Genomic DNA, 72,089 nt, shown 5'->3' with positions numbered 1-72,089 from the left:
ATGGTATTCTAGTTCTACCCTTTCTTACCAGGCCAATTATTCCAAGTCCAGGTATTTTCATGCACAGGAACTTATCAATTGTTTCAATGACTTGTTCTTGGAGAGAGTCCATAGGCATTGAGGAATGTTGGTAATAGCTCTTTAGCTTTGCTTGTTTCTCCCATGTTGACCTCATCGATAATCTCCTTCCTTGGAAGGAAATTGGTGCTGGACTTTTTTTTGCTTCAGTTTCAATGACGCAGCAAATTTATCGTGTGAATGACTGAACCATTCCGATCAGGGAGCATCCCTCATTAGTGCTAAGCTAGCTGATTTCAAAGGGGGCTGCTGCAGGAGACTATCATTGGCCTCAGCACCACTGGATTAGGGGGAGGAAAATTAGCCCAAGTTGTCATTCCTCACTAAACAGTGACCCCCTCCCCACCTCCACTGCTGGAAGTTCATAAGTGTGAGTCGAGTGGCCAGGCTTGGTTGTCCACCTTCCATGTAAAATATTGCTGAATAGACCGGCATATTGCCGAAGGGTGCTGATTGGTTGGTAAGTCGACTCTGATTTGCCAAGACATTGCCACAGAATGTTAGCAAAGGGTTAGCACTCTTTTCTTCTGTAGTATAAATTATTGTGATCATTAGAAATTTGGCATCCCTGAATTTTTCCTGGTGAGTTCAAGATGAAAAGCTTTGGCAACACGTCTCTCTTTGCAGCAATAATCAAGTTCTGTACTACCAAGTGACTGGACGATGAAATGGTTCTCCCACACTCCGTGTAATGGCAGCCATCACTGATGGATCCCATGTCCCAACACCTGCAGGTGTTGACCTTTTTTTTATGCCATCTGTTGTTTTCTTGTGAAGAGAAATCACCATCACAGTACAGAAGGCAGAACTGGTATCTTACCTGAGGTACTGAATAAATGGTAAATGTCTTTGCTTAAGTGGGAACAATATATTTGGGTGAGATTCTTGTTCTAATTACAACACCTCTCACCAAAACACAGGTATAACAACGATAGAAGATTTTTAAAATTTTTGCCACGTTGAAGTTATCTCATGGGGACCAACAGGTGAGAGATTCTGAGTGAGAAAGGCACATTTTGTGTAGCTTATCAATGGATTTCTCTCTAGTTTAATAAAAAGTGTACTTAGCACAATGCGAAGCCAGGAGGAACAGAAATTCCTCCTTTAGGCTCCACAATTAGAACCGTAAGTCACTGACAGCCACCGCTCACTTCCTCCACACCCCCAACCCTGCCAGCTCCCCAATTTCCTCCTCCCCACACTTACTGTTCCTCTAGTGCTGGTGGCCCACTGACCAACCTTCATCTTCTGTGTGACAGTGACACGTATCACCACCACACCAGCCGCCTCTTGATGACACAAGAGGACTCATTTTCTGTGGTCCTCTTGCTCATCGGATTTAGCGTAGCATTGGCTGCAAGGTTCATGCCTGAGGCCACTTGTAGGCTGCGTCCCAACCAGGAGTCCTTGCAAACTGTTAGAATAACCTCCCTAATGTGAAAAAAGGACAAGAATTTATATAATGCCTTTCACAAACTCAGGACACTCCAAAGCGCTCTACCTCCATTTTTTATTTTTGTAAATTTTGTATATATATTATATATTTTTGTATATGGCATGAAATATAATATACATTAATGATATATAAGAATTCCATAGTGGTAATATGACCAGGCATGGTAATGTGGGCATCACTGGCTAGGCCAACATTTATTGCCCATCCCCCGAGGGCATTTGAAAGTCAACCACATTGCTGTGGGTCTGGAGTCACATGTAGGCCAGTTGTTTCCTTCCCTAAAGGACATTAGTGAACCAGCTGGGTCTTTGCAACAATTATTTATCATCAAACTGTTAATTCCAGATTTAAAAACAAAAAACTGCGGATGCTGGAAATCCAAAACAAAAACAGAATTACCTGGAAAAACTCAGCAAGTCTGGCAGCATCGGCGGAGAAGAAAAGAGTTGACGTTTAGAGTCCTCATGACCCTTCAACAGAACGGATTCCAGATTTTTATTGAATTCAAATTCCATCATCTTCTGTGGCAGGGTTCAAACCCACATCCCCAGAGCATTACTTGAGGTCTCAGGATTATCAGTCCATTGGCAATGCCACCACACCACCACTGAGGACTGGACTATGTTCCAGAGACATGAATTCAAATCCATCATGGCAGCTGGGGGAATTTAAATTTACTTTATTAATAAATCTCGATTAAAACTCTAATCTCATTACTAATTATCATGAAGCTACCGGATTGTCATTAAAAAAAAATCTGATTATTGAATGTCCTTCAGGGGAGGGAATCTGCCATCCTTAGCTGGCCCAACCTACATATGACTCTAGATCCAATATGGTTGACTCTTACACCACCTGCAGCGGCTCAAGAAGGCGGCACACTGCCACCTTCTCAAAGGCAATTAGGGATGGGCAACAGGTGCTGTGTCTTGCCAGTGATGTTCACATCCCAAGAATTAATACGAAAAGACTTATGAAGTGTGGTCACTGTTGTAATGTAGGGAATTAATATTATGTGGTAGCCGTCTTCAAGGCTTTTAATGTATTTGTGACCTATAGGCATTTACAGATCATCAGACATGCATGACAATCAGGATTATATGATTCTTCGGTAGAATCACTTCTCCTTTAAGATTAACCAAGGAAATTTACCTTTAATGCATCTTAGTGGTCAATAGAGCTTGAAATGGTAATGTAAACAAAGAGTGCACACTCATCCCTGACCTTGTAATCTCACTCAGTGCATTCACCTTCAGCGTTTTGAGAATCACATTACCAGCTCATTATGTTACAGCAAGGCAATCTGAAGGATGTGCCTTCACTGAGAACCATATCACTTCAGTTGATCAATGGTGCTAGTAATTGCAATCAACATCACTGTGCAGATACAAAAGTCGAGGGTTTACACAGTAACACACACCTTGCTGCCTTAACCCTTTGGGAACCAGAGTGATATTTGTGAATGAAGGCCTGGAAAGCAGCAGGATTCCAGATTTCTTCATTGTACTCTCACTTTTTTTATTTATTATTTCATGGGATGTGTGCATTGCTGGCAGGGTTAGCATTCGTTACCCCTAATTGCCCTTGAACTGAGTGGCTGGCTAGGCCAATTCAGAGGGCAGTTAAGAGTTAACCACATCTGGAGTTACATGTAGCCCTGACCAGGTAAGGATGGCAGATTTCCTTCCCTAGGGGGATTAGTGAATCAGATGGGTTTTTATGTCAATCAGTAGTTTCATGGTCACCATTACGGAGACCAGCTTTCACTGAACTGAATTAAAATTCCACCAGCTGCTATGATGGGATTTGAACCTGGGTCCCCAGTGCATTAACCTGGGACTCTGGGTTACTAATCCAGTGCCATTACCACAACACAACCATTTCCCTGTTATGCCACTATCTCTGACATATGGTTCCACAGGCACTGGCTGCTGGTCTGGTATCTCACCCAAGTGCCTATTCTGTTTGTATGACCTGAGACAGGTGAGTGTCAACAGACTACAGCAGAGGGCATGACAGGCGAGACCAATCCTGCCTTCGCATTAACATCTATCAACACACAGGGCCCAAAAGCATTTAAATGGGGAACCTCCCAGCACAAGTGCTAGGATGCATCCCCCACAGCCACTGCCACCGATTCCAACCAAGTTTGATGGGCTAAGGGTCATAGATATAAAAAGTGGTCCATTGGCGTCAGTCATGAAACCACTGTGTTGCTGATCCTCCAAAAGATGCAAGCTAACAGCCAGGGAAAGGGTGTGGCCCCCATAACCTCTGGAAACAAAATCTCCTCTTACCCCATGGCACACTCCATTTTTTTATAAAAGGAATGAGTCCCCGGCATCTATGGAGGTGTAGGCTCCCTGAATCCAGAGAAATGTATTTACCCAGGGAGTGTTTAGAATGTGGAATTCCCCACCACATGGAATAGTTGGGCCGAAAAGCATCACTAAATTTAAGGAGAAGCTAGATAAATACATGACGGAGAAAGAAATGGAAGTTTATGCTGGTAAGGTTAGGTGAAGGGTGGGTGGGAAGAGGCTTATCAAGAACATAAATACCAGCCTGGATAATGGGGGCCAAATGGCCTGTTTCTGTGCGGTACTTTCCCTGTATGGACTGAGCCTCCCTCCACCCTTACACATGAATTAAGACCAGTATTCCTCTTCTCCCTTAGCATGCCAAACTCCGATGTCATTCCAGGTATCTTGTAAGACACGAATTTGGGAATTCCCAGCATCGGAAGACTGTATCCTTGGCTTCACCCATTCTAATGTGAGTACCCACCCTAAGGGCAGGAGGAAGTTCAATCCTGCCCAATGCCAGGTCCTGATTGAGCTTGCAGCTGCAGCAACGTATTTGACATTATGGTAGAACCCCACAAGATCAGTTGCACAATTTCAGCCCCAAAAGGCATTTCTGCATGTGGCACTGGACAGCGATCGGGAGCTGAAACCCTGACTGACTTTATTTCCCCTCCAAAGTCTCAGGAAGTCTGTGTCCAAATGTAGCTCGATAATTGCCACTGGTTCCATTTTGAGACCCTCATATTTTTTTCCTAATTTATAAAAGTGACTGCACTTCAAAAGTATGTCATTGGCTATAATAATTTTTTGTGGCATCCTGAAGTCACCAAAAGGCGCTAGAGAAATGCAAGTTCTTTCTTTCTGTTTCAAGATTATCATTAATTAAGTTATATTATTTGGGTTTGGCTACTCCTCTGGGCAGAATGGAAAAAATCTAGTCAAGTGTCTTAAGTGAGAATAAAATCCACTTCAGTCTTAAACATTAAAGCCAATAGTAATATTTTAACAGTGTGAAATAAAGGAAGCCCAGCTTAGAATCTCCTCACCTTGTATCCGTGTGGTCTCCAAATGGTACGTGTGCACAGAATGTCCCTGCCGTGACAGTCACAACAGACTAGATTGTCCTCACAGTGTGAGATGAATTGAGATTTCCCAGTGTCCTGTAGAGGTTAGAATACCCTGTGCAAAGCAACATGAGATACCGGTCTCCTCATGAAGGGAAGCTCAAATAAGGGAGACCTCAATGGTGACTGGCCTCAGAATTCAAGTTTACTTTCTGAAATATCTGATTATTGCATCTAGGCCTGGTGCCCACTCAATGAAGTCTGCATGTGTTCTTCTGAAGGTCTCATGAACGCTTCATCTTTCATGGTGCACTGGCCACCAATACAACACTCCAGAACCCCACTGAATGTCAATATTCTTCACCTCAGCTCTCCCCATATAAGGTGCAGATCATAGCCCCACGAGGCAACAAAGAAACTCCTAGAAATGGTCAAGGTCGAACCATGTTTAAAATATCAAAATGAAAGTTAGAGTAAGAAACCTTTTTTTTTTAATTCGTTCATGGGATGTGGGCCAACAGTTGTTGCCAATTCCTAGTTGCTCTTGAGGGCAGTTTAGTGTCAGCCACATTGCTGTGGGTCTGGAGCCGCATGTAGGTCAGACCACGTAAGGTTGGCAGATTTCCTTCCCCATACCACAGTGAACCAGATAGGTTTTTATGACAATTAATGATTGTTTCATTGTCATCATTACTGAGATTTATAGATTTTTTAAAATTTCACTTAAACCCCACTAGCTGCTATGGTGGGATTTGAACCCATGCCCACACAGAATTAGCCTGGGTCTCCAAGTTATGAGTCCAGGGACATTACTCTATACTATCATTTCTCCTGGATGCAAACCTGAATGGAAAAATAGACAACTTACTGTTAACAATTGGATTTAGGATTCTTCAAAATGAAGCAAAATTGTGGAAAAGGTAACTAGATGGACCCAACCTGAACAGTTACTTATGTTACTATGTTACTGTGCAATATACTGTGTTATATTCTGTGTTATTATAATAAAAGCTGCCCCAGTTCTTTGGGGGATTCCTCTATTCTCTCACCAATGTTCTGGTAGAAAATTGGCAGAACCCATGTGGAATTTTGGGGTTTTCTTATTTGCCTCTAAAATTTCTTATATTTAACCTCTTATTTTTCTCCTGTGCTTAACCAGCTAACTTCCGCTTCCCAGGCGTATAAGATTATGAGGGGCATAGGTAGGGTGGATTTGAAGGCACTTTTTCCATTAGTGGAGAGGTCAGTAACCAGGGGGCATAGATTTAAGGTAAGAGGCAGAAAGCTAAGAGGGGGATTGGGGAGAAATTTTTTCACCCACAGGGTGGTGGGAATCTGGAACTCACTGCCTGAAAGGGTGTTTGAGTCAGAAACTCTCGTAATATTTAATAGGTATTTAGATATTCACTTGTGTTGCCATAGCCTCCAGGGCTAGGGGACAAGTGCTGGTAAATGGGATTAGTGTAGTCAGATCTTTGTTGAAAGGCACAGACATGATGGGCCGAATGGCCTCCTTCAGTGCTGTAAATGTCTATGAGTCTCTGAGTCTATAAATACTGATAATCCAACCCTAATACTGATCAATCCTTTCCCTTTCAAGCATTCATAGGGCAAGCTGTACATTTTCATGCTTTGACTTCAAGATTTCCAGTTTAGTGAGCTTTTTTGTTTTCTTTCGAAACCTTACAGCTGTTTCTTGCTCAATTTTTTTTTAGTACTGTGTGTTAATTAGAATAGAAGATTATTTAATGTTGAGCCCTGAGCCAAACAATGCAGCAGAGGCTTAACCTCCCAGAGGGAAGGTACAGTCAGTGGCTGGGGTAATTTATAACAAAATGTGTGAACAGATTGCAATGGAAAGTTGGTGAGGGCACATTCTGTTCCAACAACCCTCTGCATTCCTCAAACCTCTGCACAGTGGGTCATTTCCTCACCAAAGCTGTAGGTGGAAGGAGTCATTTTCGAGAATAAACACTAAAAAAAATAAAAATGTTACTATCTTTAGAGCTACAACAAAGTTCATCATCACTTCAGGAAAGATCCCTCTAACAATGAAGCTTTGGGCAAAAAAAAATGTTCTGGGCATGTTTGGTTTCCTGAAACATTAATAGAAGCTGATAACCTTGCAGTTAATATGAAAGAACTAGAATGAACTTGCATTTAAACAGCGCCTTTCACAGCCTCAGTATGTCCCAAAGTGCATTGCAGCCAATGAAGTACTTCTGAAAGTGCAGAAAGTTTCCACAAACAGCAAGGGGGCAAATTGCTCCCTGCTCTTCTTCGAATTAGTGCAGTATTTTATATCCAACTGACAGGCCAGGCCAGGCTCCATTTAACTGTAGCAAATGCTAATGAGATTTCCAGGAAACTTCGGTGCAAGTTGCCATTAGCATCATTGAAGAGGTGACTGGCACTATTATGGGTTTAAATTGCAAATTGTGCCGATCCTGTTCTCAGTGATCTTTATGAAGCCAAAGCTATTTTTTTGTCCAGAAACGTTTTGGGATTCTTACAATGTAGCGTTGACACCTAATTATGAGAGAGAAAGAGAGAGAGAGAGAGAGAGAGAAAGAGAGAGACAGCTTTGACGTTGCACAGAAAAGGGGATTAAAACAGAACAGAGCACAACAAAATCATTATGTGCCTGAGGGGAAGGGAATTAAATCTCCCTGGTCTAAACACCTCAAAACAAAGCTACTGCACTGAGTTGAAACCAGCATCTATATTTTATGCTTGCTCAAGAAGCATATTTGAACTTTTATCATTTGTGGGGAGCAAAGTAGCAAGAGGCTGGAGGGCCGGGAATGTGACACTTGGTGCCATTCGAACTCATGCCCGTCTGGTATAGAAACTTGTGTTACCAGTCGCTGTGTTTACCCATTGCACAGAGTTGAGTAAAATGGGAGGTAAAGTTTCTAATGCACTGGAGGAGTGAAGACCTGTCATGCACTCGGCTAATTACAAAATGTGGGGGTCTCTGCCACACCAGGGTACATTCACTGAAGCCATGTCCAGTGGGGCTGCAAGCAAAGTCCTGACCTGAACTCATTGACACCGAGGTGCTGGATCCCCAGAGGAGCCATCTAAACTTGGCCTATGAAGTCTTATTTAGTCCACTTTTGTGTTCCATGATGTATTAGTTTTAGTTATTAAATTCTTATCACCAGCGAATCAAGCCTCTGAAATCAAACCATGACAACATCCCAATGCCCTGCCCTATGCTAATCCACCTAGTGTCTGGTTTAGGTTCTTGGCATGTCCTTAGTATAGATTATCAGGATAATGTCACAGTACTGCCAGTGCTGAACTCCAGTAGAAATAAGGATGGGTTGAAGAAATCTGAGCTTCATAAATATTGTCCAATCTTCAGCCAACACACATATGGTGGGAAGTACCTCCATCTCAAAATCCACAACAGGATTGTCCTGATACACCCATCGTTTCAGCCTATTCCTGCCCCAGTGAACTTATTTCTTCCTACCTTGGCGCTAATTTTTCTCCCCTTGTCCAGGCTCTTCCCACCTACATTCATGATGCTTCTGATGCCCTACATGCTTTCAATAAATTCCAATTTCCTGGCTCTAACTGCCTTCCCTTCACTATATGGAGTCCAATCCCTCTGCACCTCCACACACACACACACCGCCCCCCACCCCACCCCACGGCCCCCCCAACCAGGATGGGCTGAGGAGCCTTCGCTTCCTCCTTGAAGAGGCCCGAACAATCCCCATCCACCACTACTCTCCTCCACCTGGCTGAACTTGTTCTCTCACTGAACAATTTCTCCTTTAACTTGTCTCCCTTCCTCCAAATAAAAGATGTGGCTGTGAGTATCAAATGGGTCCCATTTATGCCTGTCTTTTTGCAGGGTATGTGGAACATTCTTTGTTCCAGTCCTACTCAGGCCCTCTCCCACAACTCTTCTTCTGGTATCATTTCCTGCTAACTTCCGGAACTGGAAAAAGTCATCTATTTTGGTTCCAATTCCCACTCTTCTCTCAACTTCACATGGTCCATCCCTGACACTTTGCTTCCCTTCCCTGACTTCTCTGTCTCCATTTCTGAGGACAGACTGTCTATTAGTGTTCATTACAAGCCCACCGACTCACACAGCTACCTTGACTACACCTCCTCACAAGCTGCTTCCTGTCCATTATCCCAGTTTCTCCGTCACATCTGTTCTGATGATGCTACCTTCCACAACAGTGCTTCCAAAATGTTTTACTTTTTCCTTAACTAATAATTCCCCCACTGTGGTTGACAGGGCCCTCAACCTTGTCTAACCCATTTCCCACACTTCTGTGCTTCTTTCCCCTCCCTTCCAGAACCATGGTGGGGTTCCCCTTGCCCTCACTTTCCACCCCACTAGCCTCTGTATTCAAGAGATTATCCTCCACCATTTCTGCCAACTCCAGCATGATGCCATCACCAAACACATCTTCCCTTCCTCCTCCCTGTCAGCATTTCAAAGGGACTATTCCCTCTGCGACACCCTGAACCATTCCTGTATCACCCCTAAACCTCATCCCCTTTCTGTGCAATTGCAGAAGTTGTAACACCTGCCCCTTTACCTCCTCTCTCCTCACTGTCCAAGGCCCCAAATACTCCACCCAGGTGAAGGAGTGATTTATCTGCACTTTCAATTTAGTCTACTGTATTCACCTCGCAATGCCATCTCTTTTAGATTGAGGAGGCCAGTCAAGGACTGGGTGACCACTCTGCAGAACACCTCAACCTTCGAGCCCCTTCAATTCACCATCCTGCTCCCATTGCTGTCCTCGGCCTGCTGCAATGTTCCAGTGAAGTCCAACGCAAACTGGCAGAACAGCACCCCATCTTCTGATTGGGCACTTTAAAGCCTTCTGGATTCAACATTGTCCTCAGCAACTTCAGACCATGAACTCTGTCCTCCGTTTTCATTTCCACCACCCCCTCCCCCCTCCAAGTGCCAGCTCTGTATCCTAAATTCTCTTGTTTTTTGTTATCAGAATGAGCTATCCTTTATTCTGCTATTAACATCTCCCTGACCAGTGCTTTGTTTCTTTACTATTACCATCGCCACCCCCTTTGCCTTTTGTCCCATGACATCTTTGGTATTTAATCTCCTGCCCACTAACCTAACCCTGATCTACTATTGTGTTCCACCTGACCCCCTCCCCCACTTTTTCAACAGCATAAGATCCATCACAACCCCTGTCTTGCTTCGGTTCTGAACAGGAGCCATATTGCTCTCGAAATTTTAACCATTTCTCTCTCCACAGATGCTGCCAGGTCTGCTGAGTTTTTCCAGCACTTTCTGTTTTTATTACACATCTGGTGAGATTTGTATTGCCGACTTAAAACATTACCCCTTATGAGATGAGGTAGTGTGAAGTTGGTGACCCACAAAGAGGAATGAATCATGTTGGCAGTCAGCATATTCTCCATTTATCTAACATCTTGAAACAACAGATCATTTGAGATCATGCACTATTCACAACCGATTATTAAGGGAAATGTTTCATGTATAAACAGGTCGTCCTGAACTCAGTGTTATAGATTTACGATGGTTCATGTTCAATGTTGCTTCTTCACAGAGTCAAAGCTTTTTAGTGCAGAGCCTTTTTTTTACATGGTGTAGCTTTTAATGCAAGGATATCGTAGCCCAGTGCTGACGCAACTGATGTACTCAGCACCATGACAGGGGCTCATCAAGAATTCTGGTTCTATCCCAGGTGGAATGTTTCTTCCTATTAATCCAAGCTGGCTGTGTTGTTGTGAGGACTCAGTTCAGAGATCAATTCCTATTTCAGCAGTTTTCACATACCATGCCGTGCCCTTACCTTTCAGCCAAAGGTTTTTCTGAAGGAGACTGATGCGCTGCTGATGCGCTTTTTTGTTACCTTTTAGCGTCTTTTAATACCGTTTATCTTTTTACCTTTTGATGGTCTGAGACTGTCATGGGGTTGGGGGTAAAAGAAGATTAGATTTGATTTACTTTCATTTTGAATTCTCTATTATTTATTTTCCTGCTTCCCAGGAATGTGCTATGCCCAATAGATCCTTCTTGAGGTACGGCACCCCAAAACTCCAATGGAGTCTGGTCAAGGTTCTGGACAACTGAAGCATCATTTTCTCACGTGTGAATTCCAATTCCCTTGAGGTAAAAATCCATGAGACTTCTTGATCACTTTTGTTGCTATGAACTAGTGATTTGTGTACTAAATCCCTTTACTCCACTATGGCTCCTAGCCTATAGTATTGAGATGCCTTTCTCCAACACAAGGAGGATAATCTCACATTTCTCCACCTTGAACTCCATCTGCCACAGATGTGCTCATTCACTTAGTCGATATTCCCATTGTAACTTTCTGCTTCTCTCCACACAACTTACTGTGCCTCCTAACCTAGTGCCATCTGAAAACCTTGGAAGTACAATTCTCTTTCCTTCATCCAAGTCATTGATGTACAAACTAAAAAGCTGAGACCCTGGTCCTTGGAAAACACCACTTGTCACATTCTGCCAATCAGGAAACAAATCCTTTATCCCTACTCCCTGTCTCCTATTTCCCAACCAAGTACCAATCCATGCCAAAAGTTATCTCCAATTCTTTGGACTCTCATTTTTGCTAATCATCCCTTGTGCAGGATTCTTTCAGATGCTTTCTGTAGCAAATATCCACCATGCTAGTGTCCTTCTCAAAAAATTCAGCTACATTAGTCAGGCATTACCTACCCTTCATAATTCAATGCTGACTTTGTTTGATCCACCAATAATTATCCAAGTGCCCAGCCAGTCTGTCTTCACTGATAGATTCCAGTAACTTCCCCACAAATGATATTAAATTTATTAGCTTACTGTCCGACTATCGAGGGGGAGAAATTGCTGCAATAATTCAAAGCAGTAGAGCTACTCCATTCAACAAACTGAAATTGGAGATGAAAAAAGTTGACGTTTCGAGTCCTCATGACCCTTCTGTTGAAGGGTCATGAGGACTCGAAACGTCAACTCTTTTCTTCTCCGCCAATGCTGCCAGACCTGCTGAGTTTTTCCAGGTAATTCTGTTTTTGTTTTGGATTTCCAGCATCTGCAGTTTTTTGTTTTTATGAAATTGGAGATCCTAGTTCAAGAGGTGGAGCAGAGTGGGGACTTCATTTTTGGAGTTGTGAGACATCCTTTGAAGAGCAGCATTAAGCTTGCCAGGGTGGGAGTACAGAAAGATTGAATGCTATCTCACTCGTCCATTGGTACAGGCAGGATGGGAACCAGAAATTTACTGAATTCCACAAGGTTTCCAAGGTAAGTGAACAATCCTGTGGCAAAATCTTGCCAGGTTGACTTGAGAAGAACATTTACTGCTCTTTAATGTAACCTTGGTACAGAGTGGCAAAGGGAGAATGCAATGTCTGTCTGTCTGAATGCACAGATTCTCCTGTGTCACTGCATAATGTAGTCATTTAAATGTGCTGACCTTGTTACCTATTTTGAATGCCAATCTACAAAAATCAAGCGCACTGCTAGTACAAGATACCTACATCCTGCATTATAAGGGACTCATATAGCTGGCTGGTAGACAGCGTATTTGGCTGGTACACATCTTCTTCCACATTCTTCATTCCAATATATGTCTAGTTGTTTACTGGATGAAAAGGCCACACATGATAGATGGCAAAGTGTGGAGATTAGACAGCAGGGAGCTAATCCTAAAAAGGAGAGGCCATTCCAGAGTCTGAGTGGGGAGGCAATAGAGACCGTGAAAAGGTCAGGGAGCAACCCACCCTCCCAAGTTTACAGTTAGCATTGTTGCTTTTTCTTCATTAGCTCCCTACCCATTCATTCTTTCACTGCCTCACATGGGGCTATATCTCAACAACAAAGCACAACTCATTAGAATGTCCTGCCATTTAACTCTGTTGCTCAGAGGGGAACAATTGGTTCTGCAGGTATTTCTTCAATCTCCTGGTCACCTGTTGAGTCTGGGCCTTTTCTTCAACCTGTTGTGTCCCAATTGCTGTAGGCCAAAGCTTTGTAAAATACAGCACACAGCAAAAAACTGGGTTGGGCTCATTGGATCATACTGAAGCACATTCCCCATTCAATCAATATGCAGACTTAGTGCACCAAAACCTTGGCAACTGCTTGTGCAATAAACATAGCCACAAAGGGAATGGATGTTGATACGTAAGCTTTTGTGTCTGTGGTCACAAATCAGCTGCAAATTCAAGGAGCAGTACTCCATTTCTGTTATGAATTGAGTGCTATCATTGGAACCCTACATTTTGGGGAATTCAAGCCAGATGGTGCAAGTGCAGAGCACTTTTAAGTTGTTGGCTCGCTTCCCAGAGAAATCAATGAAATTCCTGGCGTCGGTAAAACTATACACCTGCTGCCTACCTAAAGCAGCTACGCACTGGTGGTTGGGAGATTTAACAGATATCTCGGCTCGTTGCTGGAAAAGAAACAGTGGCAAACAAATAAAAAACGAGGTTTGACTTGCCCTCGAAGGCAACTGTCAGAACCATTCCCAGCTCCAAAGTGGTTTTCAAGGTTTGGCTCCAGGGGACTACGGAATACCATTAGGGTTCCCTCATAAATCAGAGTCTACACATGCAGATCTCCACAGACACATTAACATATGATTGACTGTGTACGTGGCTGGCTGTAGAGGGGTGGCCCAGTCTTGCATGCCTCAGATGTAAATGAATTGTGCTTGGATGCTTGCCCTGACCTCCCCCATCCTCCTGCAGAACCAACCAATGGAGAGATAGTCCCAGGCGACACACTGTGTGGTGGTCAGTTAGCTCAGATGGCTATAGTGTGAAGCAGGAAGACGCCACACCTGTTCTCTTTCTCCACTTGAAGGTTTTTGGGATGTTTCTGTCAGTGCGGGCTGTTTGTGAGTACTAACCAGTGATTCCAGCTGGAAAATGGCGTGTCCAGGGGTGTTCAGTGAGAAGATTGGGTTTGTTTGTGATTTCCCCACAATAGAATAAACTGCTCAGTTCAATCGCTGTCCAACTTTGAGAAAGGACAGGTAAAAAATGGGCAAAGCAAAAAATTATCTGATTATATGCCCTGTGTTGTGACTGACAGCCTAGTTTTCTGTCGCAGGACCGAAGTCCCATCCATGCTGCAGCGATGCAATCATTTCCTGTTGTCTCAGCAGTCATAGAGGAACCCAGTGAATTGGGATAGGGGTCTGTTTCCTTGCCTTACCCACACTTGCAGAGTGGTACCCCTCAAGCGAAAATTCTCTCTCTCTAATGGAGAGTGATACCTATGGTCATTTGTGGACTAATTACCTACTTAAATATGTAAAGGGAGGGCTTAGCATCTGTTTTAGGTGCCTTTACAGCAATTCAGCAGTGATCAGTGTCACCCAGGCCCCACTCAGAATTCTTAAGTATGACTGCACAGGCCCAGACCAATGTCCACTCCAATACTTCTCAGCCTCTGAGCTCAGAACAATGGCCCCAATACATCAGCGCAAAGTTCTTACACTAAATGTTAGGCCTGGTAGAAACTGAGTTGAGGCTGCCCAACCTCAATTGATTGGCACCCTTACAAACAGCGGAGGGAGAATTCCACATATTAATTTGTTCAGGATTTGGGGGCCAGGTCCCAGAAATGGAAAACCAATATCGAACTCACTGGAGCACTCAACTACCCAGATTTTAGTGGTTTATTCTAAGCCCAAGTTGAACCCTGAGTAAACCCATTGGCAGTGAGTGTGTGCGAGCCAAACACCTCACTGAAAATATGTTGCAAGAATTCTGTTACAAAGGACAGTGTTGCAATTGTTCGATATTTACTGTGGGTTGATTTACGAGCAGGATTGTTGAGACTAGTAATAGATGCTTAATTCCACTCAATGGGGAATTACTCACCTTATACTGATAAATTAAATAAATGTGCAAGAGGAACTGCAGGAACTGTGAGCTTCAGTGGGAAATAATTTTGAAGTCTAAACGGATGCCAATTTAGTTTACAATGACAGGCCCCACATTAGCAGCAATATTGGGGGTGACCGATTAAGTATTTGTATCTCTAGTAGCAATGAACATCTCAATTCAATTGAAATCTCCCCAAGCTATCAGAGGAGCTCTATCACTAAGTGACAAACATTATTGTCTGCTTTCACCCTTCTGTTTGAGAGCAATCTTCAAGACGATGCTTACTTACACATCACTGCCTCCAACTGCCCAAACTACTGGCCTACTCCAGAGACTTGAGCAAATGTCAAGCCAAAACCCCAGTGCAATAATGAGAGATCAAGGATGCCCTCTTTCAAATGAGGTGCTAAACTGTAGACCGCCTGCCCTCTCACGTTGATGTTAAAGTTCCCTTGGCACTATTTCAATAAAGAGCATGGGAAATCTCCTCGGTGTCCTGGGCAACACTTACCCTCAGTTAACATCACAAAAACAGATTATCTGATCGGTTATCACATTGCATTTGCAGGAGTTTGCTGTGTGCAATTGGCTGCCGCATTTCCACATTACAACAGTGACTTCAAAAATGCTTCATTGATGGTAAAGTGCATTTGGACATCCTGACGTTGTAAAAGGCGCTAGAGAACTGCAAGTTCTTTCTTTTATCTGCATTAATAGTTTCTAAAGAATTGCAGGTGAAGCAAGATGAAGACCCTGAGCGGGTCTGTCAAACCCACTTGAGACCTTTTGAAGATCTTTCATTCAGCCAAACTGCCTGCCAGTTGTGTGTCAGGAAGGGGTCTCTGACTCCGCAGCCTCCATCCAGGATATTGCTTGAGAAAGACCAGAGAATATAATCAGGCTGGCAGCCTCTATGGCAGTCTAAGGGTGGGGGTAGAATATTTTAAATACACTTCATATTCACAACCTGGAGAGTGGAACTGGTCGTCCTATGGGAGATTTTACAGGCAGCTCGCCACGGAGAGACTCCCACCAGTTTTCTGGCAAAGTTACATTAGGAACTGGCATAATTTAAATGGAAAATCTAGGCCTAGGTTTCCAAAATTGTACATGGTATTCTGAAGATGATCTCAACACTGACCTGTGCAAGGTTAGCATAACCCAATAATGAATAATATAAATATCAAACCAAAACTTGAACAAAAACAGAACCTAGTGTAAATTTAAAAAAAACAACATTGCATTTATATAGCACCTTGAATATTGTAAAATTTCCCAAGGAACTTCACTGGAGATTAGATGGGATTAGAATAGTTAGGTACTTGTTTGACCAGTGCAGACTCGATGGGCTGAAGGGTCTTTTTCTGTGCTGCGGGCCTCTATGACTCTATGAGGCGCATTAACAAAGTTTGACACCAAGCCGCGTAAGGAGATATTAGGACAAGTAATGTGGTAGGCTTTAAGAAATGTCTTACATGGGGAGAGGGTGATGGAAAGCCAGAGAAGTTTAGAGAAGGAATTCCAGAGCTGAGGGCCTAGGCAGCTAAAGGCAGAGTTGGTGGAGTGATGAAAGTCGTGGATGCGCAAGAGGTCAGAGCTAGAGGAGCGCAGAGATCTCGGTAGGTTGCAGAGTTATAAACAAATCCCTTTTATTTTCTGATACCTGAATCCTATCCACATGCTGACGGGTGTATGGAACATATTCAATTAACGAACTGATCCCACTCACTCGATCCAAGCTATTTCCAGCTTTTTAATATGTCCCATTTCACACATCACTCAATTGGTATGTCAGTGCCAATGTCTCAGAGGTGTGACTGCGCAATCGGACCCATCATTAGAAAGTAGGAGTATTTTGTACAGGCAGTAGTGTCCCTAACCTTACCTTCACTTTCAGAACTCCATGTGAAATGACTACATCAGCAGTATTTATTCAGTTGGGTACTTGACTGTGTTTGGCCAAGGAGCTGGCTGATATCACAAAAATATAATGAATAATAGCTGATGAATTGAAAGAAGGTAATTAGAAACACAGATAATTTTACTTTGAACTACGCGACCTCCCTCACAAAGACATCAGCACAAGTCCCAGCAGTTGATCTGAAGGTTGCTCTGTATCCTACCTGAAAGCAGATTAGCATTTACAAGCTTCACTTCAGTCAGTAGATTTTAAGTGAGGTACAAGTGCTTTTACTAGGTTTTGGAAAATGCATATTTTTTGACTAAAACATTGCAAGTTAACCATATTATTGCTTATTTTCATCACATAAACCAGAACTTCACCAATGCATAAATCTGTCTTCACTGTACACCACATTTAGACCAGGATTTTCCATATTTACACTTTCCTCTCTGCAACTGTAAAATGAATTGGTGAGTTGTGGGGTTTGTAGGGTATAAACGATGGACTGAGAAGAACACAACTGGAAACCTCCAGTCTTAATATCTGTTTTTTCTCCCCCCGCCCCAGTATCCCCTCCTCCTTTCCTTCAGACAATTACTCTTAATGAGATTGAGTTAAACAGACCACCTTCCAGTACTTGATCATTTCAAATGGAGAGGAATTTCTTCCCTCAAAAGGTCAGGAAATTCTCCAGCCCAGAGAACTGTGGAGGCTCAGTCATTGAATATATTCAAGACTGAGATTCTTGAAATATTGGGGAGTCAGGGGAACAAGCAGGAGACAAAGATCCGATCAGCCATGATCATATTGAATGACAGAGTAGGTTTCAGTATGTCCTACTCCTGCTCCTATTTATTATGCTCTTATGTTCTTAGTTGTGCCTGTTCGTTACCTGTGACCTTAGGCAGTTGGTGTTGGAAAACCATTCACACAGGGTGCAGTAGGGGTGGGGGTAAGGGTGGGGGTGGGAGAGTGAGAGGGAGGCTGAATGTATCACAGTCTATCTAGCTTGATCATGTGCAGACCTGATGTTTGTGGATATGACCTTCCCATCAAGCACCACCCAACAGTGAACAGGAACAGAAACCTGGGCTGAAATTTGTTCCTCCAAACTTCAAAGCACTTGGACCAACTGTATCACCTAGTATCACCCAGCACAGGGGAAATTAACCTGGCCCACGATGGCTCAGCAGCACAATGGGTGTTGTGCCTAATCACTGGCCCTTCAGGGGAGGTCAAACTGATTCTCATTTTACCACCTGTCTTCATGTTGGCCTCCGTTAATTCCTCATCCTGAATTTAGGAGAATACAGTAGAAATGAACTTGCATTTATAAAGGGGAGTGGGGTCATTTTAACATTTAGAGATAGTGTAAAACAGGTGCTGGTGGAAGAAGCAAAGTGGAACTTGGCCACATCGTCCACATTACAGTTTTCCTGCCTGACTTATTTCAGAAAACATCACATCAGTCAAGCTGAAAGAAAGTCTTGCATTTATGTGGTATCTTTCACAATTTCTGGATGCCCCAAGGAGCTTTACAGTTAAGAAATACTTTTGAAATGTAGTCAACCTTGTAATATTCTTCAAACCTTCTTCCAAGTAGTACCATAGGATCTTCCGCATCTACCTGAGAGGGCAAATTGGGTGTCAGTCTAACGTCACACCCAAAAGATGGCGCCCCTGGCAGTACTGCACTCCCTCACTACTGTGGTGCAGTAGTGTTTAAGCCTGGACTATATGCTCAAGTCTCTGAATTGGGATCTGAACACATAACCGTCTGACTCTGAGATGTGAGTGCTACTACTGTGTCATAGGGCCCCTGGCCGAGCATGTTTTTGAAGGTGGGAGGGCATGTAAAATATGTCGGGTGACTAGCCCGCTGCCTTCCTGCCCGCCCCCCTGACCTGGTCCCACAATGCAGGGATGCGAGGAAGGCACCAACTAGCCTGACTAGCCTTAGGCCTAATGAGGCCTTTTACATGGCCAATTATTGTCCACTTAAGGGCCTCAATTCATCTCCTCTGCCATAATACACTGGGCAGTTGAAGGCAAGCGAGAGTGGGAAGGCCAATTTTTTCATCCAAGTTGGTGAAAAGGCAGGAAGGAAGGGGGGGGTGGTATATCCTTTGGACAGTGCCCTTTGTGCTTCGGAGGCATTCTCCCCCTAAGATTGTAACTTCCCTGTCTGGCCTCCTAAAGCTGCAACCTACCCACTCCATACAGTGCCTGATCCCTCCCCAGCCAAAAAGCTCTGGAATTACCTGGGTCTGGTCACCGTCAATCTTCTTTTTGGGTCTGCTTGCAGTTTCAGCAATACCTGCTACTGATTTCTGGCCGGCAGCTCTCAATGGTGGGACTGTGAAGGAAGCAGGTATAAATACTGAGTTATAAGTGAATCCAGCTATAAATAAGGAGTTATAAGATTAAAAATGAAGTAGGGTTTAAAAATTAAATGCAGAGTTCATCTGCTGGACAAAGATTTAAAAGTTCATAAACGTGCCTGGGCATAATTGTGTGCTCAAGGACACCAACATCCTGTGGCATAGAATATAATATATCCTCTAACACAAGGCAGCCCTGGAAAAACAGGAACTGACCTCTACACCACTTAAGCAAGGCACTGATAAATCATAAGATACTACAATCTAACAATGGATAACCTAAAAGATGACCCTAAATAACTTGTCAATTACTGCACCTCTTAGTATCCTGTTTGCAAAAAGGATGCTAACTAAACTGAAGGATGTTGACAAAAACAAAGGATGTTGTCCAGCACAAGCACTGAAGATGCTTCCTGTTGGTTCAGTTCTTTTATAGTATAAATATTGGAACTACACAGTAGGATTTTTAGCTTTGTTGGATTCACCCAGCATCTCTCAAAGTAAAGGAATAGCTGCTGTGGTATTGTGATGATAGGTCTCCCCTTAATTAGAATGGAGGGATCTTGCTTGCACCACACCACGGCCCCCATCCCACCCCACCCACCAAGTAAAATCCAGCCCATGGTATAACATTATGCTAAATGACAAGTGACATTTAACACAATTACATAATTTAACACAGTAATAGGCATTACAAAACAAAACTCGAGTTGGGAAAGATTACCATACCAGAATTATTCCAATATTATTTTCTGATTGCACTTCATTCAAATTTTTATATGGATCTCTTGGGTGTAAGAAATTAAATATTCACATTATAAATATGTAAGGGCGGTATGATTATTATTCTTAACACCAATGAATGTAAGGAGTAGAAGCTGTAGTTTCAGAAAAATCTCAACACCTTTCGCAGCTTCCAAATACTCCTGTTAATGTAAGCGACTCTTATTGTGCTATACTTTCAAACAATGTCGTGAGTTCCATTGCTTCTCCATGTTTGAAAGTTGGCAGATTCAGATGTCCATGTTTCCTCTTGTAGCTTTGCAGCCCTGACATCCAAAACTCTGCTGCCCATATCCTAACATGCGCTGAGTCTTGTTCACTCATTACCCCTCTTCTCAATGAGTTATGTTGGCTCCTGGTCCAGCAACACCTTGCTTTTAAAATTCAAGGGGCGGGTCTGGTAGCAGGACTGATATTTGGGGAGGTTTGGTGGTGAGGGGAGGAGGCAAGTGCTGTAGGATTATCACTGGCAAAATGACGAGGCACGTTAGATCAAATTCTTTTCGCACAGTGATGTTGTAAAACAGGTATCGGTGAGTCACCAGCCCTTTTTACATTGCTCCACATTATTGTTTTCATACAGCACAGCATTAGTCATCAACCTACATTCTGTTATCCAGCTCATCCTAAAGAAATGCACAACCCTTCAAACAAAGGATGCTTTCAGTGAACTGATTACATTGCAGGATCTCCTGAGCAGCCTGCTAACAGACACATCACCAGAGATGCAGCGAAGCCAGTACACCAACTCTGATTTAGAAGAACGAGCCTTCTGCAAATGAGATTCCAGCGAACTCCTCCACCAACCTACACTGGCACATTTTGCACTCTTGAGTCACAAGCGTGGCATCCTATTGTTAGATGTGCGCTTATCCTGCAGGTTTTTCCTTTGCTGTGGTACACGTCACGTCAGTTACATTTTGTGTCAGTTCTATTTCATGTCAATTATCCCACGTTTAGCAGCTTGAGCAATAAACACATTTTTAACACAATCGAACTTAATGTTGTGTGATATTGTGAAACAGGTGACATTGAGTTGACAGCCTGTTTTACATCTTTCCCAAAGACCTCCACAAAAAAGAAAATAGAAAAACTTGCATTTATATTGCGCATTTCACAATCATCCAATGTCCCAAAGCTCGATACAGTCAATATTTTTGAAGTATTGCAATGTAGGAAACATGGTGGTCAATTTGCACACAGCAAACTCCCACAAACAGCAATGTGATAATGACCAGATAACCTCATCTTTTGTGATGGTTGATTGAGGGGTAAAAATTGGCCAGGATATCAGGGATAATTCCTCTTCTTTGATGTAGAGCTATGGGATCTTTTACATCCGGCTGAGAGAACAGGGTAATGTCCCATCCAAAAAGATCATACCTCTAACAGTGCAGCACTCCTTCAGTACCGCATTGGACTACCAGTCTAGGTTTTTGTGCTCAATCCTGGAGTAAAATCTCACTATCACCCATTCTACACTGTCACGCAAAATTACAATGGCCTTCCAATCCATGAATCTCTCATGAATATGAAGATTCGCTTTACTAATTCCTAGGCTGAGGGGATGGTCCTATGAGCAGAGACTGAGTAGAATAGATTTATAACCTCGGAGTTTAGAAGAAGGAGAGGTGATCTAATTGAAACGTATGGGAGAGAATTTTTAGCTGGTCGGGCAGGCGCAAGCCTGACCTGACTGAGTATATAAAGATGCGTGATGATGTAGGGCGAGCGTCCCAATGTCATCGCGCACTCGCACAGTATTGCGGTTGGCAGGCGTGCGCTGGAGTCAGCAGTGTGTCCGCCAACAATTAAAAGGCCTATTAAGACCATTAAAAAGGTCATTGAAAGAAACTTTTCGCTGCCCATCCAGCCTTACGTTTGGCGGGCAGGCGAATAGGCCGAGCGGCCTTTGCATTTTTTAGGAAACATCACCCACGGGCGGGATGAGGTTTCCAACATCAAATAAAAATAAAATAAAATTTTTTAAATTTAATTAACAACATGTCCCTGCTCATGTGACAGAGTATATAACATTTTAGAAATCTTTATTTTTTATTTTGAAAAACGTTCATCTCCCTGAGGCAGCTCTGTGCCTCCGGGATCTTTTCCAGTGCGCACCCGTGCGCATGCGCAAAGTTGCCCCTCGCCGTCCTCCCCCACCACCAACACAGGTAGCACTGAGCGCAGCCGCTCACGTTTCACGCTGGGTGGGCCTTAATTGGCCCTGATCGCGGGCGGTGGTCACCGAGCCTGCCCAACAAGGGAAAAATCCTCCTCATGAAATTCTTAAGAGCTTGACAGGGTAGATGCCATGCCCGGGGAATCTGGAACATAGAATCACAGTCTCAGAATAAAGGCTCAGCCAGTTAGGGCTGAGATGAGGAGAGATTGACCCAAAAGGCTGTGAATCTTTGGAACCCTCTGCTTCAGGGAGTTGTAGATGCTCAGTCATTGAGTATTTTCAAATCAGAGATGGACGGAGTTTTGGATATGAAGGGATATAGGAATAGTGCAGGAAGATGAGCAAAAGATCAATCATGATCTTACAGAATAAAAACAGAATTACCTGGAAAAACTCAGCAGGTCTGGCAGCATCGGCGGAGAAGGAAAGAGTTGACGTTTCGAGTCCTCATGACCCTTCGACAGAACTGGGTGAATCCAAGCAGCGGGATGAAATATAAGCTGGTTTAAGGTGGGGGGGGGGGGGGGGATGTTGGGTGGGGGGAGAGAAGTGGAGGGGGGTGGTGTGGTTGTAGAGACAAGCAAGCAGTGATAGGAGCAGATCATCAAAAGATGTCACAGACAAAAGAACAAAAGAACACAGAGGTGTTGAAGTTGGTGATATTATCTAAACGAATGTGCTAATTAAGAATGGATGTTAGGGCACTCAAGGTATAGCTCTAGTTGGGGTGGGGGGGCATAAAAGATTTAAAAATAATGGAAATAGGTGGGAAAAGAAAAATCCATATAAGTTATTGGAAAAAACAAAAGGAAGGGGGAAGAAACAGAAAGGGGGTGGGAATGGAGGAGGGAGTTCAAGATCTAAAGTTGTTGAATTCAATATTCAGTCCGGAAGACTGTAAAGTGCCCAGTCGGAAGATGAGGTGCTGTTCCTCCAGTTTGCGTTGGGCTTCACTGGAACAATGCAGCAAGCCAAGGACAGACATGTGGGCAAGAGAGCAGGGTGGAGTGTTAAAATGGCAAGCGACAGGGAGGTTTGGGTCATTCTTGTGGACAGACCGCAGGTGTTCTGCAAAGCGGTCACCCAGTTTACGTTTGGTCTCTCCAATGTAGAGGAGACCGCATTGGGAGCAACGAATACAGTAGACTAAGTTGGGGGAAATACAATTGAAATTCTGCTTCACTTGAAAGGAGTGTTTGGGCCCTTGGACGGTGAGGAGAGAGGAAGTGAAGGGGCAGGTGTTGCATCTTTTGCGTGGGCATGGGGAGGTGCCATAGGTGGGGGTTGAGGAGCAGGGGGTGATGGAGGAGTGGACCAGGGTGTCCCGGAGGGAACGATCCTTACGGAATGTCGCCGGGGGGTGAAGTAAAGATATGTGTGGTGGTGGCATCATGCTGGAGTTGGCGGAAATGGAGGAGGATGATCCTTTGAATGCGGAGGCTGGTGGGGTGATAAGTGAGGACAAGGGGGACCCTATCATGTTTCTGGGAGGGAGGAGAAGGCGTGAGGGCAGATGCGCAGGAGATGGGCTGGGCACAGTTGAGGCCCTGTCAACAACTATAGGTGGAAAACCTCGGTTAAGGAAGAAGGAGGACATGTCAAAGGAACTGTTTTTGAAGGTAGCATCATCAGAACAGATGCGACGGAGGCGAAGGAACTGAGAGAATGGGATGCAGTTCCTACAGAAAGCGGGGTGTGAGGAGCTGTAGTCGAGGTAGCTGTGGGAGTCGGTAGGCTTGTAATGGATATTGGTGGACAGTCTATCACCAGAGATTGAGACAGAGAGGTCAAGGAAGGGAAGGGAAGTGTCAGAGATGGACCCATTCTAATCTGTCTCTCTCTGAACTTACTGCACTCCGTTATCTCAGGTCCAACGCCAACATTGTCACCAAACCCGCTAATAAGGGTGGTGCTGTTGTAGTCTGGCACACTGACCTCTACCTCGCGGAGGCTGAGCGTCAACTCGCAGACACTTCCTCCTACCTCTCCCTGGACCATGACCCCACCACTGAATATCAAGCCATTGTTTCCAGGACTGTCACTGACCTCATCTCCTCTGGAGATCTTCCTCCCACAGCTTCCAACCTGATAGTCGCTCAACCTCGGATGGCCCGCTTCTACCTCTGAACCAAAATCCGCAAACAGAACTGTCCCGGCAGACCGATCGTGTCAGCCTGCTCCTGCCCCACGGAACTCATTTCTCGTTATCTTGACTCCCTTCTCTATCCCCTTGTCCAGTCCCTTCCCACCTACATCCGTGATTCCTCTGACACCTTATGTCACATCAACAATTTCCAGTTCCCTGTCCCCAACTGCTTCCTCTTCAACATGGACGTCCATTCCCTCTACACCTCCATCCCCCACCAGGATGGTCTGAGGGCCCTTAGCTTCTTCCTCGAACAGAGGCCCGAACAATCCCCATGCATCACTACTCTCCTCCGTCTGGCTGAACTTGTTCTCACACTGAACAATTTCTCCTTCAACTCCTCTCACTTCCTCCAAATAAAAGGTGTGGCTATGGGTACCCGCATGGGCCCCAGCTATGCCTGTCTCTTTATGAGGTATTGATTCCTTGTTCCAGTCCTACTCCGGCCCCCTTCCACAACTCTTTCTCCAGTACATCGATGATTACTTTGGTGCAGCTTCATGCTCTCGTCGGGACTTGGAAAAATTTATTAATTTTGCTTCCAATCTCCACCCCTCCATCATTTTCACATGGTCCATCTCTGACACTTCCCTTATCCTTCCTTGACCTCTCTGTCTCAATCTCTGGTGATAGACTGTCCACCAATATCCATTACAAGCCTACCGACTCCCACAGTTACCTCGACTACAGCTCCTTACACCACGCTTCCTGTAAGGACTCCATGCCATTCTCTCAGTTCCTTCGCCTCCGTCGCATCCGTTCCGATGATGCTACTTCAAAAACAGTTCCTCTGACATGTCCTCCTTCTTCCTTAACTGAAGTTTTCCACCCATGGTCGTTGACAGGGCCCTCAACCGTGTCCAGCCCATCTCCCGCGCATCTGCCCTCACGCCTTCTCCTCCTTCCCAGAAACATGATAGGGTCCCCCTTGTTCTCACTTATCATCCCACCAGCCTCCGCATTCAAAGGATCATCCTCCTCCATTTCCGCCAACTCCAGCAAGATGCCACCACCAAACACGTCGTCCCTTCATCCCCCCCGGCGGCACTCCGTAGGGATTGTTCCCTCCGGGACACCCTGGTCCACTCCTCCATCACCCCCTACTCCTCAACCCCCACCTATGGCACAACCCCATGCCCATGCAAAAGATGCTACACCTGCCCCTTCACTTCCTCTCTCCTCACCGTCCAAGTCCCAAACACTCCTTTCAAGTGAAGCAGCATTTCACTTGCATTTCCCCCAACTTAGTCTACTGCATTTGTTGCTCCCAATGCGGTCTCCTCTACATTGGAGAGACCAAACATAAACTGGGCAACCGCTTTGTAGAATACCTGCGGTCTGTCCGCAAGAATGATCCAAACCTCCCTGTCGCTTGCCATTTTAACACTCCACCCTGCTCTCTTGCCCACATGTCTGTCCTTGGCTTGCTGCATTGTTCCAGTGAAGCCCAACGCAAACTGGAGGAACAACACCTCATCTTCCGACTAGGCACTTTACAGCCTTCCGGACTGAATATTGAATTCAACAACTTTAGATCTTGATCTCCCTCCTCCATTCCCACCCCCTTTCTGTTTCTTCCCCCTTCCTTTTGTTTTTTCCAATAATTTATATCGATTTTTCTTTTCCCACCTATTTCCATTATTTTTAAATCTTTTATGACCCCCCACCCCCACTAGAGCTATAGCTTGAGTGGCCTACCATCCATTCTTAATTAGCATATTCATTTAGATAATATCACCAACTTCAACATCTCTGTGTTCTTTTGTTCTTTCGTCTGTGACATCTTTTGCTCCTATCTGCTCCTATCACTGCTTGCTTGCCCCTACAACCACACCACCCCCCTCCACTTCTCTCCCCCCACCCAACATCCCCACCCCCACCTTAAACCAGCTTATATTTCACCCCTCTCCTTGGATTCACCTAGTTCTGTTGAAGAGTCATGAGGACTCGAAACATCAACTCTTTTCTTCTCTGCCGATGCTGCCAGACCTGCTGAGTTTTTCCAGGTAATTCTGTTTTTGTTTTGGATTTCCAGTATCCACAGTTTTTTGTTTTCATGATCTTACAGAATGGTGGACGGAGCGGCTGAATGGCCTGTCCCTGCTCCTATTCAAAGTCTGCTGCACCGGGCAATGCTAAGATCGATATGGCATCTTGAGGCATGATCTTACCGAGATATACAAGATAGCAAAGGGAATGGAAAAAGCCGACTTCAGTTACTTTAAATTAAAATGCTCCTGTTGGGCAAGGTGACATGAGCTAAAAATAGTCAAAAATAAATGAGGTCTGACATTAGGGAGTTCTTCACACAATGGGACTAATTTGGAACCTGTGTGGTAGCGTAATAACAGTAATAGTGAGTTAAAAGCTTGCTTTACATCTCTCCTGTTTTGTCATCTTCCCTTTACCAAGTCCCACAAAGTCAAAATGACCCAAAGAGTAACCATAAGATGATGAAAGCTTATAGCAGAGAAAGACACCATTCAGCCCATTGAGCCTGTGCCAACTCCTTGAAAGGGATGCTCAAATTTAGTACCACACACGCCCAAACATTTTCTTCATAACCTGGACAAACTCAATACATCATCAATACATGGAAGAGAGGCAAAAGAGAGGAGGCAGAAACCTCTGAATTATTTAAGAAACAATTTGATGCCGAAATGGTGAGGGGTGTTGGAGGCAGATGGGGATGTGGAGTGTCTTTTAGGGGTGGGTGAACTGAGATGGATCAAATGGTCTTCCTCATCTGTATTTATTTTGTGATCTTATTAAAAAGGAGCAGCAAGGAGGTGAGCTACATTAGGGAGTGAAACTCATTGAGACATTTAAAATTCTTACAGGGCATGTCAGGGTAGAGTTAGATAGGATGTTCCCCCTGGCTGGTGATTCTAGAACCAGGGGACACAATCTCAGAATAAGGGACAGGCCATTTAAGACTGAGATAAGGAGGAATTTCTTCACTCAGAGGGTGGTGAATCTTTAGAATTCTCTATCTCAGAGGGCTGTGGAAGCTCAGTCATTAAGTATGTTCAAGACAGAAATTGATAGATTTCTGGATACTAATGACATCAAGGGATATGGGGATAGTGTAGAAAAATGGCACAGAAGTAGATGATCAGCCATGATCTGTTTAAATGGTGAAGCAGGCTTGACATGCTGAATGGCCTACTCCTGCTTCTTTATTCCTATGTTCCTAAGTGTTGTTCAGGTAACACCAAGCTCAACTGTAAAAGCCCGCAGCTTTTATAAAGAGGGGGAGAATGAGGGAGGTGAGGATTTGAAGTATTGATTAGTCTGGAAACAAAAGAGTTAGCCTAGGCGATGATGCATTGAATTGTGATCTCAACACAGTAAGGATGCAGGGATAAGGGAGAAGAATGGGTAGAATGGGATATTTACAGCTCAGGAGGAACAAGAGAAGTGTGCTGTATTGATTAAACAGAGAAGAACATGTAAGGTAGTGATGAAGAGAGAGAGAGGAGTTGGAGGAAGCCACTGTTCTCACACCATTTTTCCACTTACTGATCTTTGATGCCAAACAAGTCTCGCTGGGCTTAGCACATTGCTTGACATAATGCTCTGCCTCCAGTTGCAGTAATGAAACACTTATATTAGTTGTTGTGAGGCCTCACTTTCTGTATTAAATTATATTTAAGTGTTGATCAGCATGCTTGGAATATCGTCACAGCAATCAACTCTTTTCATCGTTCTTCTAATTTTCTCTTCTTTCCCTGTAGATAGCGCCATCTTCCTGGGATTTGGGTCCACAGACATCAACATCCCCCCACTTCCTGTCCCAGGAATCTAGTCTTCATGTGTAAATTGAGACAGTGAGGCCAGGATTGACCCTATCAGTCCTTCACGCTGCCACTGCTAGTACATATTGGGAAAGCCCTCATCACTAGCCTATGATTTTATGATCAAAATGGATGATCCCAAATTGAGCACTGAAGGACTATTTAACTATGGGGGTTATGGCTTTAATTATCCTCAGTTATAGTCCACACGTTAGGGATGGGCAATAAATTAAGGCCTAGTCAGCGACGCCCACATCCCAAGAATGAAAATAAAAAATATCCACATATTCCATCAGATTATAGTTTATTAATAAAAGCAAAATACTGCAGATGCTGGAACTCTAAAACAAAAACAAAAATAGCTGGGAAAATTCAGCAGGTCTGACAGCATCTGCGGAGAGGAAGACAGAGTTAACAATTCGAGTCCGTGTGACTCTTCATCAGAACTGAAGAGAAATAGAAATGAGGTGAAATATAAGCTGGTTTAAGGGGGGGGTGGGACAGGTGGAGCTGGATAGAGGGCCAGTGATAGGTGGAGGCAAAGAAGAGATTGCCAAAGATGTCATAAATAAAAGGCCAGAGGGGCGTTGATGGTGGTTCTATTATAGTTCTATGTTTGTTCACTGTCAGTTTTATTCTCTGCTCTTTTTTCATGTTCCTTCCTGTTTATCTTTTACTGTCTCTGGTATGTTGCCCTTTTAATGTTTCTTTGTTACTCTCTTGTTGGCTCTCTATTACTCTCACTCCTTCCTTCTGTGCTTTTTTACCACTGTCCCTTACTCCCGTGTGTCTGTCATGGAATCTTACAGCACAGAAGGGAGCTATTCAGCCCATTGTGCCTGAACGAGCTCTTTGAAAAAGCTAACAAGTTAAGCCGACTGCCCTGCTCTTTCCCCATGGCCCGGAAGATTTCTATTTTCAAGTATTTATCCAATTCCCTTATGAAAGTGCATTGAATCGACTTCCATTGCCTTTTCCTACAGGATATCCCAGATAATAACTTGCTATGTCAGATAATTCTCCTTATCCTCCCCCCTGCTTCATTTGTCAATTATCTTAAATCTGTGTCTTCTGATTACAACCCTCCTGCCAGTGGAAACTGTACATTATCAAAACTCTTCCTAATTTCGAACACTTATTAAATCTCCCCTCAGCCTTCTCTATTCCAAGGAAAAGAAAGTCAGCTTTGCTAGTCTCTCAAGTCCCTTATCCCTGGTATCATGTTGCTCTCTCTCTTTCCCTCTGTGATTCGATCTCTCTTATTGTCTCTCTGGGACCAGATTCATGGGAGGGATGGAGCGGAGAGCAGCTAGAAATGACCTGGACAAGAAAGGGGTGGGAGGGAGGGAGTGGAACCCAAAGCAGGCAGAGGTATGCTCAGAAATGAAGGGATACTGAGTGATCAGGATGCACATATCCTTTGTCTACTGTACAGGTGTTCTTCATCAGGAAGTTTACACATCATTAGGTTGTGTCCTGCAGCAGAGACAGGGATGTTGTCTTTGCTTTGTGTGCAAGTATCAGAGTGATTCAGATGTGAGTGGAGACATTTGTGAATAAACTCATAGCAACATTTGCCAATCACTGAATAATTGCCATAAAAGGAAGCCTTTCATTTGTAGGTATTTTCTTTGTGCATTGGCTAAGATTAATTGGCTCAGCAGGTCTGACAGCATCTGCGGAGAGGAATACAGTTAACGTTTCCAGTCCGTATGACTCTTCATCGGAACAGTTCTGATGGAGAGTCATATGGACTCGAAACATTAACTGTTTTCTTCTCTGCAGATGCTGTCAGACCTGCTGAGTTTTTCCAGCTATTTTTGTTTATGTTTCAGATTTCCAGCATCTGCAGTATTTTCCTTTTATATTAATTGGTTCATGTCTGCTTATCTTGGCAGTTGATTTTTGGAAGACAGAAATGGACTGTGGCCTCTCTGCATCTCACCTGTGCCTTGTTGCAGGAATAGTGCTTTGAAGAAACAACTCCTCAGATGGCGTAGGGGAGTTACATGCTGGTTGTTCACCCCAAGCAATAGTGCATAAGTTTCTTCAGTCCACTAGCTATAAGGTTCCTAATGTGAAATGAGTTTGTCCAGTCTCAGCATAATCCCACAACATAAAAGTGCTAATCTCACTTGGTTTGATTATTGTGAGGAGTGGAAAAATGTTATATTGGTGAAATACAGGTGGGTTTCTTATATTGGTTTCCAATGATGCACAAGGAGCTTTACTTCTCTGTCTAATTGTATTATACATGACCTAGAAATAATGAAACACTGGGGCTATGTTTATAGACAGAGCTGTACTCTACATTAACTCATGCTATACTAAAGAGTGCTTGATGGGTAGGTGGAGATGGAGCTTTCCTCTGAATCTAACCTGTACCGATCAGGCAATGTTTGATGGAACAGTATTCTATTTCTCAGCACTAACATGTTTTCACCTTCATGAGCACAAAACTCACCAAAACAATCTCTGAATATAAACATGGATGATATGGATCGTGCTGGCTTTGACATTGCCAAGTAGGATTTTCTGATGCCATTATATTAGCATTACCCCTCTGATATTCTGTCTTTAGGTTGGCTTGTTTCATTTATCATTGCCTCTTTCATTTATCTATTCCATTTTCTTTTTCCACATAATTCTAATCTCTCCAGTGTCCATTCCCCAGGTTTATATCAGCCTGAGCAGTATTTAGCTACTTTTTTTTCCAGTGAATAATTACACAGTCTCAAAGCCATTTAAATAGGAGACCTTTGCCCTCTCGATACTGCAATGTTTGTTCTGCCTTTGTTCCCTCTAGATTTCACTATTTCAATGTACTTCCATCTTTCACCCTCTTTAAACTGGAACTCATCCAAAACTTTGCTGCTCGGATCCTAACTTGCACTAAGTCACGTTTATCTATCAACCTGTTCTCACTGACTTATAATGACTCCTGGTTGAGCAACTCTTCAATTTTAAAATTTGTACCCTTGTGCTCAAATCCCTCTATCACCTTGCCTCTCTCTCTGTCTGTGATCTCCTCCAGCCCAATAGCCCTTCAATTTATCTGCACTCCTGCAATTCTAGCCTGTTTTACAATCCCAACTTTAATCACTTTACCTTTGAAGGTATACCTTCAACTGCCCAGGCCCTATGCTCTGGAATTCTCTCCCTAAACCTCCCCATCTCTCAACCTATCTCTCCTCCTTTAAGATTCTCTTTAAAATCTACATCTTTGACAAAGCTTTGACCAGAGGTGAGGTAAGAGTGACTGTCCTTGACATTAAGGCAGCACTTGACTGAGTTTGGCATCAAGGAGCCCTAGCAAAACTGGAGTCAATGGGAATCAGGGAGAAATCTCTCCGCTGGTTGGAGTCATACCCAGAACAAAGGAAGATAGTTGTGGTTGTTGGAGGTCAATTATCTCAGATCCAGGACATCACTGCAGGAGTTCCTCAGGGTAGTGTCCTAGATTCAACCATCTCCAGCTGCTTTATCAATGACCTTCCCTCCATCGTAAGGTCAGAAGTTGGGGATGTTCACTGATGATTGCACAATATTCAGCACCATTCGCAACTCCTCAGATGCTGAATCAGTCCATGTCCAAATACAGCAAGACCTGGACAATATCCAGGCTTGGGCTGACAAGTGGCAAGTAACATTTGCACCATACGAATGTCTGGGAATGACCATCTCCAACAAGAGAGAAGCTAACCACCACCCCTTGACATTCAATAGCATCACCATCACTGAATCCCCCACTATCAACATCCTGGGGGTTACCATTGACCAGAAACTGAACTGGACTAGCCATATAAATACTATAGCTATAACAGCAGGTCAGAGGCTAGGAATTCTGTGGTGAGTAACTCATCTCCTGACTCCCCAAAGCCTGCCAACTATCTACAAGACACAAGCCAGGAGTGTGATGAAATACTCCTCACTTGCCTGGATGAATGCAGCTCCACCAACACTCAAGAAGTTTGACACCATCCAGGACAAAGCAACCTGCTTGATTGGCACCCCATCCACAAACATTCACTCCATCCACCCCTGACAGTGGCAGTAATGTGTACCATCTACAAGATGCACTGCAGGCCCTCACCAAGCCTCCTTAGACAGCACTTTCCAAACCCACGACCACTACCATCTAGGAGGGCAAGGATAGCAGACACATGGGGTGCCACCATCTGGAAGTTCTCCTCCAAGCCACACACCATCCTGACTGGGAAATATATCGTCATCCTTCACTATTGCTGGGTCAAAATCCTGGAACTCCCTCCCTAACAGCACAGTGGGTGTACCTACACCACAGGGACTGCAGCGGTTCAAGAAGGCAGCTCACCACCACCTTCTCAAGGGCAACTAAGGATAGGCAATAAATGCTGGACCAGCCAGCGATGCCCACATCCCATAAATGAATTTAAAAGAATGTTTTTGGTCATCTTTCCTAATATTTTTATATGTGCACAGTGTCACCTTTTGTCTGATTATGCTCCTGTGAAGCATCTTGGGATATTTTAGTACATTAAAGGCACTATTTAAATGCAAGTTGTTGGTGCTTTTGTTGTTCTCACCTATTTTTTTGTTTACCTTACAAGGACATTACCTATAGTGGCGTCAGGTAAATGAGGTGGCCTTAAAGTTTCCAGAGGTTCATGGGCCTAGGGGAGGGTGCACCTTTCTCACCAAGCGACAGAAGCAGTGGGTTGGCAAAGGCTGAGTGTTCAACCTATCCATGCAAGCGATAAGAAAACAGACTGTTTACAATGCCTTCCAGAGTTGAACAGCTGAGCAATGTTCACCCTCCAGGCTTGATCATGAGGAACTATGCTGAGCAAAAGGAGGCACCAGCACTTTCAAAGCCCAGGAGCTGGAGGACAAAGAGAATGTCCATGCTGTGTGTATCAGTCCGTGTTGTGATGGATACCTGTTGGGTGAATGGTTTGCAAAGTGTTAAACTTACAGGTGAGAGGGCTGTTATCAGTGTCAGACAGACGCATATGTTTCATAGTGTTGAGTCGTTCACTTAAAAAAAAAGTGCTCTTTCACAGAATCTTGAAAGGAATCCAGCAAACACTTGCATCACAGGCGGTCCTGTTCAAAAGAAATTCCTCCAGCTTCTTTGTTCTAACCCAGTCCCAGGCACTGCAGACAAAATCATATTGTCCAAGTACAAATTGTGTCCTTATCACTGCTTGCTATTCAATCCAAACACCTTATAATAGGCTAATCCATTGTGCCGCATCACTTCCTCCATCAGACTGCTGAGTGAAATTTTAAATCACTTGTCCTGCCAACTGCTTGGGGGCAGTTTAATGATTCCTAGAAGAGATCAGGCACATTCAAACACACCCACTGCCTCACAAGATGAATCTTTTAGGGCCTTGCACCATTTGATCACATCAATCGAGTTGAAAACCTAATTTCCTTGCAGGTTCTTTCTTGCAGCACTTGCAATGTTTCTTTGGTTGGTGGCACCATCCAGGTTGGCCACCTCTTGATGGGAATCCCTGTCTGCACATAAATGCACACTCAATTTTCCCTTTCATCAACTTCATTGGAAGGATAGTCAGGGTTGGTGCCTAATTTGATATCGTCCAATTTACACCTTTGGTTAAAGGTTAGAAATTGAAAAGTTAAAATTACCCTAAGGATATTGTTTTAAACTGTTTTAATTGTTTTTAACTGACTCACTTAAGAGGAATCTCACAAGGATTAGATCAACTGGCTGTTTTACACCTGCTTGAATTTGCTTTCTGTCAAAGTCTGTGGAGAGTACAATCAGGCAGAATGCTAAACCGCTCCATCTAAACCTGCCAGTTTCATGTTGAGCAACATAGGTTAAAATTAAGATTAAGAAAATGGTTTAGTGTAAATCTGTGCCAAACTCGCTGCTGAGCTGACTTTATGTTTGGCAGGTTTTTGTTAATGCAACTGAGGTCTGACACACTGGGGTGTGGTAGCATAGTTACTGGACTAGTAATCCAGGGGCCTGGACTAGTGACCTAGGATCACAAATTTGAATCCCATCAATGCAGCTGCAGAATTTAAATTCAATTAATTAAATAATCTGGAACAAAAAACTTGGTAAAGGTGACCATAATGCCAGATTGTCATAAACGCCCCTCTGGTTCACTAATGTCCTTCAGGGAAGGAAATCCGCTGTCCTTACCCAGTTTGATCTACAAGTGGCTCCAGACTCACAACAACGTGATTGCCGCTTAACTGCCCTCTGAAATAGTCTGATGGCACTCAGTTGTCTCAAGGATAATAAATACCCATGCCATTGATACCTATATTGGATGAATGAATAAAGAAAGCTAATGCCAACCTCATCCCCTGAGTCACTCCAGAATAAGAAAAGCTGTTTGGCCACATCGTAGCATGAAGGGAAAAACAAAACATCGGAACAATTAAACAAATTGATTAAGAAATGACAGCTTTATTTTAAGAACACTTATTGTTTGTGCTTTCTTAAATTCTGAATCCAACTTATAAAGAGAAGCATGTGAGTTTCTTATTTATATAGATTCATGGGGTGTGGGCATCACTGACAAGACCAGCATTTATTGTCCATCCCTAACTGACCTTGGGAAAGTGGTGGTGAACTGCCTTCTTGTACCACTGCAGCTAAGGTACTCCTGCCATACAGTTCGGTCAGGAGTTTCAGAACTGTAATCCAGTGATGATGAAGAAATGGCAGTATAGTTCCAAGTCAGGGTGGTGTGTGGATTGCAGGGGAACTTGCAGGTGGTGGTGTTCCCCTGCACCTGCTGCCCTTGCCCTCCTAGGTGGCAGAGGTCAAGGGTGAGGTAAGTTTCCAAGTGGTTGCATTGTGATCTTTGGTATCAGAGGTTGTGGGTCTTGGTTTCGGTCCAGGATTGAGGGCAAAAACGAGGGTAACATTCCAGTACAGTAATGAGGAAGTGCTGCATTGTCAGAGATGCCAACTGAGACAGTAAACTGAACTACCCTAGTAGTTCATGTGGATCCCATAGCATGACTTGGAGAAGAGCAGATAGTTCTTCCAGTTTCTCAATCAACATTCCTCCCTCTGCCAATCTGAGCAAAAGTGAAACAATTGGCCATTCATCTCATTGTTACTTTTGGATCTTAGCAGGTGTAAAAGGGTCACCATGTTTGCCCACATAACAATAGTTATTGGGCTTCAACACCATTCACTAATCAGTTATTACATAATGGAAAGCCCTGTCCATTTCTTTCTTTGGGGGATAAATAACTTGAAGAAAGAAAAAATGGTTTATCAACAGAACAAAGAGGCTTAAAAATGACTGTTACAGAGCAGATAGACACTTAACATGTGTGTCAGCTATTTTGGTGTAGCCGTTAACCAAGTTGAACTAGCAGTGGAATGTCCTCTGAATGTATTAAGTGTTTGCCCATTAATATCACCGACTGTCATTTTTAGGCTTAGATCAGCTGTTTTGTCCTTCACAGTCTAATCCCAGGATCTCAAGCTGAGATACAAGGATGTAATCCAATTTGTAACTATTAACATCATGACAGATTTAGTACAATTTTTTTGCATTCAAAGCAAACTATTTATCAGCCATTAGTTACACATAATTGCATTAACAGCACTGTTGACAAAATATGTTTCCTTCAGAGAGTTCTAACCCATTTTGGTCTAATAACTTACAGTAATGTTGCTGAACCCAAATCACTCAACCCTTAATTATATCCTTGACTTGAAGTTGGGCAGTTTATAAACACCAACTTGGTTAGCTCAGTTAGCTCAGTAGGTAGAGCATGGGACTCTTAATCCCAACGTTGTGGGTTCTAGCCCCACACTGGGCACTCCAACTTTGGGGAGTGATAGTGGTAATGCCATGGGGTTAGTAATCCAATAGCCCAGGGTGTGGGTTTAAATCCCACGATAGCAGATGATAGAATTTGAATTCAGTTAACAAAAGCTGGAATTGAAAACCATCCTCAGTCATGGTACCTGTGAAGCTATTATGGATGGTTGCAAAATCCCATCTGTTTCACTAGTGCCCCTTGAGGGAAGGGAAGCTGCCATCCCTACCTGGCCTGGACTATATGTGACTCCAGATATACTGCAATGCACAAGTCAATCACATTGTTGTGGGTCTGGAGTCACATGTAGGCCAGACCAGGCAAAGTTCCTTCCCTAAAGGGCATTGGTGAACCAGATGGATTTTCTTTTAAATGACAATCGTTTCACAGTCATCGTCATCAGACTATGAATTCCAGATTTTTTTTGTCAGCATCTGTCTTGGTGGGATTTGAACCCAGATCCCCAGACCATTACCCTGGGTCTCTGAAATACCAGTCAGTGACAATACCGCTATGGTATCACCTCCCCTCAAAATGAATGATCTCATCCTAGCTGTGATGGTAAGGCAATCATCTCATCACTCTAAACTCACACTCACAAGCCCATCATTCAAATTCCCTGGCATCTTACTCACTGCCAGCTCAAGGGACATCACCACTCACTTTCTCACACACACCCTCACATGTCCATCTAGCCTCATCTCCTCTGGAGATTGCCTCCTCAGCCCTCACCATCTTGAGGTCATTTGCACAGATCAACATGTGTCCCCACACAAACCCCGGGATACCCCACTTCCCCAGTACAGCCCTCGCCCTGCTGCCTCTTCTCTGAGGCCACTTCTCCCCCTTCCCCAAGCAAGCCCTAGCCCTGCAGCCATTGAAAAGCCACCCCCACCGTACAGCTAGTCTCCTGAATAGAGATTTGCCTGTGAGCCCCCTTAAAAGTGATGTGGTTCTGCCTGTGAAGCCTGGCGCTGATGTCTGTGAGTGCTGCCCGAAGCAAGGTAGGCAAACAAACCTCAAAGTCCCAAGCAAAGTGCAGCTTTATAGGTGCATGTCGCTTATGTTCAGTTGTGAAACATGTTGTTGTGCAATCACACTGTGGTGCCCAGATGATCCAGTGTGGATGGATAATTCCGGCTACACACACACACACACACACACACACACACACACACACACACACACACACACACACACACACACACACACACACACACACACACACACACATACACCCCATGAATAGCTGGATAGTTATCAGCAGAGGGAATTTGCTGCTGGGATCTTGTTTCCAGCTAAATTCAGCACAGACTGTGGATAGCACCTGGGATCTTCATGTCCATACAACTCAGTAGCAGCACACTCATCAACAGAGGCATCTAAGGGTAGGGGGAGGGTGTAGCGGATGAAATAGTTCATAATCTAATGAGTTCAGTGCTCATGTGATCTATTTCAGTAGGTATAATCATGTTTCAAAAATACTCCAGGCAATATCAAATGGCTAAATTTAAAAATTAAGTTAGTCAGCTTAATTATAAACGGCACATTTTCAGAGTGGAAGGTATCATTCAATAAATGCAGCACATCAATAAATGTTAAGCCAGGCAAGCTGAGAAAAAAATTAAGCCTGACAGTTTGCTTATAATGAGAGCTGGGTTTAATTATAATAAAATATCAATACAACCTGGTTTATAAAAGATTGTCAATTGGAACATGGTTTTTATTATGTAAGGAAAGAAAGACGATCATTCATATAGCTCTTTATCACAGCTCTTTCCCTTGCCAAATGACTATTCTTTACCTTTGAGCTTACATAGACCACAGACTTTGTGAAGAACATGAGAACATAAGAAATAAGAGCAGGAGTAGGCTATTCAGCCCATTGAGCCTACTCCACCACTCAGTGGTGTAATCTCATTGAGCTCATAATAATCCAAAAGCCCAGGCTACACCTCGAGGGACATGGGTTCAAATCCCACCTTGACAGCTAGTGGAACTTGAATTCAATTAATGAATCTGAATTTGAAAGCTAGTCTCAGTAATGGTGACTGTGAAACTATCATTGATTGCCATCTGGTTCATTAATTCCCTTTAGGGAAGGGAATCTGCCATCCTTACCTGGTCTGGCCTACATGTAACTCCAGACCCACAGCAATGTGGTTGACTCTTAACTGCCCTCAGTTCAAGGCCAATGAGGGATGGGCAACAAATGCTGACCTGGTGATTCTGATGTGAACTTAACTCCACTTTCCTGCCTGACTCCCTTGGCAATCAAAAATCTATCTAACTCAGCCTTGAATATATTCAATGATCCAGCCTCCAGTATGTGCTCTCTGGGGAAGAGAATTCCTAAGACTAATGATCTTTAGGAAGAGAAATTCCTCCTTATCTCCATCTTAAATGGGAGACCCTATTTCTTTAAACTGTGCCCCCTAGTTTTGGATACCCCTTGAAAGGAAACATCTTCTCAATAATGTCAAGCCCCCTCAGAATCTGATATGTTTCAATGAGATCACCTCTCATTTCTTCTAAACTCCAATGAGTATAGGCCCGGCCTGCTGAATGTTTCCTCATAAGGCAAACCTATCATCCCAGGAATCAGCCTAGCGAGCTTCTCTGAACTGCTTCCAATGCAAGAATACCTTCCTTCAGTAAAGTGGAGGATGCAGCATTGCTGCTGAACCTAGTCCTGTCCTTACCTGATGTCCACATACAACCTCTACCCAGCAGAAGCAGGAATTCTGTTCTGTGCTTTAAGCCTCCCCAACCAGGGGCATTGGTTTCAGTTATAGTACATGTGCTATCACCAATGTTGAGGTAAACTCAGACAACACAACACAGACCATTAATCAACAACCACTTTCATTTATATAGCACCTTTAATGTTGAAAATAGCTCAATGGACTTATATCTCATCGAAGCAGACTCAAGGGGCCATTTTTTTTTCTTTATGCTTCATAGGATAGGATGTGGACATCATTGGCAAGGCCAGCATTTGTCACCCATCCCTCATGGCCCCTGAACTGAGTGCAGTTAAGAGCCAACCACATTGCTGTGGGACTGGAGTCACATGTAGGCCAGACCAGGTAAGAATGGCAGATTTCTTTCCCTAAAGGGACATGAGCAAACCAGATGGGTTTTAATGACAATCGCTGATAGCTTCATGGTTACCATTACTGATGCTAGCTTTTAATTCCAGATTTTTATTAATTGAATTTAAATTCCACCAGCTGCCATGTTGGGGATTTGAACCCATGTCCCCAGACCATTAGGCTGGGCCTCTGGATGGCTAGTCCACTGAATATTACCACTACGCCACTGCCTCCCCATAAAATGGCCAAAAGGCCTACTCCTGCTCCTATTTCTTATATTCCTCTGACATCTCGGACATTTCCTCAGTATTGGAAGAGTCAGCATAGATTTTGTGTGCAAATCCTGAAGTAGGCCTGAAGCTACAGCCATCTGAATCAGAATCAAGAGCCCCCACAAGCATCCACCCTGGGGGACCAGTGGATCCCACAGTTGGCACCTAGCACCTGCTCCCCCTTACCATCATCGCCTACCAGGTTCATCTGTCCTAAACTGGTGGCCCAATTTCCAGGCTTCTATCTGGCAAGCTGAGTGGGGGAGGCGAGTTTGGTGCCATGTAGCTTGTTTGGTGAATTCAAACAAGGCCAGCACCTCCAAATAACAGCGGATTTCATCACAGCCAGAACCTTCGGCACATCCATGGCCTTGTAATTCACGTATTCCAACACTTTCTAGGCCAGACCTTTGATAAACTCGAGCTCATCCAAAAAACTGCTGCCCATATCCTAATTTGCACCAAATCCTGCTCCCCTCTATGTTCTGGCCTACATAGATTCCCAATCTCAGCTTAAAAATTCTCTTCTTGCATTCAAATTATCTATGGCCTTACCACTGCCTGTCTATGTCTCCTTCCCCAGCCCTACAACCTTCTGAGATATCTGCACTCCTCCAATTCTGGTCTCTTGATTTCCATTCCTGCACTGTTGCCAGCCTGGGCCTGAATTCTCAAATTCCCTCCACAAACTTCTGATTTGCTGCCTCTCTGTCCTCCTTTAATTTGTTCCCTGAAACCTGCCTCTTTGGCCAGGCTGCTGGGTTACCTTCACATGGTTTGGTGGTGTTGGTATTCGTCAGGCTGACCAGTACAAGTCAAAAGCTATCCCCAGGTGCCTCATAAATTTCATCCTGATGGTCTCTGGAGAGCAGGAAAAATTGTTGGAACTTACAGCATGGAGACACTGGGCTGAAAGACCATTGAGTGATTGAACAATTGTGGAGCGCTTGCATTCCAGGACAAAGTTGCAGGTGATGACACTCTCTGGGAGAGAGTTCAGCAGGAGGAAAATCAGTGTGGGAAACCTGGCCTCTGGGATTACACACAGATTTCATGCGGACTGAGAGTGATTAAACACAGCTCCTAGGCAGTTTTGGTGTGAAGTAACTATGTTCCACAATCATGCAGAACTAATGGGCTACAAATGTGGAACAGCTGAAAATGCTTAGAGTGAACTTGCCCTCATGATTCTAGTGAGGGAATATTTAACTTTAGAGGTCCTATTAATCGGCATGTGGGAGGAGACTCGAAGCAAGCGGAATGGGAGCGATTTGTTTCTTGCTGTTGAAAACTTTCCAAACAGGGACATTGAAGGCTGTTGGAAACGTTCAACTTTCACACAGACAGAATCCAAACCACATTATCAGAGGGCAGTGAAAAAACTGCAGCCTGATCAAACGTTTTGAGAATGGACAAGAGGGAAAAAAATTGTTCATGTTAATTCACTAAAAGGCAGTAATTTTAATGTTTAGTAATAGCGTAAAAAGGGTCAGATCGAAACAGCAGTCTGTTTGTTACATAGCTCTCTGGATTCTCTTGTGCATGAAGTTAACAAACAGGAAAATCAGAAGCGATGTATACAATTCAGTGGATGCAAATAGCCTATTCTACATTATCACCCAAGGAGTCCTCCGCCCACCTCACTCTGGACATTGTATCCTATGAAAACATACAAACGCGCTAAGAGGTGCAAAAAAAATCATGTGCATCATGAGATAGTGCAGCTTTGTTAACTGTCTTCCTACTCATGAACAATAAACCATGCGTCTTTAATGTAAGAAAACACCTCAAATCATTTCACAGGAGAATTATAGATCTAACTTTGACACTGAGCTACATGGGCGATCTATTGGGGCACATGACCAAAAACTCGCTCAAAGAGATAGGCTTTATGGATCATCTTAAAGGAGAAAGAGAAGTAGGGAGATGGAGAGGTTTAGGGAGGAAATTCCAAAGCTTTGGGCCTGGGCAGCTAAAGGCACGGCCATCAATGCAATTGGAGCTGTGCAATAGGTCAGAATTGGAGGAGAGCAGAGAGCATAGAAAGTTGTAGGGCTGGAAGAAGATAAAAAGATAGGGAGTGGCGAGGACATGGAGGAGTTTGAAAACAAGGATAAGTATTTTAAAATTGAGGTGTTGCTTAACCGGGAGCCATTGTAGGCCGGCAAGTAAAGGGGTGATGGTTGAATTAGTGCAAGTTAGCAGACGGGCAGCAGAGTTTTGGATGACATCAAGTTTACAAAGGGTAGAATGCCGGAGGCCAGCCAGAATTGCATTAGATTAGTCAAATCTAGAGGTTATAATGGAATGGATGAGGATTTCAGCAACAATGTTTTGAGGCAGGGGTGGAATTGAGTGATGCTACAGAGATGGGAAAAGGCAGTCTTAGTAATGGTGCGGATATGTCATAATACATATGCGGTAACAACCCCTGGTAATGCTAACTCCTAGGGGAACTAGGCAAAAAAACAAGGCAAAGACACCTGGAGCCAGTTTGAAAGCCTCAGGCAAAGAGCAAAGTCTAGCAGTAGAGGACACTGCCAGGAAGAGAGAAAATGAGTTGAATCAAGAGGTAAGGTGATGTCAAGTTTGTGTCCAAAAATTCTCTGGATTGTGAGAAGGGGGGGAAGACTAAGGGAGATGTGGAGTTCCACAGTTTGGGTAAATAATTGAATTAGGTGGTGCTTATAACCTGCTCTAAGCTGACACAATAAGGACAAGAAAGGTTACAGTGGTGAGAGAGGTTAGAGGTTAAAGGAGAATGAAGAATTGTCCATCTAACAGCTATTTTTTCTAGCTCATATAAATTTCTTCTGCCTATATTTTAACCTGCATCAATGTCCTGCTTACGCATTATGCCTGTGCTCACTGACCTGCATTGACTCCTACTCCACCATTACCGCGATAGTAAAAGTTTCACCCTCGTGTTCCAATGTCTCAATGATTTTGCTCCTCCCAATCTCTGTAAGCTCCATCAGCCCCACGACCCTCAGGAAACCTAGCCTTCCTGCAACTCTGATCTCTCATGTATCCCCAATCCCTGTCGCCCTATTACAGGTATTCGTTCCATCAGACCTCTAGGCCATAAGCTCTGGAATTCACTCACTAAATCCCTCCTCCTTTAAGGCCCTCTTTAAAACTACCTCTTTGATGAAGTTTTTAGTCACCTATTCTAATATCTCCATTTTCTAACTTGGTGTCGTGCCTTGATCTGATGGAGCCATTTTGCTACATTAAAGGCAGGTTGTTGTTATACTATTTCCAAGAGTATAAGATCGGTACTACAAGAACATTCCTGTATAGTATAACAAACGGGATAGATTTGGGTTTTACAGGGAGGTCTAATTTCAGGTACAAAGCCTTTACGAATCTGAATTTCCTTTGAACCTGTACAAACGTAATCCAACTGAATCCTGAGAAACACAGGCCAACTTTGCTATGCAGTGTTTTGCCTGAATCAGGATTATGCTTAGATCAGTGTTCCTTGAAACAGCTGCTAAAAATAGCTACTTTGAAAATCGCACTACCATGAACCATTTAATCACTGTCAGTAGCCCAGTGTCAGGGGGAACAAGAGAAGGCCCTTGCAATTATTCTACATTTTACACCATCACATCAAGGTTACAATTTTTAGCTCTGTCTCTCTCTCTCTCTCTCTCTCTCAGATAATTATGCATAGGACACCAAGCAGTGAACTGGAAAAATGAACATCTTGGACAAATGTCTTGTTGAAAGTTTTTTGAGTAGAATTTCTGCTAAGTTTCCTGATCTCTGAACTTAAGTTCAGCAGAAGGTCAGCAGAAACAATGGAAACAGCGAAGAAGTTGGAAGCTCCATTGCAATTCCAGGGTTTTGCATGATGGTTGGATCTGGAATTAAATGTAGTCGGTGTGAATCGGAAATAAGCTGATATTTCCATAATTCTGTGGACTAGTATTACAACTGGAGCAAGTTCAACAGTTTGCCCTGAGATGGCTACACAGATGATGCAAATTTGGATGCAATAGGACAAATTATTAAATTTGGACACTCAATGGGGAGCTTTTCCCATTGGAAACCAGTGTCAGGAATTCAGGTGCAAGCAAATCAGGTCCCTGCTATCAGCCCCAGTTGATATTGAGGTCCATTGAAATCAGTCAATCTGATACCACCTCTTTTGAGCCTTCATGAATGTCCAATTTCATCCAGCTGTGACAGCCACAACTGTTGCCTTAGCTGAGACCACTTAACTCAGCACAGAACATGCAATCCAACCTGGCATCTGTATAGTTTAGTCCCACATTGGGTAATGTTCTCACCACATTACGATGAACCATTATGCAGCTACTTTAACCTCAGGTCATATGTATCACATTTAGACAGAGGGATCCTTGCACCCCAGTGCTTTTTGGTTTAGCGTTGATGAATCTCATGGTTATACAGCTGGGAATCAATCTAAATAATATTAATTTCTGTCAGAGTTTCTTCAGTGATTGTGTGCAGATACGTAATCTAGGAATCTTGGAAACATCGTGGTAATCTAAAGTGTTCTAATGCTGCTGAATACCAAATGAAAATAGATTAAAATACGGCAGTTCAGCTGCTGAACTTTATCTTTCTGTGATCCAAAATTACATTACGGTTAATATGAGCATTATTTTGCCAAACCACAATACATGCTCATGATTTTATCTGTATTATATCCACTGTTCCATTACAGATCATTGTAAGAGAGGCTGTTGATGCATGCTAACTACTTCTCAGCTCTACGCTTAGCTGTTAAAGCATTACTCTCTAGTGCTTTTAGTCAGAGTGTGGATAATTGCTGCACATTTAAAACCTCTTTGTTCCATGACCCATTTTTTTCTTACAAAAAGATTATGTAGCAATGTACAATGCACAATCTCTGAAGAGACTGTTCCAATCCATCCAGCCAGCCACAAAGTCCAGAAAATATACCCTGCAGCGTTGGATATGAATGATTCTCAGCCTTGTTATCATATAGATGCTGAACACATTCCCATCAAATTGCCCCCTCTGCAATTTTAATGGTTGATAGTCAGTTTAAAATGAATGAGTTAATGCTTTCATCAAAATGGCAGAGAGCGGAGTTTGATACAAGGTTATTAAGCGTTTGCCACAATACAGCACTGACAGTCATTTCTACCCTTAAAATGGATATTTGGAATGCTCAGGTGATGATCACTGGTAAGGCATGGGATTTGTTATTGGTCATTTCTGCTCAGATATTGGAATGGGACCCTTTGGGAAAAATTGTGTTATTCAGACAATGAATCAATCTATACAGAGATAGTGTGAACATTCATGGAACATGTCGCAAATCACTTGCCAAATCACTTGACCTAGTTCTTGATATTTTGCTTTTAGATTTCTAAAACATTTTTCTCCAATTGTCTCACCTTTTCTGCTCCTGTCTGCTGATGCCATTCCTTTTGTTTTCTGAGTTCTCACTGTGGATGTTTCACACATTAAAAGAGCCATATTAATAAAATGTGTTGTTTTTGTTAATTAGTGGTAGGAGTAATGGTAGTAATAATTGTAACAGCATTAGCAGTAGTAGCAGTGTTAATAATGCTGGTTACAATTGTAGCCATAGTAGTACCCCATAGTTAGCTCACACAAGCGATCACACAAGTATTTGTGAGTCTAAGTAGTGAACACTAACAGGTTATTCAGTACCGAATTCACAACAGCCAACCCAATCCTCTCTTCACATTTGTAGGATGCAGTGAGTGGGTCACTGAATAACAATCGGCAGTGGGGAGCCCACCTGATTTTCTTCTCCTAATCTAGGCTAATGTTAGTGGCATATTTGAAAGTCAGCTAAGGCAAGTTATTACGATCCGATTGGGGACCTATAACTTTTTGTGTAAAGTAGAGAAAGTTTGAAATCTCAGTTACCAACTAGGAGAATAAAACCACAAGATTCCATGGAGCAGAATTTTTTGCTCGGTGCGTGGGCGCGAGGTTGAAATAGCGCGTGATGAGGTCAGGCGAGCATCCCGACATCATCGAGCAGTCGCGCGATATTTCGGTCGGCGGGCGCGTGCTAAAGTCGGCAGCACGCCTGCCAACAATTAGGATTGCAGCGGTTCAAGAAGGCAGCTCACAACCACCTTCTCAAGGGCAACTGGGGATGGGCAGCAAAGCCCACCTCCCATGAATGAATATGAAAAAAAGGCCATTAACGTAGTAATCAACGATGATTTCTCATTGCCCATCCAATGTTATGGTTGGTGAGTGATTGACTTGGCCAAGCGGCCTTTGCCTTTTGGAGGGAACCTCATTCAAGGGCAGGATGAGATTTCTGATATTAATTTTAAAAAAATATAAAAATGTTTGAATAGAATTTTCATCAGCCAGATGTTCAGGTGACTGATTCAGATGCTTGGACGTTTGTTTCGGCATTTCAAAATCTTATTCATAGTTTTTGAGTTCGGCAGATCTGTGCCTTCAGGGGGCTTTCATTCTGCGCTCCCCACGCCCATGCTGACTTCAGTGTTTGCCCTCCTCCTTCCCCTACTCTGGCAGCACTGAGCATTTCAGTGCACTATTAATTGGCCAGCCAGTGTGAAGTTACATTCAGGGGCCAATCGTGGGTGGCAGCCCATTTCCCAGCCACTCCCAGGCCCACCCACCACGCCCGCACACTGAACTCAAAATCTTGCCCATGGTTTCAAACAAACAAAATAAGTTTCACTATACAAAGTCAGAAAAGTAAAACAATTTACAATTTCTATTGTATATTTTAACATTTGTAATTAACATGAGGTAAATATGAATTAACAGGCAAACCATGGCCAAACACACCACCTGCATGTTAAATGGGAGATGCGACCAAGACAGATCCCATGGATTTCTCAGTGACCCACCCAGACATCAGTGACCACTGCGAGTCATAAAATCTTGTTAAAACTCTGACGCCTTCACAAGGGATTTCAACTCTTCACTTTCAAAGATCTAACCTCAGAATTCCCACAAAAGTTGCTTAGACTCAGACTGCCTCAACAATTGCTCTCTTTCCAATTGATCAATCTCCTTTCCTAAGACTGCATTCCACAGGATTCACAAAGCTGCAATCCCACCTCTAATAACAGGCATACTTCCAACTCTTTTGTACACTTCATTAAGCTGGCACTGCCCAGGGTTTCTCTGAACTCCAGTCTCCCAGCTGCACTGAGCTATAAATGGCTCCCAGGGTTTCTATGAGCCCTGACTGCCTCCAGCTCAGAACCAACAACCTTCCACCTCCTTCTCAGCTCCCCCGGGCTTCTCCTGAACCCTCATTGCACCAAACAGTTCCCAGGGCTTCTCTGTGAGCTGCAAACCACATGAGGTTCAAATTGCAACTAACCACCACTCCCAGCAAGCACATAGATAATTTGAAACCAGAGGACCTTCTTAAGCTCCACCCATCTCAACAATAACATAGCCTTTCATGGTTCACTGAATGCTTTTAAACTAATTTAGCTCTAACACCCAAAACAAAGAAAATCTCTTTGGACTGCACTTTTTTGTAAGCAGTGTAGACATCACATCTCCAGTTCTCCAGCTGAGTAAGCCCACCTGCTGCTTTATGGCTTCCTCTCTTCTATTCTGACTCTATTAGACAAACATGAGTAACCTTCTGAACTGCCATTTTCTTTTAAGCGTCCTGGCAACCTCTAAAGCCCAGCATTTTAGTTACCTTACCTTCACAACAACAATCTGGAGACTGATGACATCAAGGGAAATGAATATAGCACAGGGAAGTGGTGTTGAAGTAGATGATCAGCCACGATCTAATTGAATGGTGGAGCAGGCTCAATGGGCTGAATGGCCTACTCATGTTCCTATGTTCCTAATCTCCCCAAAACTAAATATTACCTCTAAAATATTAACATGAACCATGAACTAGATAATCACCACAGAGCTCAGTCAGCACTAATTGGATACCTCACACAAGTGCAGTCACCATGGAGTGGGGGAAATGCATTAAAATACACTTGCACTTTTAGCAGCATTGCTTAATGCTGTTCCTCTGCTGTCCTCAAATCTGTTAGCGTTTATTCCAGTATTATTCCGCCCAAGTGCAAGTGTTGATCTTATCTGAACTACAGTTAGTCTACCGTTGCAGATAAGGGTTAGACAAGCAGCAGGCATGACCAGCAGTTTCTCTCTCTGAATTGCAATGCCAATCTGTGGTTTGTCAGAGGCCCTGCCCAATTTGACAGCACCATCTCTCTAACAATATCCTGCACTTCAAGCCATTAGTATTTTATTGCAGAATAAGTTGGGAGCCAGTGCACCGATGATCTTAACTATTTTGTCCAGAAGCTGGAATGCAGGGCCTGCATTAGCTGTGGTCTATGGTATAGCAGCCCATGACCTCTACACTCTCCACCATAAACTTCAATCACGTACGTTTCCTTCACCCTGTTTCCTGCTAATTTAACAAGATTACACTCTAAAAAAATTCGCATTTTTTTCCCAAATAAACTGTATTCATACACTTTGTAAAGATACAATACAATACTATTCAAGCGTGGCAGTCGGCACACAGTGCAATGTGGCTCAGTTAGGTTTAATACGGTGCATGCTGTTAATTGTTCATTAATTGTGCATAATTGGGCAGAGTTTTACTTGCCCTTGACAGGCATGTTTCCTGTAGGGGGAGGCAGGTTAATGGGGGCGGGTGTCCATCCTACCACCTTCCCACCCACCCCTGAGCTCTGCCCCATAATACAGTGGGGGGAGGGGTGGTCATGTGCCAAAATCAGCTGCCTGCCTGCCATATTTAAATGAATATTCGAGGGTCAATTAGTCTTGTTATCAAGCCAGTTGACCCTGATAATATGCTGCCCACGACACAAAACGTTTGGGAGCGGGGAGCCTGTTTTTTTTCACTCAAATGCTTAAAGGGCAGGAAGGAAGTGGAGGCGGTGGGGCACATTTCCAGCGCTGCCTTTCATGGAGTGCCCACTCTCCTTCCTATCCATCCCCCCACCCCGCCCCTCTCCCTAACCCACCCAAACCCTCCCGGCCCAAGACCCCAGACTTACCTGTTCCAGGGATCCATGTGCCTTGATCTGTTTCTTCTTCTGTGGTCCCGGCAGCAGCCACTGCCACCTTCCTGGCACTGCCGGGACTGACGGAGCTGTCAATTCCCCAGTGAAAGGCAGAAGCCCCTCTCGGCCCTCATTAGGCTGCCTTGCAGTGCTTTTTTATCTGCAGGGCGTGTCCGCTTGGAGCATGTCAGCTCCACATCGACGTTGTTTCCGGCAGTTGAGCATTAACTGGGGATTCGCTTGTGCACTGTAAGTAGACACAGACTGAAATGGGGATGGTTGGGGTTAGGAGGCACATGCATGTGATGTGTAACTCTGTAAATAAATGCTTATAAAAGTGTGTAAATATTGGCACTAGTTTTATTCATTCACCAACTAGCTTTCTAGAGAATAGCATATACCACTCTAGGGTTCTCCACTGCACTTACAGTACAGATCGAACCTACATTTGCATTGCATTAAGAATTCCCTGATACATATAGCTTGAGGGGTTTTACACTGGTTCCAGGCCTTGGGCTGTATGTATCCCGGGACTCCCACGAGGGCCATAAACTGTGCTTTTACTTCATTCAGCCTCTGCAGCATTGCTCCAAGCTTCAGTGCATTCCTTAGTAATCACAGACCTTGGAATGTATCAGTCTGGAACACTTGGTCATGGACACCTCCTTACACTGGAAGACCAGCAAGTTTCTGGAAGATCAAAAGGGTCTTTCACCACGTTCATGGCCTTCCAGAAGCATGTTTGCCTCAGTGTGCATCCTTGGAAAGAGTTCGGGGAAAACAGACTATTGTGTAACGGAGCTGAAAACTTGGCAATAATCCTGAAATAAAGTGAATCAATTCATTCCCTCCTACAAGTAATACTGGAGGTCTTATGGTGCAGTGAGTAGAGTCCCTACCTCTGAGCCAGAAGCTCCGGGTTTGAGTCCCAACCCAGGACTTGATGACCAAGGAAGTTGCGTTCATAATGCGGCCAAACAGTTTGGGTATCACACCTTCCAACACATGCCAATGGCAAACGATAAGAGTAGAAGAGATTCCTGGTTCAACCATGAGATGGGAATGGACATTGGAGACTCTACCATCTTTATCCATAGCTCCAGACTACAACTGTAAAAGTACATATTGTCACATCAACTCAGACTCTCTGAGTCAACTGTAATTCACCACCATCACAAGTATTACAGTTGTTTGCAGTACCAGTATTTCCTCTGAGGATAGTGTATGGTGTATGTTCTGCTATCTCATCTGATGCCCCTTCAAGGAGAGAGCTAAGTATGTGGGAGCTTGCTGGAATGCCATGTTATTCCTCTGGCCACCTGTAGGTTCGTGTCAGATCATGAGATGTTTCTCCAACCATTGCGAGGAGTTTAGATGCTGCACTGGTCTTGACAATTCATGAGTCCTTCAAAGGTCCCTTTTCTTTTCACCCAACCCAGAAATGTGAGCTTTCTGCAACTTGGAGCCCCAGGTCGCAATGCTCACAATGATCATGCTCAGTCCTAGGGGCTACTATGCAGGAGGCTGGAGTTATTCCTCACTCCATTGTGAACTGGAAGCCTATGAATCCTTCACACATTTCTTCAATGTACTTTTGAAGTGCAGTCACTGTTATAGTGTTGGAAACACCGCAGAAAATTTGCACACAGCAAGATCCCAAAAACAGTGATAACAACCAAAAAATCAGCTGCAATACTTAACCTGCTCTCAGTTAGTCGCAGGTTAGGTATTGGTCAAGACACCATGAAGAACTTCCCTACTCTTCATCAAGTGGGCAATGGGATCTTCTACGCCCATCTAAGAGGGCAGACTTAATGTAATGTCCTATCTGAAAGACGGCACCATCAACACTGCTGTGCCCCCTCAGTACTGCATTGGGGGTGTCAGCCTGGATTCTGTGCTAAAGTCTTTGGAGCAGGACTTGAGACCACAACCTTTGGACTCAGAGGTGATAGTGCTATCCTGAGCCAAGGCTGGAATGTAAGGAGACAGGATTATCACAGCTTCCACACAGTAAGGAAAGGGTCCTTATAAAATATAATTATTTAAAGGGAGGAAAATCTGGGGAACTACTTTTTGGTCAAATCTTGCACTGAAAAAATTGATTCTGTTGATAACATTTTGACTTCGCCTTTAAATGATCATTTCTGACTGACTATGTTGAATCTTTCTGCCTGAAAAGTCGCTTCCTGATCTCACAGAGCAGGAGACCTTGTATCCAACAGCAGCTTGATTGGATACAAGTGTCACAATGTAGGTTAGTTAATCAGGAACAGCCCAGTACTGGGAAATCAGGTTGCCCGCTGTGTGCTCTGTGCAGAACTACCATATTATTTCTTTCACTTCCTGTGGGGAAGTGCCTGGCCTCTGCTTGGTAACACCCCCACCATGACATATAACAGTTTACATCTGTGCAGTAGCCCTCACACACAAAAAGCACCTCCGAGCAATTAACTAGCTGGGGAAAAGTAAGATACCAAACAGAAAAGGGTAGAAAGCTGGGCTGGGGTGGGGGTTGGGGGGGGGGGGTGGTGGGGGTGGTGGGGGGCGGGGGGTGGGGAGGGGCGCGGGAGCAGGGGGAGTAGTACCAAAGTCTCAGCCAAAAAAGAAAACCTAATTGAGAGGATTTTAAAGGTGGGGAGAGTAAGATAATAAGTTGAAATGGTTTAAGGAGAGGTTTCCAGGGGGCAAGAGCATAATATCTGAATGGCTCCGATAGTGGTGCAAGCTTCCACACACCGAGGGCCACTGTGACTTGGTATAATAATGTAGAAAGGGTGATGATGAACTGACAGCCCCTTTCACGTCTCTCCCGGTTCTTACTGGAGTCAATGGAAATCAAAAATGGGAGAGATGTACGACAGATTCGCTATCGTCTGATTTACACCATTGCACAAGATCAAAAAGACAGGCAATGAGCTTCTGATTTCAATTGTCCTTGTACTCATTTTGGGGCAGCAGTATGTCAATCTGGTGTTAGGGGATGTATGACTGATGTGAATAAAGACAGAAAGATTTGCATTGATACAGCATTTTCACAACCACCAGTTGTCTCAAAGCGCTTACAGCCAGTTATTGCAGTAATGTAGGAAATGGCAGCTTACGATGTGTGGTCATAGGCACAGACCTTCATCCTGCCAACCTATGGCACAATGTTTTACGGTGTTTGACAATGGCTACAAGAGTGGCATAATGAAATGCACAGCTTGCGATTCGCATTAGCTTGATCATGATTTGATCAGCACATCAGTGCGAAAGATAAGGCTGAAACATTTGCAACAATCTTCAGCCAGATGTGTCGAGTGGATGATCCACCTCGGCCTCCTCCGGAGGTTCCCAGCATCACAGATGCCAGTCTTCAGCTAATTCAATTCATTCCACGTGATATCAAGAAACAGCTGAAGGTATTGGATGCTGCAAAGGCTATGGGCCCTGACAATATTCTGGCAATAGCTCTGAAGACTTTGCTCCAGAACTTGCCGCAGCCCAAGCCAAGCTGTTCCAGTACAGCTACAACACTGGCATCTACCCAGCTATGTGGAAAATTGCCCACATGTACACAAAAATCAGGGCAAATCCAATCCAGCCAATTACCACCCCATCAGTCTACTCTCGATCATCAATAAAGTAATGGAAGGGTCATCAACAGTGCTATCAAGCGGTACTAGCTTAGCAATAACCTGCCCACAGGCACTCAGTTTGGATTCCGCCAGGGTCACTCAGCTCCTGAGCTCATTACAGCCTGGGTTCAAACATGGACAAAAGAGCTGAACTCCAGAGGTGAGGTGAGAATGACTGCCCTTGACATCAAGGCAGCACTTGACCGAGTGTGACATCAAAGAGCCCTAGCAAAACTGGAGTCAATGGGAATCAGGGGGAAAACTCTCCACTGGTTGGAGTCATACCTGGAACAAAGGAAGATGGTTGTGTTTGTTGGAGGTCAATCATCTCAGTTCCAGGATATCACTGTAGGAGTTCCTCAGGATAGTGTCCTAGGCCCAAACATCATCAGCTGCTTCATCAATGACCTTCCTTCCATCATAGGGTCAGAAGTGGGGATGTTCGCTGATGATTGCACAATGTTCAGCACCATTCGCAATTCCTCAGTTACTGAAGCAGTCCATGTCCAAATGTAGCAAGACCTGGACAATATCCAGGCTTGGGCTGACAAGTGGCAAGTAACATTGCCAGGCAATGACCACCTCCAACAAGAGAGAATCCACCCATCACCCCTTGACATTCAGTGGATTATGGCTGCTGAATCCCCCACTATCAACATCCTGGGGGTTACCATTGACCAGAAACTGAACTGGACTAGCCATATAAATATTGTGACTACAAGAGCAGGTCAGAAGCTGGGAATCCTGCAACAGGTAACTCACCTCCTGACTCCTCAAAGCCTGTCCACCATCTTCAAGGCACAAATCAGGAATGTGATAGAATACTCCCCACTTGCCTGGATGAGTGCAGCTCCATCAACGCTCAAGAAGCTTGACATCATCCAGGACAAAGCAGCCCTCTTGATTGGCACCCCATCCACAAACATTTATTCCTTCCACCACTAATGCCAGTGGCAGCAGCGTGCGCCATCTACAAAATGCACTGCAGAAGCTCACCAAGCCTCTTTAGACAGCACCTTCCAAACCCACCACCACTACCATCTAGAAGGGCAAGGGAAGCAGACACATGGAAACACCACCACCTGGAAGTTCCCCTCCAAGCCACACACCATCCTGGCTTGGAAATATATCATCATTCCTTCACTATCGCGGGGTCAAAATCAAAGAACTGTCTCCCTAACAGCACTGTGGGTGTACCTATACCACAGGGATTGCAGCGGTTCAAGAAGGCAGCTCACCACCACTTTCTCAAGGGCAATTAGGGATGGGCAATAAATGCTGACTTAGCCAGCGACACCCACATCCCATGAATGAATTTTAAAAAATGTTTGTTGGTTTCCTATAATCATGCAGGCTTGCATTTTAACCAATGGTGCAGTACAATGAATAATTAGACCGATTCACGACTCCAGGACATTGACTGCTGTCCGATCTCTATTGTCAAAATGTTGCACCATATGTCTGATATGAGAGGACACTGAATAGTTGAGTGACTTGTCAGAGCTAGATATCTTGGAAGTGCTTAATGATCCTTCTCTTCCTTAAAGCCACGGGTTTGAGTGCGGACAGTGCACATCTCCTCTTGACCTGAACTGTGTCAGTCTGATTTGCTTATCTGCGGTCGATAGAGGTCCTCTGTCTTCAGATTTATCCATCACTCCCTTCGCTGATTTGGAAGTAGGGACTGCAATTCACTGCAAAGGCTCCTTCTTTGTGTTTGTCTTGTGCCTATTCTCCTGACATCCCCTAAGTCAGACAATTGTCAGAATACTTGCAGATAACAGATTGGTGACTGACAACAGATTTGTCTAAACTTGATAATCGTAAACCTTTCAGCCGCACCAGTGCCACTGATGTTCTGGAAAACCGTGAATGTCAGGGAGTAAATTCTAAGGGCTCGTCTATCTTGGAGGCTCTTTACCACCTGCCATAATATTAATTGAGTTGGGGACAGTCTATGACAACACAAATACAAAAATGATTCCTTAGAAGGCATGAACCTGATAGTATAAAATAATGGGGTGAACAGTGAGAAATGATTAAATGAGCTCGAACTCTTCATGCACAAAAGGAAAAGTCCCAAGAGAGTTATTAGAAAAAAACAAAGATTTGAGTTTCTATAGCACCTTTCAGGACCCGAGAATGCCTCAAAGCACTCCACAGCCAAAGATAAACTTTTGGAATGTAATCAGCATTGTAATATAGGAAATGCAGCAGCCAATTTGTGCACATTATCTCCCACAAACAGCAATGGGATAATAATCTGTGGGGTTTTTTTTTGTGGTTGTGGTTGCAGGACATTGACCAGCCCACCAGGGATAAATCCTCTGCCTTTCTTTGAAATAGTGTCAATGGATCTTTTACATCCACCTGAGAGGGAAGATGGTGTCTTGAATTCACATCTAAAAGACGGCACCTGCGACAGTGAACCACAGAACCATAGAACAGTTATGGTGCAGAAAGAGGCCATTCAGCCCATCATGTCTGTGCTGGCCAAAAAAGAGAAAAAAACAAATTAGCGCACATTTTTAATCCCATTTTCCAGCACCTGGTCTGTAGCCTTGCAAGTTACAGTGATTCAGGTGCAGATCCAGGTACCTTTTAAATGAGTTGAGCGTTTCTGCCTCAACCACCAATTAGGGCAGCGAGTTCCAAATGCCCCCCACCCTCTGGGTGAAAATGTTTTTCCTCATGTCCCCTCTAATCCTTCTACCTTAAATCTATGCCCTCTGGTAATTTACCCCTTAGCAAGAGGAAACAAGTCATAATTTTGTACACCTCAATTAGGTCACTTCTTAGCCTCCTCTGTTCTAAGGAAAACAACCCTAACCTTATCCAATCTTTCCTCATCACTGCCACATTCTTGTAAATCTCCTCTGCACTCTCTCCAGAGCATTTATATCCTTCCTCTAATGTGGGTGACCCACACAGTGCAAGATACCCTCATTGATGGAATGACAGTCACAGGTCATGCTCAGATCTCTCAAATGGGACTTGGGACATCATGAATTGCCCTTGTTCAGAGGGCATTTAAAAATCAAACACATTGCTTTGGGTCTGGAGTCACATGGTAGGCCAGATTTCCTTTAGTGAACCTGTTGGGTTTTTATGACAACTGTCAGTCTTTTAATTCCAGATTTTTATTGAACTTTTGCTGTGGTGGGATTCAAACCTGGATCGCCAGAGCATTACTCTGGGTTCCAGGTCTAGTGACAATACCACTATGCCACCACCTCCTCCTATACAAACAGGCCACAATATTTTGAAGTCAGAAGGACGAGAAGGCCCAAGTCAAAACTGAATTGGATATAAACTTGAGATCTGCAAGTTGTTTGGGAAAAGGGCAGGGGAATAGGACTAGCTCTCGGATTGCTCGTTCAAAGACCTGGAACAGGCAAGCGGGCTGAATGGCCTCTTTCTGTGCTGTATGATCCTATGATTATAATAGTAATTTTTAACTGGAGAAAAGATAGATCATTGTCTTTGTAATAATGACATACAAAGGAATTGAATATGAACATGTTAGCATGTTTACCTGTAATGCTGTATGATTTCATTCTGTTCAGTATCTCACCGGATTGTGTGAGGGCTTTGCTGTCCTGCATTCTCTTCCTAAATCCTCCCTCCTCACAAAAAAATGCCAAAATCAGTCTAATGTTTTCATCCTACACGCACGCTGCCAGTGTGTCTCGGAATGGTGGAATGAAATAGTGATATTAACTGCTGATTGCTGGAAATCCAGGGCAGATTTGAGTTTTTTTTAAGCCCAATAGCACACAGAAAGGAATTGAAGCCACAAAAAACTCATTTCACTTGAGACCTTTGTGGCACCTTCACATCTCGACTGGGCTGAATGCAGATCCACAAATAAACTGTCCTCGTCCTCAAAGCTGCTTTCTTCTTTAGGCAGCTATTGCGATGGGATTTTAACGCACTCGAGGCCCATTTTTTCGAACAGAGTTAAAATCGAGCCCATATATGACTGTGTCTGTGTTCTATCTTTGAAACGTGAAAATCTCGCAGACTCACTGAAAAGCTGGGCAGAGAATAACCAAAAAGGAAACGAGTGCTAGCTTCAATTGTGTGGAAGCCTGCATGACAAAGCAGCCCAGAGTGACTGAAAAATTTACTGGCATTGTCAAAGTGGAAGCATTTCGATTAACAGCCGCGGAATTGGTCTGCCTGATTTATGCATTGAGATCGTAAATGCCTTTGTCAAAATTAAATTAGGGCTGATCTTAACTGCAGGTATGGAGGTAGCCGACGGGGAGGTAGTGAATAAACAGAGTGTACCTGCCTCTTATTGCCTGTGGGCTGAGACATTTTGGGGCTCAAGATCTTATTGACATGCGATTTGTGGGCACTGAAAGTCACCTCCTTGCCGGAGCTTGGGCGCAGGAGGGCAAGGTGTGGTCTGACAGTCAAACCTGGGGGGAGGTGCGGCGGGGGTGTTGTATTCCAGGGTGAGGTGACCTTGGATGGGCTGGCCATGGGACAGAGCTTTTTATGGACCCACCAATAACAAGGAAACCTGAACCATAATTGAGTGGCCTGTAGAGGCTTCTCTAAGGACCTGCTAGGTTAAGTTGCTCAGTACCTAGTGCAAATGGACAGAGTGTGTGCTGTGCAAAACTGCAATCAGGCTGTCAGTTTCACCAAGGTCCCCCAGTTTGCTCTTATAAATGGTCTTTCACCTGAAACAGGCGAGCACTTCTCCAGCCCATCCCAGGGTCCAGCCCAAATGGCGGAAGCTGGCACCAGTGTACATGGGTAAGTAAGTGCTGATCTTGGGCTGCTACTCCCCCACTTTCACCTGGTGAAGAGAGTTAAAAGTCAGCCGGAGTCTTTGTGTCTTCATCCAACCTCCAGGCACACGCACTTTCCACCACAAGCACAACCGTGATCAGGAGCAGGAATCCTGGCTGATGTTTTTCCCCTCTCTGGTTCTGAGATGCTGACGACAATTCTAGCACCTATCTGCTGCTCCAGCTAAATCAGCCAGCACAGCACAGACTGGGAATTGAACCAAGAGCCATTCTGAGCTGCTTAATGCCATTGAACACTGCTACATTTAGAAACTGAATTACTATAACCACTGTGTCTTGAGTAGGTTACTGTTTGGTTTTTAGTGTAATGCCCCACATGGAGGGATAGTCTAGCAATACCGAATGCCAAGTGCCACTCTTGTGGGGTACTAATGGGTTTCCAGCAATAAATGGGTTAATATTTACCCCACAACCAACATCACCAAAAAAAGATTATCTGGTCATTATCACATTGCTGTTTATGGGAGCTTGCTGTGTGCAAATTGGCTGCTTCATTAAGAACATAAGACATTGGAGCAGGTGTAGTCCATGTGGCCCCTCCAGCCTGCTCTGCCATTCAATAAGATTATGGCTGATCTAACTGTGGATTTCCTGCCAGCCTCCCATAAATCTGTCCAACTCGGCCTTCAATATATTAAATGACTCAGTCTCCACTATTCTCTGGGGAAGAGAATTCCAAAGGTTAACAACCCTCCGAGAGAAGAATTTCCTCCTCATCTCTGTCTTAATGGAAGACCCATTTCCTCCATTATAACAATGATCACATTTCACAGGTACTTCGTCAGCTGTAAACCACTTTGAGATGTCCTGAGCTTGCAAAAGGTGCCATATAAATTCAAGTCCTTTCTTTCTCCTACCCATTGCCTGTCTTGGTCTCAAAGTTCTCATAGACCTGGTACTGTTTGGAATTGCAGTCAGGAATGGACACTGACCTGCACCGGAATGAAGGGAACCATGGGATTGCCCTCAGTGAGTCAGGACATGTCCAATTGTTAATGATCCAGTGGAGTTCTATGAAGCTTGGAATGAAGCCGTACAGTGCGACCATGGACAGTGGCGCCAACGACCTCCACTGTCTGAATAGAATTGCTCACCTGCCTTTCACCCACACAAACAGGAGGCTTTCATTCTGTCATTCTATCTATTGGGGCACCGATTCAAATTAAAGGGTCTCCCATTTAAGACAGAGATGAGGAGGAATTTCTTCTCTCAGAGGGTCGTTACTCTTTGGAATTCTCTCCCCCAGGGAGCCCTGGAGGCTGGATCATTGAATATATTTAAGGCTGAGTCAGAGAGATTTTTGATTGACGAGGGTTATGGGGACAGACAGAAAAGTGGAGTTAATGCCGCATCAGAACAGCCATGATCTTATTGAGTGACGGAGCAGGCTCAAGGGGCTTAATGGCCCACTCCTGCTCCTAATTCTAATGTTCTTGTGCTGAATCCCCTCTTCTGCCAAGTCTCAGAGGCTCAGTGCACCACACAGTTCCTTGTAAAACAAGATGGTTGTAGTGAAACTATAAGTGTCACCACAAATCAATAATATTTAAGTTTGCTACACCATGATCACAAATGTACTTTCACACTCTTGTATAATATGTGACTATTGTGTTCATTTTCTTGTCACCAGGGACTAAAAGCAATTCTTGCGTCCCAAAAAGGGTCAGCGATAATGAAAAAAATACAGGAAACAAGACGTGTCCCTAACACATTTTGTTACAGGTCAGTCAAAGGCCAAGGTGAGAAGGGTGTTTTTGGATTGAGCGCTGCTATTCTGCACACCCTGAGATTCAGTGTAGGAAATGGGACATTCCAGGGTTATTATCTGTGCCTTCAGCCTCTGCCTTATTTTCCCTCAACAGCTGTGCATACAGCTCGAGTGCAGTCAATACATTTAAAGTGGCTGTTTGTGCTACCATCGACTGACAAGGGTGTTAAGCTGTCAGGAGCCTGATTGCTCCTAATTTAGAATACACCATGCCTCGCTGTGCTGAGTGTGAAAGATAAGCCAATCGCTGTCCTTGCTGCTCTGCTGTGAGGGTCACCAGAACCCATCCATACATCTCAGCTTACCCCGGGTTTGGCACACTGTAACATGAGATTCTGCTCGATGCAGACACTCTTGTGCTGTGTGACGGTGGTTTAGGAGACATGCAGTGCAGTCCTCTGCCTCATCTGTGCCCACACTTCTGCCCTCGTGTGTTACGGTTTTAATCAACGCGGCATGAACGGGGCAAAATTAACCTGAAATAAAAAGGAAAAATGCTGGAAATGCCCAGCTGGTCCAGCAGCATCTGCGGAGAGGGAAACAGAGTTAACATTTCGCATCTCTGACCTTTGATCAGATTTTCTCCATCCACAATATTTTGTTTTTGCCAAAGTAAGATTACAGGATTTGTCAATGGGGCCTTCAAGGCCACTATTCCAGATGAATCTTCCAATATGCTGTTCACTCCTACCATGAGAAACCCACATTTTGGGTGCTGGTGGCACAGGGTTTGTAGGAAGAGAGCCCCTGTTCTTTTACTGTATGGACAGAGGGTGTTCCTCCTGGGCTCCACATTCAGCTTAAAGTATATTGTAAAAAAAACTACCTTGCTGGCTGTGGCCAGGACTATCACGTGTAGACCTGACTTACTCAGGGCAAACCAATCTGACAGTACCAGGCTCCAAAACAGGCATTAGGCCCCTGGTTGGCAGAAGGTGTGGGCACCCCCACCACCCCAGACAGTTTTGTGGCCTTTACCAGTGTGGTGGGTGGCGCATTTCCAGCTCTGAATGAGGAGGCTATTTAGTGCCTGAAAGCCAGGCACTACAAGGCCAGATTTCTAAGCCTTGCTGCCTTGGGCACACCTGCACAAAGAGAGGGAAGAACCTCAGCAGCTGCTTTCATTCCTTGCCTCTGGGAGCACAATAGCGTCTTACTCCTGTAAGACCCTCCATTGGAAAGAAGGTCCAAATCCCCATACAACTCAGGAAGGACAATCCACATGCTGCAACCACCGCAACGCCCCCCACCCCCATCAATCCTCTACCAACTCAGCCCTTCATCAGCCCCCATCACTGCCACCTGGGGTGATGGTGGTGTAATGGTAATGCCCCAGGATGAGTAATCCAGAGGCCCTGGTCCAATGCTCTGGGAACATGGGGTCAAATCCCACCACAGCAGCTGGTGGAGTTTAAATTCAATTAATAAATCTGGAATATAAAGCTGGTCTCAGTAATGATGACTTTGATAATTATCAATTACTGTAAAAACCATCTGGTTCACTAATGCCTTTTTAGGGAGGGAAGTCTGCTGTCCTTAGCTGGTCTGGCCTACAGCAATGTGGTTGACTCTTAACCGCTGTCTGAAATGGCCTAACATGTTACTCATGTTCTAGGGCAATTTGGGATGGGTAATAAATGTTGGCCTTGCCAGAGACACCCTCAGCCTGCGAAACAACAAAAAAGCCCTTCCTCATCCGCATACACTGGTGTGTATAGACTCATCTGTATCAGGAACCTGAAGGCAGGTTTTCTTTTGCTTTGTTCTCTGTCCCCATCCCCACCACCTCACCCCCCACACCCCCAGCACTGTGCTACAGCAGGGGAGGGCAGCCAGAAAGATTACTGAAGCCAGCTGTTTGCATAGTTCAGTTGCACCTTTAGGTCAGCCGTGCCTCCCAGCTGGGGCTAGCACTGGAAAAGAGGGCAGGAAAGCCAAATGGAAGTTCAGTTACATTCTTGGCCACTGGCAACTGTGGCCTTTTGGCCGCTGCTGGTATGTTCAAGACACAGTGGGAGGGCTGCACATGTCTCCGTTCACCATTACTTATAACTGTCATCCCACTCTCCTGCCCGGTTGTGTGCAGTTTTAGAACAAGCACCTGCTATGGTCGGAATGCCGTTCCATACGTTATCAGGGGTATCAGTTTAATCCGTGATTAATGCCAAGCAGCCTGATTCCTGAGCATTCATTGATAGTCTTCCTGCCAACAGCGAAACTAAGGGCTGCCAACCCTTCTGGATTTTCCTACCATCTCCAGATAAAAGGTCAATCCCCTGGGCGCTACAGCCAGCAATCAGAACTATTAAAGGGTGAATTTAACAATTGCATATTTTCCTTCTGTTTGAACACTTTGGGCAGGATCTTGAGGTCATTGGGCAGGTGCGGTGAGCGGGCCCGGGTGCAACAAGACACAGTCCGCCACCCACGATAGGCCCCTGACCCCGATTTCACGCTGGCGGGCCAATTAATGTCCACCCAGCATGAAAGGTGGCTCCGCACTGGCCGTGAAGGGGAGGGCAGAGGCCAGTCAGCTGCCTGGTCCAATGGAAGCCCAGGCAGCCCCTGGAAGGCTGTCACGTAAGGACATGTGCTCAGCGTTCCCAATGGAGTCGAGAGCAGCTGGGCACGGTGGGGGGTGGGGGGGTTGGGGGGGGTGGGGGGGTGGTTGGGTGGGGTGGGGGTGTGGTAGGTTGGTTAGGCACTCGGCCCCCGCTTTTCCGACAAGTGCCTCACCGTCCTCCTGGAGGAAGTAGCTGCCAGGAGGAGCACACTGTTCCACAGCAATGGGAGTAGGAGGCCACCGCGCCTCACCAAGAGGGCATGGGAGGAGGCGGCAGCAATGATGAGTAGCCATGACGTGGTGTGGCGCACATGGGCACAGTGCTGGAAGCGGTCCGATGACCTGCTGCGCTCAGGAAGGTTGAGTACCGTGTTGGGATGGGTCAGTATGCAGATGTGTTAAGGTGTGGCCATCCCCCTATGGACCTCAGGGGTGATAGAGTCTGAATGCCAATTGTCCATGCCGCCAGAGCTGGCCAAGGGGGTGAGCCCTCGCTGCTTGGACTGAGTGCCTTGCAGCTCGAGGGCCACGACTCAGATGTGCTCTGCAAGGTGTTCCTCAGGTGGGGTTGGCCAGACTGCAATGGTGCTGCAGGGAGAGAGCGGACTAACCAATGCTCCTCTGTTATTTCGGAAGACAAGCCATAATCAGGCAGAGAGTGCACGTACAGGCAGAGACCCACCCAACCTCCTGCTGCTCAGCAAACTCAAGCAAGATGCCGTGGAGCTTGAGAGCTGGCATGGTCCACCCGTCAACTGTGCGTGGAGAGGTGAGGGTGCGCAGTGCACAGAGATAAGTTTCAGATTGTGCAACCATTCTAGTGTAGTCTCTTCATTGATGTGGGCCTCAAACCAGGAGTCCCGATCAATGAAAGATGGTAGCGCCATGATGCAGATCTCCATGGTCTCACCAGGGTGCCTGGCATGTACAGTAACAGTGTGAGGACATGTCCTTGTTCTCCCTTTTAGGTTCACCAGCTTCACTCTGCAAGGGTACCTTGCACAGACTTGTTGAATCTACGTCCTGTGATCATACACTATCTGGATGCTCATCGTGTGGAATCCCTTCCTGTTGATGAAGGCTCCCAGCTGACCCGCTGGCGCCTTGATGGCCACATGTGTGCAGCTGATGGCACCCTGGACGCGGGGGAACCCAGCAATCACTTGAAAAACCTCTGGTTCGCTCAGCCCAACTGCCCTCGTCTGTACTGTGAAGAATAAAGGTCAGTACCCGCCTGAACAGATCTTCTGTCACTAGCTTGATGCAATTGCGGACAGCTGATTGGGAGATTCCACGCAGATCCCCTACTGACCCCTGGAAAGAGCCAGAGGCATAGAAGTTGAGAGCCACTGTGACCTTCAGAGCCACTGGCCTGGGGTTTCCACCCACACAGTCGGAGCTCATCTCTTGCCTAATCATCTGACAAATGGAGGTCACAGTCTTCTTTGAGAGGCGGAGCCTCCTTCGGCATTGCACCTCGGACATATTGAGGCTGCCTGTAAACCCTGGCAGCAGGTTAGAAGCATCTTCTGTGGATCCTTCTGCTTTGGACTTCCTGTTGGCCCTGCCACCCTTGTGCCTGCAGCTCTTTTCCCACAGTCCCTCCCCAGGAAGCTGCATTGTGACACCTGGCCTCCCTGTCCTTCTACCCCTCTCTTCTTCTTCAGAGGAGGTACCTCCAGCAGAGGCCACAATCCCATTCCCAGGGAAATAGTAGGCTGTCTGATACCTGGGAGGGTCCACACAGTCTGAATTGTCCGGGGGCCTAGCAGATACCAAGGAGTCTTGAAATGAAGCCTGGAAATGCTAAGAATGAAGCCCCGAGCAGAGATGAAGCTGCCAAGTACCAATAAGTCACCAACAGCAATCTATCTACCAAGCTCCTCACTACAGCCACTGGCGATGCTGCTGATCCTTTTTATCCTGCCCTTGAAGGAGGTTTTTGAAAACGTCGGCTGGCCGCCTGCCTGTTTTGCCCATACGACGGGCGCAAAATTGCACAGGCGACGAAAAGTCACCATCAGTTGGACTGTTAATGGCCTTAAGCGGCCTGTTAATTAATGGCGGGCAGGGCTCTGGCACCCATTGGCGAAATATCGTGCGAGTGCACGATGATGTCAGGATGCTCGCCCGACATCATCACGCACAATTTCACGCCCGGGATTGGGCGCATGCTCCCCCGCAGGACATAAAACCCTGCCCTTTGGTTTATTAATGATAAAAATAATGGGAAAGGGGAATAACAAGAGATTGGTTGACCAGGAGGAGCAGTAGGAGGTGGGTTGTCACACGACAAAACGCCCAGGCAGAGTTGGCAACACTCAAGATTTCAGCAAGCGGAAAGAAATTAAGATACTACTGAAGAGGGTCGATCTGTGGAATTACTTGTCTATGAAGTTTCATCGAGGGTAGAAACTTTTCTGCCTGTGACCATCACTATTGCGTAGGGAAAGCCTAATGCTTTTCCCAAGTCGGAACACTACCACCTGCAAATTCTCCTCCAAGCCACCCACCATCCAGTCTCGGAATCAAAATCCTGGAACTCCCTTCCTAACAGCACTGTGGGTGTACCTGCACCAGATGCACTGCAGTGGTTCAAGACAGCGCCTTACCACCACCTTCTCAAGGGCCATTAGGTATGGACAACAAATTCTGGCCTTGCCAGCAACACCCACATCCCACAAATTGAAACTGCACTGGAATATGAACAACGTATGATAGGCATCTCTAGCAAAAGGGGTTAACGCCTGAGTGAGTGTTTCCGCTCTTTACCTCCGCTAGCAAAGATGACCAGCTAATGCTCACCACCAGGTTCACCATTTCGCTCTTTAGAGTTCAGCTGACCTGGGAGACAGTGGTGGAGCTTTCACATCAGGTTGCCAGCCCATCCAAGATTGTCCTGGAGTCTCGAGGAACCAGAGGTTCTCAGACTGGCTGTGAGCAAGGCAAGAGAAAAACCATGAAAAGAAGTTGAGTGCTCTGTTCAATTTATTTTTGCCCACTCTTGTTTATAAACATATACATCCTATCGAAAAGATAGGCAGGTTGGCAAAGAGGGTGGGGTTGCTTTGTTAGTAAGAAATGAAATTAAATCGATAGCAAGAAACGACGTAGGGTCAGGTGATGTAGAATCTGTGTGGGTAGAGTTGAGGAACCACAAAGATAAAAAAACCATAATGGGGGTTATGTACAGGCCTCCAAACAGTAGTCATGACGTGGGGCACAAGATACACCAGGAGATAGAAAAGGTGTGTAAGAAAGGCAAGGTTACAGTGATCATGGGGGATTTCAATATGCAGGTAGACTGGGAAAATCAGGTTGGTAGTGGATCCCACAAAAAGGAATTTGTGGAATGTCTACGAGATGGCTTTTTGGAGCAGCTTGTGGTGGAGCCCACTAGGGAACAGGCAATTCTAGATTTAGTGATGTGTAATAAGGCAGATTTGATAAGGGAGCTTAAGATGAAGGAACCCTTAGGAGGAAGTGACCATAATATGATAGAATTTACCCTGCAATTTGAGAGGAAAATGCTGGAATCAGATGTAACGGTATTACAGTTGAATAAAGGCATCTACAGAGGCATGAGGGAGGAGCTGGCCAGAATTGACTGGGAGATGAACCTAGCAGGAAAGACAGTGGAACAGCAATGGCAGGAGTTTCTGGGAGTAATTTGGGAGACACAGCTAAAATGCATCCCTAGGAAGAAGAAGCATACTAAAGGGAGGACGAGACAACCATGGTTGACAAGGGAAGTCAGGGACAGCATAAAAGCTAAAGAGAAAGCATACAATGCGGTGAAGAGCAGTGGGAACCAGGGGATTGGGAAGCCTACAAAGACCAACAGAGATCAACTAAAAAAGAAATAACGTGGGAGAAGATTAAATATGAGGATAAACTAGCCAGTAACATAAAAGAAGATTGCAAGAGTTTTTTTTAGATATATAAAGGGTAAGAGAGAGGCAAAAGTGGACACTGGGCCACTGGAAAATGACGCTGGAGAAGTAGTAGTGGGGAACAAAGAAATGGCAGAGGAACTGAATAGGTACTTTGCGTCAGTCTTCACGGTGGAAGACATGAGTAACATCCCCAAAATTCAATAGAGTCGGGGGGCAGAGGTGAGTATGATGGCCATTACCAAGAAGAAGGTGCTAGGAAAACTGAAAGGTCTGAAGGTGGATAAATCACCTGGACCAGATGGATTACACCCCAGAGTTCTGAAGGAGATAGCTGAAGAGATAGTGGAGGTGTTAGTGGTGATCTTTCAGGAATCACTGGAGTCAGGGAGGGTCCCAGAGGACTGGAAAATCGCTAATGTAACCTCCCTGTTTAAGAAGGGAGTGAGGCAAAAGACGGGAAATTTCAGGCCGATTAGCCTGACCTCGGTCGTTGGTAAGATTTTAGCGTCCATTATTAAGGATGAGATTTCAGAATACTTGGAAGTGCATGGTAAAATAAGGCAAAGTCAACATGATTTCATCAAGAGGAGGTCATGCCTGACAAATCTGTTAGAATTCTTTGAGGAGTTAACGAGTAATTTAGACAAAGGAGAGCCAATGGATGTTATCTACTTGGACTTCCAGAAGGCCTTTGACAAGGTGCTGCACAGGAGGCTGCTCATTAAGATAAGAGCTCATGGTGTTAGAGGCAAGGTACTAGTATGGATAGAAGATTGGCTGTCTGGCAGGAGGCAGAGAGTGGGGATTAGGGGGTCCTTCTCAGGATGGCAGCCGGTGACTAATGGAGTTCCACAGGGGTCGGTGTTGGGACCACAACTTTTCACTTTATACATTAATGATCTAGATGAAGGAATTGAGGGCATTCTGGCTAAGTTTGCAGATGATACAAAGATAGGTGGAGGGACAGGTAGTATTGAGGAGGCAGGGAGGCTGCAGAAGGATTTGGACAGGTTAGGAGAATGGGCAAAGAAGTGGCAGATGGAATACAACATGGGCAAGTGTGCATTTTGGTAGGAAGAATAGAGGCATAGACTATTTTCTAAATTGGGAGAGAATTCAGAAATCTGGAGTGCAAAGGGACTTGGGAGTACTAGTCCAGGATTCTCTTAAGGTTAACTTGCAGGTTGAGTCGGTAGTTAGGAAGGCAAATGCAATGTTGGCATTTATTTCGAAAGGACTAGAATATAAAAGCAGGGATGTGCTGCTGAGGCTTTATAAGGATCTGGTCAGACCACATTTAGAATATTGTGAGCAATTTTGGGCCCCGTATCTCAGGAAGGATGTGCTGGCCCTGGAGAGGGTCCAGAGGAGATTCATGAGAACAATCCCAGGAATGAAAGGCTTAACATATGAGGAACGTTTGTGGACTCTGAGTCTATACTCGATGGAGTTTAGAAGGATGAGGGAGGATCTGATTGAAACTTACGGAATACTGAAAGGCCTGGATAGAGTGGAATTGGGGAAGATGTTTCCATTAGTAGGAGAGACTAGGACCCGAGGGCACAGTCTCAGAGTCAAGGGAAGACCTTCTAGAACAGAGATGAGGAGAAACTTCTTTAGCCAGAGAATGGTGAATCTGTGAAATTCATTGCCACAGAAGGCTGTGGAGGCCAGGTCATTGAGTGTATTTAAGACCGAGATAGATAGGTTCCTGATTGGTAAGGGGATCAAAGGTTACGGGGAGAAGGCGGGAGAATGGAGTTGAGAAACTTATCAGCCATGATTGAATGGTGGAGCAGACTCGATGGGCTGAATGGCCTAATTTCTCCTCCTATGTTTTATGGTCTATTGTCTAAACCTATTGGGGATGGGGAGGCAAAGGGTGTTTAATGGGAAGGGCGATCATGTGATAGAAATGCCAGGAATATGTCCAACCTGAGTTGGCAATCCTATTTTCATGTTATTGGCTTGTACAGGAGTTCCCCTCGCCTTGATATCAGAGCAGTTCAGCAACAAGACTCCGTACTGACATGAAAGGGATTCTGTAACCACTGTGGATATGAATATCTTGCAAGTCCTCAGTCTTTTCAGTGTTCCATTGATCACTGAAATCTGCAGGGTGAATGTGGAACATGGGGGATCAGATGTGATTACAACTTGGGAAGTGGCTTCATGATTTAAATGGGGATTAACTCCCATCTAGTGACAGTCAGTTCCTTGCAGTAGTGAATGATGCACTTGTCATCAGCAGATATGCAGAAAGCTCAAAGCGGAATAAGGTAGAAACTGATCGTAAGTGGACTGCTGGGAAGATGGTCTGAATTTTGTTCCCTCTCTCTGTAGCCAACTCTGGCCCTACAACCCTCCAAGATCTCTGCATTTCTCAATTTCCAACCTCTTGTATATCTCTGATTCTAATAGCTTCATCATTGGCAGCTGTGCCTTCAAATGCCTGGACCTTTATCTCTGGAATTCCCTCCTTAAACCTCTCCACCTTTCAGCCTCGCTATCTCTATCCTCATTTAAGATGCTCTTAAAAACCTACCTTTTTGTCCAAATCTTTGGTTATCTATCCTAATATCTCCTTTTGTGGCTCAGTGTCCAATTTTGTTTGATTACACTACTGCAAAGCACCTTGAAACATTTTACTGTGCTAAAGACTGTAGAATAGTATTTACTAGCACCTTCTGAATGGCAAGTAGAGATGGACAATAAATACCCAACGCCCATATCTTGAAAATCTTTTTTGAAACGCCCTTCAGTAACATGCTGGCCCACAAACATTCACTATTCTAGATGTAGTATAAAGGGCTAGCACAAAAAGGGTTAATGTGGGACATTACCCACGCAATGATGTAAGATAACACATGATTCGCACCTGGAGTCAGTGTAGTGTTGGGCAGAGCCATGTGTAAAGTAGGCATGGAGGCAGCTCCTAACTTGGACCTTTACTGTGCCTATATATATAGTTTCTAGTAGTTAATAAATACTTACTGTTCAACCACCCAAGACTAGAATATGTTGATAAGATCTAGCGAACTATACCCAACACCTTAAAACACTAGACTCACAGATAATAAGTAATCACTGGATCAAGCTACCAGAGGTAGTTGACTCCTGTGGAACATTAGCTAAACACACCTTCAGAAGAGGTGGAGGCAGCACTTGCTGAACAACCCTGAGTGCGCTAAAAGCTACACTGACAATCAATTTAAGATAAACAGTTGAGCTTGTAATGTGGATCATTTACGCTTGCTAGAAGTGACATACATTCATGCACAAGGATCTGTTCTCTGCACACAAAAGAATTATGTTCAAGGCTTGTGCCTTTTTTGAATTATTTGGGAGCTTAGGGTCCTATAATTCGTGCTCTCGCCGGGACATGGAAAAATGTATTAATTTTGCTTCCAATCTCCACCCCTCCATCATTTTCACGTGGTCCATCTCTGACACTTCCCTTCCCTTCCTTGACCTCTCTGTCTCAATCTCTGGTGATAGACTGTCCACCAATATCCATTACAAGCCTACCGACTCCCACAGCTATCTCGACTACAGCTCCTCACATCCCGCTTCCTGTAAGGACTCCATCCCATTCTCTCAGTTCCTTCGCCTCCGTCGCATCTGTTCCGATGATGCTACCTTCAAAAACAGTTCCTCTGACATGTCCTCCTTCTTCCTTAACCGAGGTTTTCCACCCACGGTCGTTGACAGGGCCTTCAACCGTGTCCGGCCCATCTCCCCCTCATCCGGCCTCATGCCTTCTCCTCCCTCCCAGAAACATGATAGGGTCCCCCTTGTCCTCACTTATCACCCCACCAGCCTCCGCATTCAAAGGATCATCCTCCGCCATTTCCGCCAACTCCAGCATGATGCCACCACCAAACACATCTTCCCTTCACCCCCCCTGTCGGCATTCCATAGGGATCGCTCCCTCTGGAACACCCTGGTCCACTCCTCCATCACCCCCTACTCCTCAACCCACTCCTATGGCACCACCCCATGCCCACGCAAAAGATGTAACATCTGCCCCTTCACTTCCTCTCTCCTCACCATCCAAGGGCCCAAACACTCCTTTCAAGTGAAGCAGCATTTCACTTGCATTTCCCCCAACTTAGTCTACTGCATTCGTTGCTCCCAATGTGGTCTCCTCTACATTGGAGAGACCAAACGTAAACTGGGCGACCGCTTTGCAGAACAGCTGTGGTCTGTCTGCAAGAATGATGCAAACCTCCCTGTCGCTTGCCATTTTAACACTCCACCCTGCTCTCTTGCCCACATGTCTGTCCTTGGCTTGCTGCATTGTTCCAGTGAAGCCCAATGCAAACCGGAGGAACAACACCTCATCTTCCGACTAGGCACTTTACAGCCTTCCGGATTGAATATTGAATTCAACAACTTTAGGTCTTGAGCTCCCTCCTCCATCCCCACCCCCTTTCTGTTTCTTCCCCCTTCCTTTCGTTTTATCCAATAAATTATATAGATTTTTCTTTTCCCACCTATTTCCATTATTTTTAAATATTTTTAAATCTTTTCTGCTCCCCCCACCCCCACTAGAGCTGTACCTTGAGTGCCCTACCATCCATTCTTAATTAGCACATTCGTTTAGATAATATCCCCAACTTCAACATCTATGTGTTCTTTTGTTCTGTTGTCTGTGACATCTTTTGATGATCTGCTTCTATCACTGCTTGCTTGTCCCTACAACCACACCATCCCCTCCACTTCTCTCCCCCCCACCCAACCCCTCACCCCCCACACACACACACACACACACCTTAAACCAGCTTATATTTCACCCCTTCCTTGGATTCACCTAGTTCTGTTGAAGGGTCATGAGGACTCGAAACGTCAACTCTTTTCTTCTCCGCCGATGCTGCCAGACCTGCTGAGCTTTTCCAGGTAATTCTGTTTTTGTTTTGGATTTCCAGCATCCGCAGTTTTTTTGTTTTTATCCTACAATTCCCTGTTGCTTTCTCCATGGCAACTCCTCAGCCAATCAGAGGCAACTTGTCAACCAATCAGCATCCTTTCCTTCTGTAGCATTAGTTTTTGTGATAGTTTGAAATTTGGCATTCTTACATTTGTCCTGATGTGCAAGATGAGTGCAAGATGAAAAGTTTCAGCAACATGTCTCTCTTTTCAGCAATATTCGAGTTCTGTACTGCCAAGCAACTGTTTGATGGGTGGAATAAATTTGAAAAGAGGATAAGGTAAGTGTTTACGGTTTTAAGTTGAACCAACCTGATTGTGCTGTAGGATATTGGATTATGCTCTATCCATCGGATCCTCACTGTAAAAACTAAATTGATTTTTCTTCTAGAATTGAATTTTCTGACTAATAACTAGGTTTCCTCAGAGAGGTGAAAGTGTAGCATTCCAACCCATGTAGTTGGTTCTGCTCTAGGCTGTGGAATGCACTGTTCTCGGGAGTTTCAGTGACAGGAAAGGCCATGTTAAGTGAGATCTCCCCCGGATCATATTCACTTGAAGTAGCAAAGATCATTAAGAACATCCTAAGTCAGCATTGACATGTTTCAGATAAAAAAAAGCTACATAACAAAGAAAGAGACTGCAAACTTAATTAACACCAAAGATTGTCTCTCTACTTTGTGCTAATTTACCATTTTCTCCCCCTGTCTCCTGAAGGCGCTGACTCTTGCTGCAATATTGAAAACCATTTGGATAGCACATCCCAACTAGCCATTTTTCAATGATATTGATGGGCTATTCAACACAGGAGAGCACCATAACCTATCTCAATCCTGTCCTCATTTAACACTTTGATGATGTAACAGAGAGGGTTGAAGCGTATAATACAGTATTGTAGATACAGTATGTTTTGACTTTCAACAGGCACTTGACAGTACAATATAACTATGGCACAAAAGCCCTCAACATCAACCATAATTTAATATGTTCAAGACTGAGTTACGCAGATTTTTTGACTGACAAGGGAATCAAGATGGCATGCAGGAACATGGATCTAAGGCTGCAATCAGATCAGCCATGATCTCATTGAATGGGCAGAACAAGCTTGAGGGGCTGAATGGCTGACTCCAGCTCCTATTCCGTATGTTCTTATTACAAGTGGGAAACTTTAGCCAACCATTGATGCAAAGGGTGACACCAGCAGCGGGCATGAGCTTGTTGCCATGATAACAACAAGAGGCTTTTGAAGTTCCAAAGCAAGTGCCAGCCCTGAAAACAAGGCGTCAGCAGCGATCATCCTGTACCACCGGCAAGGGACAACTTCATGTTGTCCAGAGTCGGCTTACTCAGCCATCAAAAGAAGTGCATCAGATGAACTCACCTGGCCGCACCAAAGTTCTGAGGTTGCATTCCCACCATCTCTCACAGGTGGAAGGATGCCACAACCATTTGGAAAACGGAAGCACATGGAATTAAGGAGCTGTTGATAACTTGGATACGTAATTAGCTAAAGCGTACGAGAGGGGGAGTAGAGGTGATTGGATGTTTGTTTAGCTGGAGAAAGCTGAAACCCTCCCCTCCCCCGATGTGATCAGAATTAGGACCACTGCTTTCCTTGTATATAAACGAGCTTAAACAAAAACAGAATTACCTGGAAAAACTCAGCAGGTCTGGCAGCATCGGCAGAGAAGAAAAGAGTTGACGTTTCGAGTCCTCATGACCCTTCGTTTTTATCTCTGTGTTTTATATAAACGAGCTTGACGTGGGTACAGGGAGTACAATTTCAAAGTTTGCAGATAATAACAGACTTCAGGAAGAGATAAAAACAAAACTTGCTGGAAATGGACAACAGGCCAGGTAGCATCTGTGGAGAGAGAATGTGAGGTGACAGGCGGAATCTTGTGCTGTCGTGGTAGGTGAGCTTGGAGCCAGGAAGGGCATGTAATTAGGTGGGATGGTGGCACATCGGAACCTTGCTGCCTTCCCGCTTCTGCCAGTGTTAAGTTCTGACCAGGAAGGCCCATGGTTGACCTTCCTGCCATGTTGCCGATAGAGGCCCTTAAGTGGCCAATTATTGACCACTTTAGAGCCTCATCTTGCCACCACTGGCATCAACCCAGTAGTAAGTGGGCCTATCACCCTGTGGCACTCATGGCAGCTAAAACCATGCGTCTGGCTTGTCACCGGAAGTTGGGGGCGGTCTCTCAATGAAAGGCACTCAGTGCCTGATTGAGGGACTGCATGTCAGACAGGGGGTGGTGGCCCACTGAGAGCCACCTTCCTGCCCTTGCT

General features: G+C 44.7%; 1 long non-coding RNA gene and 1 other non-coding gene across 2 annotated transcripts; one reads left to right on the top strand and one right to left on the bottom strand.

The window, feature by feature from the left end:
- Positions 1-16,779: 16,779 nt before the first annotated feature.
- Positions 16,780-48,325, bottom strand: LOC121269781. Its single transcript, XR_005941413.1, has 4 exons — positions 48,190-48,325; positions 44,548-44,598; positions 18,942-19,036; positions 16,780-16,900 (listed from the first exon to the last, which is right to left on the bottom strand). It is a non-coding gene; the product is annotated as an uncharacterized LOC121269781 (long non-coding RNA).
- On the top strand, positions 35,709-35,781 carry trnak-cuu. The gene has a single exon. It is a non-coding gene; the product is annotated as a tRNA-Lys (tRNA).
- Positions 48,326-72,089: the final 23,764 nt, after the last annotated feature.

The sequence above is a fragment of the Carcharodon carcharias genome, chromosome 26 (genome assembly GCF_017639515.1).
Source record: "Carcharodon carcharias isolate sCarCar2 chromosome 26, sCarCar2.pri, whole genome shotgun sequence".
NCBI lineage: Eukaryota > Metazoa > Chordata > Chondrichthyes > Lamniformes > Lamnidae > Carcharodon > Carcharodon carcharias.
This window is presented reverse-complemented; position numbering and strand designations above follow the sequence as displayed.